Source organism: Leptosomus discolor, chromosome 1 (assembly GCF_034619465.1).
Source record: "Leptosomus discolor isolate bLepDis1 chromosome 1, bLepDis1.hap2, whole genome shotgun sequence".
In the NCBI taxonomy this organism is placed as follows: Eukaryota; Metazoa; Chordata; class Aves; order Leptosomiformes; family Leptosomidae; genus Leptosomus; species Leptosomus discolor.
Window position 1 is genome coordinate 83,537,143 of NC_141391.1, and position 68,408 is coordinate 83,605,550.

At 40.4% G+C, this 68,408-nt stretch overlaps 1 protein-coding gene across 1 annotated transcript; it reads left to right on the top strand.

Moving 5' to 3' along the window:
• The first annotated feature begins 16,172 nt into the window (after positions 1 to 16,172).
• On the top strand, positions 16,173 to 60,708 carry EGFL6 (EGF like domain multiple 6). Its single transcript, XM_086461857.1, has 12 exons — positions 16,173 to 16,240; positions 22,658 to 22,770; positions 24,881 to 24,973; positions 27,871 to 27,990; positions 31,768 to 31,887; positions 34,949 to 35,083; positions 36,823 to 36,945; positions 44,691 to 45,020; positions 55,994 to 56,074; positions 58,017 to 58,103; positions 59,484 to 59,749; positions 60,613 to 60,708. Exons 1-12 carry the CDS (start codon positions 16,173 to 16,175, stop codon positions 60,706 to 60,708), a joined length of 1,632 nt encoding a protein of 543 aa, XP_086317983.1.
• The last annotated feature ends 7,700 nt before the right edge of the window (positions 60,709 to 68,408 follow it).

The following is a 68,408-nucleotide window of genomic DNA, read 5'->3' on the forward strand; positions in this document are numbered from 1 at the left end:
AATGTGCTGACTGAAATTAATGACAAAGTAATTAAATTCCAAATTATTGAGCAAGCTAGATGATTGATACAGCTTTCTGGAAATGAGAAGTTTGCCTTTTACATCTCCTATCAGAACAGTTTTGTCAAGGTGCGATCAATAGACAAAGAATCAACTGCTACTTTAGGGATTTTTTCCAGAAAATAGTGATTAGATGACTTGAAAAGCAAAATGTGGCAAGAAAAGACAGACAGAGTTTGCCCTGAAAAATACAAGTATCTTTCAAAAGGGTAGGACTTGGACAAACAACAGCTCTCCACCTGTGCTTCGCTGTAGCACTGCTTCTTATTTAGATGACCAAGCATCTTCCAAAAGCATCAAGAGCTAGATCTAAAGATCTCAAAATGAATGAAGGCTTTGAAAAGATCTCTTGCATTTCTGCTTCAGAAAAGCAAATATTCTGTTTATACAGAAGACTAAAGTACTTTTCCTGTAGTGATCCAGTTTTGGTAATTACTCTACACCACCAACCTGCTAACAGAAGGGAGAGGATTAAGGGAACCAAAGAACAAGGTGCTAATGGGATTGCAGGTATAACCTATGAAATCTGGATCAGGCCTTCATGCAGCAGTTCCCAACTGGAGACTGGGGTTGCACTGGTGAGGTGCTAATGAAGCACACTATAGATGGCACATGACAAGACAGCCAAACTAACAGGCTTTACTCTCCTGTGTACATTCCTTTGTGCTCCACTACGTGCAGAACACTCACTCCTCTCAGGTGGGGTCAAGGTGCAGAAAGCTGGGAACCACTGTCATAAAGGATGGAATTACCTAGAAATGTCGTATACTTCAGGTTTCCCCTTCATGGACTCTTAGTGGGAAAGAAAAATTGATAAGAATCACAGAGAAAGCTGAAGTTGATAAACATTTCCAGTCCTCAATTTCATCTTGAAAGCTTCTGAAATCTGTGCATTTCATCTGCTTAGAAAGTTTGCATTATTAGCATGCAGGAGGTGGCATTAGAAAACACTTGTTACAATGAGGCTGATTCTACACTAGTATTCTACCCACATGGATCTAAGATTTTTGTGTGCAGCTGTTCACTAAGGAACATCCCAGTGTCCAATCCCACATGGCGGTCACATCCAGGAGAGCTGTGATTGCACAATATGACAGCCAAATGCAATTACAGGGCAGTGACAAAGAGTCTATAAATTCCACCCAAACGAAATTGGATTTCTGTTTAACAGAGCAGGTTTAGCCATTGCTCAGTCTTATAAACCATCTGAAGTTACTATGCATAGTCAAGAATGATGATACACAAAACACACAGCGACCAGTAACATCACACTGGGGCAATTGTTGTAATTGACGATATGAGGGTTATGAGTCTGGTTTTGTTACTAGCACTGCTGAGCTCTGCGATTACATCATACAGATTGTTTGGCATCCATTCAGCCTGCATATGTATACTTACCCACCTCCACCTGTCTACTTAGACAAATCAACAATGGAAAAAAAAAAAAAAAAAAGTAGCTGGACAACATATAAATCCATCCGCACTGAATTACAGAAAAGTTAATGTTAAATGCTGTGCAATGGAGAAGTACTTTAGAGTTCAAAATGGAGCAACTCCCATCTAGAGAGGCAGGGAATCCAGTCCACAGTAGGAACAGAAAAACTGAACACTCCTACATGTTTAGGAACAGCAGATATCAGTGGGATACAACACTACAAAACAAAACCAGCAAGTATGTGGCTGTCTACTCAATCCTACCATCAGCCAGTATTGCCCCCCCACTGTTAGTCTACAATGTCAGTTTTCTTCAAGTCTTTGTTATGAGGTCCCTGTTTTCTCAAACACAACAGCATCAAAATCCCAGAGTTTATTGTATGGGGATGTAAGTGAGGCCACAGAGGAAGCACCTACTCAGTTGAATAAATCAAGAATTTTTTTTCACTGAATAAGAATCCTGAAACAGGTCGGTGATGAAAATACAAAAAAAAAAAAATCATTATACTCAAGGGATAATGATGTCATTCTTTTTCTCCTCAAAAGAAAGATAATCCTCAAGGTGGAGTTTAAAAGCTTTCTCAGTCTTATCATTATTACATATGACCTGGTAGTATTTGAATGGGACAGAGAGATGGCCTCTCCTTGTCAAATATTGCATTCACACTGGCGCACTTTTTCCGTATGTGGCTACAAGTAGGAGCAGGTGTGGGGTTTGGTTATATTCTGCTTTCCTGTAAGCTTTAGAGTTGTGGTGTTTGCCATAACATGTTCTCATAATGAACCACATACAACTCCTGTCTTTATGTGATATGTAGGGAGCACCAGTTATTCACCATGCCTACGTCCTGCACAGCTGTAATTTCAAGTTTTTCCTAGAACTGTAACCAGAACGTAGAGACTTGTAACAGAAGTATTGTGGTTGGTAAGAATTAAATATGAATGGCAATGTGTGTATGAGAAAGGAAGGACCAGAAGAAACAGCAGAACAAGGGTTAAAAAAATAACCTAATGAAGAAGGCAGTTCCCAGTCAATCACCCTGAGGAATGTGTCAAAGCCAGACAAGGGTTTAGTGTGATAAGACCACAGCAGAAATTACTCATTAATGGAAGACGCTCTGAGAACAGGGGAATGGATGGCAACAAGGCTGCAGATCATCATATACACCATTCCCTCTTCTTACCACAACAGGACAATAGCAAAACAGTATTCCTAAATGGACATGAAATATTTGTCCAAACACTAGATCAGCACTGTCAATCACGAATAACCCCAGAGCTGTGACAAGGACTCAGTAGCCAGTGTCCCTGGTCCTTTGCGTCATGCACCGTGCCAGACCACTTGGACACACTTGGTGCTTGTGCACAAGTGGAAGTAAGAGTGTAAATGAAGACAATCAATGAGACAATGAGCATGAGTAAAATCAACTTACTCGGAGCTTTTGGAAATAACTTTCACCTTCCCCCTTCTTTTAGATCTGATCTGTTTTGCTACATTGCTTACCAAGTTTTTCTGTATAAGCATCTATACTAACACTGTACAGCCAGGTCGACAAGGGTGACCCATCCTATAAGGATTTAACAGAGTTCAAAAGCCTTTCTACCAAGTAATAAAGTCATCTAGAAATCAATATGCACTGATATAAAGTTATTAACTTCCTATTCCATTGAGGACTTATAACACACATTCCTCAACACTTCTTGAAGAATGGGAAAGAGCAGAGCTTCTCCATCTTCCTGAACCCGGACCACAAGTAACTGCAGATGAAATGAAAGAACACATACCAAGCAGGCTGAAACACTGATTGCTTTCAAGCTTTCATCAGCTGCTGAGTTAATTTGCTGTGCATTCGTGGGAACAAACTGCTTTTTAGTGGTGTGAACAAGGAGGTTCTGAAATAATTGCATAAGTTTTAAAACAACAGCTATTATTTTAACAGCAGACATTTTCCAGTTCCTGTGGTAAGCATACCACCCAATATGACTTGAAGACTGAAGGATATTTCAGGAGTTTGAGCTTCCAGGCAAGAAACCAAGCATCACGGAAGAGCTGCCAAAAGATTTCTTGAGAGTTTATGGTAAGAAAATAAAAAAGGTCTTCAAGAAAAAAAGCTGGGAGGTCCTCTTTTTCTGAAAGTTGCCATGTAAAGGTTAAACATGGAACCTTCTTAATGAGCACTGCAATTGTTTTGTTTGGCACAAAGTGTAATAGAAAGCAGATGTTTCTGAATAGCCACCTTTAAGGAAAGGACAGCAGGGATGGATGAGGGAGAAAGGCAATTGGACATAAACACCGTGGCTTCAGAGTACAAATTTATTTACAGTATGTACACAGCTGAGAAGCAAAAAAAATGCAGCAAAAATATTTTCCAGGAGGGACCTGAGGCATACACTTAGCTTTACATTGTGCATATTAGCAACAGACAGATGTTAAACAGATGTTTGTTGTAAAAGTACCCGTAATAATACATCTCCACATATAAGCTTAAGAAATAACTGGCTCACATGCAAAATTTAAAGGAGAGTAATACATGTTGGAGGAAAAAGATCCAAGACAGAGTGGTTAAGACCAAAGAGACAGATGCCCACTCAGCAATGCAAATGCAGCAATAAGATTAAGTGCCAATCTGGAAGACAGAGTGACATGGTACAAAAGTGCTGAGTGGTGAAAGATGTCTGTATTACCTAAGGGAATTAAGTTTTGAACTCCAAAAGCCTGCAAAGATTTCTAGCCCTGAAAGTGAGACAGCAGATCAATTTCAAGAGGACAGTCCTGATTCTGCACGAAACACAACTCAGAGATCTTATACCTAGAGCTCAGACTGGGTCCAAAGCCAATGGTAACAGTTTCAAAAGCACTGACACAACAAGGAATGAAACTGTGCACTTGTAAATGTGAAACTGTATCAGCTGAATGTTTATGCGAATAGTCACTACTGAAAAACAAACTAAGTTTTATAAAATATTGCATATTTAGGCATTTTTTCATTTGACTTAATTCTGCATCACTTCTATTTTTTGTTGGATCTTCTCTGGATTCTATGAAGATTTGTATGAGGGCAGGAATAGTCATAACATTTATGAGAGAAGGAGGTAAAGGACACTGAAATGTTGAGGGAATTCAGAAAGTTCAGCTGAAGAGTAAGAACATCTCCTCCAAAACTCTCATTTGACATTTCAGTTCCTTACTTGACTGGACTCCAGACTCCTGAATGATTCCTCCATGGCTGCTAGGCAGTGGCTACAGCATTAAAGCAATAAAATCTCTGTGAGACTCTTCCTTTCCAAATACGATTTTAATCAGAAAGAGCTTGCACACTTTTTGTCTTTTTCTGTCTCATAATTTATAGATGGTGCACAAATGTTTGGTTAGTTTATACCCAGCTTTATAAGCATCAGAAGATGCCACGAAAAGGATTGCAAAGTATGTTGTACTAGAAAGTCATTGTGTACGCAGGGGCTGAGAGACATGTTTGCAGGAGTTCCTAGGAGCCCAGAAACTTAGGTGATATTATCTCTTTTGCTTTGCTTTGCTCCCTTCACCTCTTTTTTTTTTTTTTTAATACTTCTGAGCCAAATCAGAAGGAGCAAGCATGCAAAATATTAATCAATGACTTCTGTTCTGCCCGCAATGAATATGAATAAAGAATTGAGCACCCATCAGAGCAATGCACCGAAATCATCTCACAGACATACACTTCTTGTTCTGGCCTGATGTTTGGGATTACCCCAGTAATATCAGCAAGGAACCAGGAACAGATTACAAGAATCTGACTACAGAAGTGAAAGATTAAAATTACAAGTGTAATTTATAGAGGTGTATCAGTGGGTTTGAAAAACAGAGAGTCAGTGGGTGAAACAGTGGTGTCCTTGTATGACTTCAAAGCAAAGGGCTAGAAACTAGATATTCCAGAAGAAAACGAACAGAAAGAATGAAACATCCCATCCTCCCAAAGGAGGTTATAGACATATAAAATGGTCAAAAACATAAAGAATACACAATCTCATTCCAAGTAAAATACACTACTGGAAATGCCAGTTTCCACTTAAGAACGATTGATCATTAACAATAAAAGTCGTATCAAGATTATGTTGGCTGACAAGAGAAGCAACCAAAGCAAGAAGTCATTTGTCATCTGGAGGAAGGCGTGTATGCTCTGTTTTGTGACAAAGAGTGAAAAAAACCCAAAACATTCACCTAGAGGATATCTAGAAATGAAAAACACTTTCTACACATGTATATGAAAAGGTGGCTTTTTTAGAAGGAGAGATTAGGAAAGGGATTATTTTCAGAAAAATTATACAGCCATATTTTTAGACACTGGAAATTAAAGTCTAGGGAAGAGGCAAGAGCTTATGAAAGGAGTCACATAAAGACAAGGGTAGACAGCCAGATAAAAAACCTGAGGGTTTGAAGGAGTCCCTTGGAAAAGATTTTTCCCAAAAAGCAAGTACTTATTTCTTATAATACTAATACTGTCCATAATGCAGACACAGATGGTGTGTCTATATCCACATTTTAGTTCAAAATAGAATTGCACTTTTTAAGTAAATGCGTGATTCACTCTGTTTAGCATGCTTAGGTTCACACAGACTTCATGAAATGGGCTTCATGGACTTTTGCTGAAACCTTAAGGATCACTCAAAAGCATACCTGATGCAACTGAACCAGTAATGAACGTCCGTGCCAGAGAACCAGACTACAGCAAAAAAACCCCTTGACTAGACATTTCTGTGCATATTTTTATCCATGATCCCCTCAGATTTTTCATTAGTTCCATACTGTCTTCCTTTTGTTTAATGACCTTCGTCTTAGCTGACAAAATGAACTTTGTCAGCTTTCACTGAGTTCTTCGTGTGCTCCTGAACAAGTCATCAAATATGCATATATATCCTGCAGTTCAGTCACTACTGCCAGGTAACTTTATAACCTCACTTGGAAATCCAGACTGTGGAGTATAAACTTGTGAAACCTCTTGCTTATATGTTTAGAAAAGTGAACTACTGCCTGATGGTATAATTTTAACAGGCTCTTGTTAATGTTGTGTTAGGCCACACACCATCTTGAGCGCACGTTTTTTAATTATTTAAATATAATAAAAGACAAAGCATTTCCAAAACACTAGGCTTTTACACTTGCCATTATTTTGGCCAGAAATAAGGATTCCCTCATAGAAATCAGAATTTGGCTAGATGTACTGTTCCCTTCTTAGGGGTATCTGCTATCCATGGGGATCGTGTCAATGGATACATACCCTCTGCTGCAGAGAAGTCATCAAGCGTTGCCTCATGGAATACAGGATTGAGTTTAACCATGGTAGTGATCTGAAAAATGTTATCAAATACCAAAGGGATATAAACAGCCCACTTTCGGAGGTATTTTATAATTTCAGATAGAAAAGAAGGTTGAGGTTCCAACTAAAGAGATTTGTTAATACTGGTGCTCTCCCTTCAACAGTCTAGAGACTGCCAACTTTTCCTCATGCGCATAGTCTCACTGAAGCAATATTACTAGGTCTTGTAAATCTCTGTATATTTGATAGTTTTCCTAAAGCCTCAGATCGTAGTTAAATAACTGCAAGAATTTCAACTTTCAACATAGTTTTTTTTCTCAAGATAGTCTGAAGCAATACTAAATGAATGATTTCTGAGACTCAACCAGCCAAAACAAAAAATAAGCACAATTCATTTTATAATAATGATTCTAACCCAATTTAGAAGCTCTATTCATGACTTTTTTATGTTTTGAAATGGTCCATTAAAGCTGATAGAATGATTCATGGGAACAAGAAATGAATGGTTTGCTTTTATTCCTCTGTTTATTCTACTGCACAACAACTCTATAAAATTGCTTGATCTGAAACTACTTGGCAATACAAACGGAAACTTCAGTTACCTAAAAAAAGGGACATAGTCAGGATTGCTATTATAGCAATATTTCAGTCCTTAATGCTCTAACTGAGCTATTGTCTCATTCTATGCAAAGCTTAATTTAAATGTCTTAGCTAAAGTATTTCTATTTCAACTTCATCGATCCTTCGTGACTCCTAACTGGAAATTAGATAATTGCTATTTCCAGCATAAGAAAAATTAGAATCTTAAACCAACACCCCCTTCCAATAATAAGAGAAATAATAAAGAGAACCTGCAACTCACATGATAACAGAAGTGTAGCTTTGGCAGCTAGCATTGTAACTACAAAGTCTGTCAGCTGAGAATACGGGACCAAATGACTCTGTGATGTGAAACCATGAAGATCTCAAAAACAACAATGCACCTCTGCATGGGGAAGTCTGTCTCTGGCCACTCTCAAACTGGACTTACCCTGCTATACAGGGAGTCCAAAGCTATTTAGATGGCCATACACATAACAGATGGTCTTTATACATAACTTAATTATCTCAACGGACTGAAGGGATTTCACTGTTTTGACAGACATAAACCTTCATTCAGTCTACAAGTAACTTCAGCTGCAACATGAGAAAATATCTGCTCTAGGAACTGAGTACTTTAACATGCAGAGGGGGCTTGATTAATTCTGCAAAGCAGCTTTGCGTCCTGGCTCGAAAAAATATAACTGTTCTCAAGCCAGAGATGGTCATTTAGGAAAATACAGGCAGAGAAGAGTCTTTAGACCCTTGGCTTCCTCCTGTACATGCAGAGCCCAGCTGCCCCATTCTTCTCACTCCTGTCATCCTGGGTGCCCCATGACCACTGACAGATTCTCTAAAATCCCAGGTTATTATCAAAAGATGTAGCTGTAATTTTTAAAAGGATGTTTCATACCTCTTATCTGAAGAGCAGGTTTCATTTTAAAAGCCCTAAGAGAAAAAAAAAATTAAAAAATCATTACTGATTTTAAGTCTGTCTTGTAATTTAAATTGGTATGACTAGGGTAAACAGTGCTTCCTATGATAGAGTTTGTAAAACATGTTATTTATGGCTGCAGTTTTTTAAGCAATACTGAAGCTGAGATGTCAAGTAATAACAACTATTATAGTAAAAGTAATAGCCATGCTGATAGGGTTGTATCACTGTAAATTTTCAAGAAAATCCCTAGAATTATTTAATTTCATCAAAAGTGTTTGGAGTTATTTAAAATTAGATAAAATGTCAGACCTATGACTTTCAGATCGCTACAGTCTCCCTCCTCTCAGTCAGTTCTATAAAGCCACAACTATTACATGGAGGATGGTCTGTGCTTTCCTGCTAAGCTAAGATTTTTGTGTTGTTACTGAGCATTCCAGTACTGAGATGCTCAAGGGGAGCAAACGAGGGTGCATCTTCAGGATCCAAGTTAACAGAAGTCTACTGCCATTCGCCATACAGTAATCTCAAAGGGCAGCAGCAAATTAGCAAAAGCTGAAAAGCAGCAGCTATGGACCTATGAAAAGTTCAGACTAACCCTTTCTGGTTTAATCCTAACATTTTTTCATTTTTTTGCCACATGCTGAACTATTACATTTTGACGATTCAAATAAAAAGGAAAAATCATTAAAGCTCCAAAGCACTGAATTACAGGATAGTCAATTAACATTTAACATTTATTAATATGACAAAATAAAGGTATACATTATATCATCTTTCATTTTTAAAGGTAGTATTACTGAACAAACTTTAAAATTGCTGTTTATTGCTGTCAGAAAAAAAAAAATAAACTACTGTGACAGAGGTACCATGTTATTGAGCTACCATATGGAAAATGTTATATACAAGAGGATCAACAGTGACTGAATTATTTTTGTTACAGGGTAATGGAGACAAGCAGCAAAAGATTTGTGCTGTGGTATGTAGAGAAATAATATCAGAAAAAAATGCCTAAATCTTTTTGGCAAGAAACCTGAAACTGAAGAAAATCACATCAAAATCCAGGAAGCTATATTTATAAAATACCTCAGTAAACCACACAGTGATCTCTTATTACATTCATTCATAAAGCTGTTGGAAATGGGAATCGCTGATACATACATGGATTGTGTAGGTATCAATTAAAATAGGCCAGGTGGGAAATGAGGGCTTACCTAGGGGGCATTATGAATTAGATACTTGGTCTTGGGTTCTTCACACGAGACTTGCAGCGCTTTTCAGACATCAAGGTTTAACGTGAAAATGTAACCCCTTCCTTTCTATCAGAAGGGATACTTGAAATGTGGGAAAGAAAGGGGCAAATCTAGCTCAGCTCTTCCATAGCCTCAGGAACCCATCCTCCATCCCACCCTTCCATCCCTTTGAGTACGAGTGCTACTGCCTCAAAGGAAAAAGCATAATAAATCCTGGTACAGCCAGAGTCACATCACCGCCTGTACTTCACGTACGTTCCGCATGCTGTGGAGATTTAATCTCCTCCCCTGTGTGGGAGCTCCAGAAATAATTTTTCCATCCAGAATCTGGATTCAGAGATTATAGAGAAGGAAGCGGTCACGTGAGAGACACAAGCCTTCTCATAATTACCATAACTACCTTATAGCATACCTAACTTTTAAATCTTGGTGAAAAAATAGCAGGAATATTGACAGTCATAAAAGGCCCCCAAAAATCATTTCACTTGTTAAAAATGATCAGCTTCGGTTTTCATTTTGTTTTCCCTTTTTCTGTTTTCTTTCTGTTTGCTGTCACTACCATTCACCTGGAGCCACGAATCACATTTAGCAGGAAAGCCAAGATGCAACACCTGCAAAAAAATTGGTTCTTTGTCCACCAGGAACCTGACCAGTTTCTGGCAAGGGCAGTCAGTAGGGGCCTTTGCAAACCTCTGCCAAAGCAATTGAGTTGCCACTGTAAGTAGGAAATAGATACTAACTTCCCACTAGCTTTTAATAAGAGGAAAGCATGTGTGTTTCACTTGTGCCTTTAAAAATCACTTTATGGGCACTTTCAGAAAATGTGGCTGAAATTTGAACCCTAGGAAATCTTAGGTTCTTGAAGGCTGGATTTATCTTTCTGTAGGGATTCTGAAAATGCTTCTCTATACCAGTTCAGTCCCAGTTTAGCAGGGGTTGTCACTGACAATGATGATGATGACAGCTAATGATGACGATGAGTTATAAAAGAACAGTGACTTTCTTTAGTAGCTAATCTGATCTGTACATAAGCGCTCAAGTCCACTTTACCTTACTTGTAGGAACTGTGTGAATGACCTAAAATGGAAGTTCTCATGTGATTACTGAGAGCAACATCTGAGTCTTAAATTCATAACCGTAAAGGTTTGACAATTTTATTGTAAGGTTATTTCTGATTAAGCTAAAATGGCATGTCTGTATACTAAAATTGCCTTTAAACACCTTCTTAATTTTGAAGGGAAAATATATATCATTTAGTTCAGCATTTTTATCGTAAATTATTGTAATTTTATGATCTGTAAACCAAATGAAAGTAAGTTTTTCCATTATGTTGTTACTGACTAGGCAATTTTACTGGCAGTATTTTGTGCATGACTGAAAGCTGCCAGCTACTCATTGTGATGGTATTCATTTCATGTGACTGACAAGGGAAATATGGATGATTATTCTGTGTTAGTAAGAAACCTAGTTGATCTGAAAGCTGTATCTCCTCATGGGTCAAATCTGTCTTGCAGTATTTTTAAATTTTTTTATACATGCAAAACTCACTTTAAACACAAAAGCAATTTCATATCTGTGATAAAAACAGGATTTAATATCATCAAGATAAAGGTCATTGAGTTGCAGGAGGTGTAATTTACAATTTTGTGTCTTCTTACCTCTTCTTGCACAGGCCAAGCCTTTAACGAACTCAACTGCAAAGTGCTGCGATGCTGTAACAAGAGCTGAAATGGCCTTGCAGAATGTGTCACATTTTCAGGCTTTCCACTTCCTCAGCATAAGCTCTTTTTCACTTGTATCTCAATGGAGGACATGATCGGACAGCTGTAGAGTTACAATACTTAGGCAGACATAAATCTGATCAGAGGTTTTAATATGAAGTGTCAACAGCTCCACGCCAACAGCCTGCTTACACATGCACGGTTTAGCACAAACACAGCACTGAGGGGCACAGGATTTAGCTCGCTGTGCAAGCTCAGGCACCAAGTTCTCTCCTGCCAGGAGAAAGACATGTTGTTCCCCTGCTCCTCCTTCCCACGTCCAGCATGGATGCTGGCCCTGGTGCTCACTGCAGCTCTTACTGAACCAACTTAAGTGAATAAAACTGCAGAAGATTATCTTTTCTTTTTTTATTTTTATTTTCTGATTTTGTTTTGATGAGTTCCAGCATCATGTTAGCAGTCCAACACACAGCAGTGGGGGCCAGTGATGTCAGTGTATGGCTGGGAGTCAGGCAAAGGAGGAAATGAGGGAGGTGAGCAGGACACTCAGCCGCCCCCCCTGCCCACCCGCCCCCTCCTCCCAGATTCAGGGCTGTTACATCTGTTCACCCCATTTTGGGAAACTGCAGCCTCAGTGGGCAAAGCAGTCCTGTCATGGGGCCTCACTTGAGTCCAGAGGTGACAAACTGGAATACAAAACATAGCTAAGACCCAAAACTAGGGGCACCATTCCATGAAACAATAACAAGAACTGTGTTCAGTCTGGCAACAGGATTAATAATTGCTGTCCCACTAGTTTCCCATTTTGCATTCTAAATCTCAAGAAAAATTATGGACAAAAGAAGCCATAAGCTCCGCTTTGGGATCAGGATTATATGGAGTAAAAATGGTTTTCCTAAAAGCTGAGGGAAACTCCTGTAAGACACGTTATATATGACTCTAGAAGACATGGGCTACTCCTATCTCAGCCTGGTGTGAAACAGTCCCTGTGAGAGCTCAGGGCGAGATTGGGAGGATGGTCCAAAACTTGTCCATTAGCTTTCACTCAGGAGGCAGCCATCACTACAGCCTCAATAAATAGCTCCCTAATAAATCACGTGGAATGGGTGAGGCCCAGGGCCAGTCCCATTCCAGTGGGCATTGCTGTGAAATACGACTTAGCAGGGATCACCAGGGCTGACAGACCACGGAGAAGATCATGCTGACCTCTGGAGCAGCCCAGAAAGGCAGTGTATTCCCCTGAGCCCTGCTGCAGGATTTTTCCTCTCATTTGTACAGGTGTGATGGAGGGTTTATTCCACTGAAATTTGCTGTTATAAAATCAATGAAGATTCACTGGTACAAAACTGCAGTATTAACAAAAATAAAAACATATTCTACAGATGGCCAAGGAATGTCTCAGGAGAGGGTGTCAGGTGTGACACTGGAATTCCCCTAATAAATCTGCATCTCCTACTGGTAAACCAGCAAGTTTAAACTCTAATGGGGGTCACGGTTTACACACTGTGGCTCAGGCTGATTTCCCACAATTTTCATTCCTGTTATAACCAGGTCAGTTTATAGTTGGAGCCTTGACCCCTTCTGTGGCATGTAACTTTTTAGGTTGTTAAAGCAAACCAAATTAAAACAGTAAGTGTGAATGTCTGTGTCCTGTTTCACTCTGTCCCATCCTTTCAGGGATATGTCATGACTGGAGACTTGAGAATTTCTTACCTTGGGAATCATACGGCAAACCACCGTGTGACAGGGGATGTTGGGAAAGCTCCGCATCTTGCAAGCTAGAAGGGCTAAAGAATGCAAATATTAGTATCCCAGAAAATATGAATGCGGTCTATGAAATCCATTGGTCTTGTTTCTCTAATTATTGTTCTAAATCAAGGACAGGGTTTCAGGTAATCTTTTTATTATCTATCCACAAGTCACCCTTTATAAAAAAGAAAGATTTTTGAGGAAATAATTAGAGCTTATAACAGACTCAGTGCTCTACAATCCAGAACTGAATTCTCTTCTGACCAATAAAACTTGTCTTGAACACTGATCAATATTTTAATGACAAGCCCATCATCAAATGGTACATTCATATATATTTGTTGGAACAAATGTGCATAATGAAAACCATGTGCCTTTAAGTACAGACTTAAGTAATTGGAATGATTTCTACATGGTGTTGATTTAACTACAATCAAAATATTTAGTTACTCCTCCCATATGGGAAGACAAGTCTAACGAAGAGAATTGGAGAGTCTCAGGGTACTACTGCATTTCAGAAAGATGGCAGAACAGCTGCAAACCAGCAATGGCTTTTGTGTCCAGCAGCCAGAAAAAAACAGTGTCTTTACCATCCTGTACAGCACATAATCAGCATTGTACACGTTTTTTTAAATTAGATGTCATTGGCATCCTGGGACTAAATTTGCCATCTTTTGCTAACTCTAACTTTGTACTGCTCCACTCTTCAAGGTGACTTAAACTTACTTTGGGAGGACAGCTGTAGTTTCAGGAGTTTGAAGAAATGAGCAGCGGACGACAGCCTGGCACAGGCTCAAAACCAAGACTAGAATGGGCAACACAGTAAAACATCTGATTGTTTTAGGACCAAGGCAAAAGTTATCTTATTCAAAATGTTTTGATACAAGCATTGTGGAAACTCCTGGAAAAACCTTTTACAGAAATTTTAGATTGACACAAATAGGGACCACTGCTTCAAACACCTCTCTTGAGTGTAGGTGTTGGTGTTGCTGAGCAGAGGATTAAGCTGGAGTGACTACAAGAGTTGCCATCCCAGGTTTCCTGGACATTTCCATTCCCATGGCAAAGATGACAGACGAAAAAGCTGGCCAAAGGCTTGTGCTTAGAACGCTGAATTCAACATGCAATTGTACAAACACTGTCCTGTAGCATTTCCCGCAATCCCTGGTTTCCGCACACAGCTAGCGGCACTGACTGTGCAAACCGTCCCAGCGTAGTCCACCCAGGCATGCTTGTCGACACCCGCTGAACTGCGTGGGGTGACCTGCAGCAAGTGACCTTACGAGAAGACCTGTTTTCTTTTCCTGCCTTTACCCCAGACTTCCTGGGTGACCCCAGGTAATTCTCTTTCCCTTCTGTCAGCAGAGGAAAACTAGTGCCTTCAAACTCCCAGCGATGTTCTAGGGCTGACCTCATGCTCTCAAGGGTCTATGAGATGACCCAGTAGTTGGAGTGATTCAAAGGCAAACAGCTGAGAGCGATAAAAGCTTTCCCTATTTTATTTTGTGTTAGATACCTTATCACTGCAGTCAGAGCTACTGTAGGTATTTCATAAGAAATTTACCCAGCAAACAATGTTGGTTGGTGGAAGTGGTGGATACTTTTACTCCAGAATTATCACTGTAGGTCAGAATTTCACAGAATCACAGAACTTATTTCAACTTAAACATGCAAATTTGTTTCACCACTGCTTTTATTAATATTTCTGCTTTCTGAATCAACTAATTTCTGAATCAACTCCTACGACTATGAATATTGCACACATATTATGAGCACTTGGGATTTTCAGGTATGTATTACCACCCCCTTGTGATTACTCAGGTTGTAACCTTCCATCAAGCTGGCCTTTTTAACAGCTGCTCTTTACAATCCCTGGTCTAATTCTGGATGTTTCCAACTACGAATGGGCTCAGAATCCAGTATCCAGATACTTTTGATAAGAACGCTAAATCTGACTAAATAGCCCCTGCTTTGTACAGATACTATGCTACCTCTGCTGATTCTGGCTGCCCTCTCCATATGCTCAATACAGCAAGAGCTGCTTTCAACAGGAACAACTCTCCAGAGCTTGGGATTGGGAAAATTGTTCATAGTACAATCATAGAATCATTAGCTTGGAAAAGACCTCTAGGATCATCAAGTCCAACCAACAAGGATCTGGAAAACGGGAACAGAGTCAATGCTTTTTGGCAGAATAAGCTTTATTGCCGAAAAGTATTTAGCAAGAAGCCTAGTGTGAGCATTGGCATAAAAAAAAAAAAAAAAAAAAAAAAAAAAAAGACATATCGTTCTCCTCCTGGGTGCTTTCATACTATGAGAAAGGCATTAAGGGATGGACACAGGCAGAGCAGGGCTTACCAGGATTGCACTGAAAATTTGGGATTTGCTGGCAAACATTGGTGACATCTTAACCAAGTTTCTCCATCACTGCAAAAAGGCAGAGTTCTTAATTAATCTGGGGGGGAAAAAAACCGACAAACCGACAAACCAACAAACCAACCACAAAACTGATACGAAACCCAGCACGGCCGAAGTGCGAGCATTGCGCCGGGAGGGCGTACAGGGGGCGAGGCAGCTCACCCACCGCGGCAGCAGCGCCGAAGCCGAAGGGCTAGCTAGCAAGGAGGAGCGTAACCCAGCAGCAGCTTAAAAACTTAGCGCGGGGGCAGCTGCCGTAGCGGCTCGAACAAAGCTTGGCCACGGAAGGTCCTGCAGCCGAAAGGCAAAACCTGCAAACGTTTCAGGGCAAGTGCAATGGAAACCCACCGCGGAGGTGCCGGCGGTGGCAGAGCCCCCGGGGCAGCGCCGGCGACCGCACGGAACCAGCGGCCGGTCCCGAGCCGGGGCTGAGGGCCTCGCCGCCAGCGAGGGTCTCCCCGCCAGCGAGGGTCTCCCCAGGGGGACCCGGCCGCCGCTCCGCGCCCGTACCCGCGGGGCCGCTGCCCGCCCCGTCCCGGGGCGTGTGGGACGCGGCCGGCGAGCGCGGCCGGAGGCGGGCCCGCCCCGCCCCGCCAGGTTATACAGCCCCGTCCCGCCGCCCGCCCGCTCTCCCATCCTCCCGCCCCGTCGACGAGGGCCAGCCAGCCGCCGCCGCCTCACCGCCGCGGGGCCGGGGCCGGGGCCGCGGCCGCCTCCCCGCGGCCGGGCGATGGTGCCGGCGCCCGGGGGTGCCCTGCTCGCCGCCCTCCTCGCCGCCGGGCTGGCCGCCTCGGGCAGGTGAGCGGGGACGACGGGGCGGGGAGGTGGTCTGGAGGGGGCCGGGCGCCCACTGCCCCCCTCCTCTGTGGGGTCCGGGTGGGCCCGCGGTGGCGGCTCCGCAGGTGGCCGGGTCGGGCCGGGCCGGGCCGGGCGGCGGCCTGAGCTCCCTGCCGTGCCGGGGGCTGCCGTGCTCGCCGGCGCGGGTGTAAGCGAGTCCCTCCTCCACCCGTGTCCGTGGGGCCGGCCCCGGCCGGTGCCGGGGCGGGCAGGGGTGGCACCCGGGCCCCGTGGTGCTGAACGCCGCCGGCCCAGCGGCTGAGGGTTTCCAGCCGGCCGGTGCGAGCCGCTTCCCTTGCAGTGACACACACACACACACACCCACCCACCCACCCCCCAAAGCTGGGGGGGATGTTTCGCTTTGGGAATCACGACCGCTGTCGCGCACCAGCGGAGATCCGAAGGGGGGGAACGGCTGCACCGCGCGTAGGAAGGTGTGAACTGCCCTAGACCTCGGTGTGCTGCTCGTCTAAAGAGACGCTTTAAAATCAGCCGCGACAGTTGTGGCGTTCTGCAGAGACAGGTACCCTCCCGAAACAGAATGAGATTCCGAGAGAGGATAAATAAAGCCGTTTACTCCAGATTAAGCCATTCCAGTGTTCCCCCTCCCAGTTCTCCAGAAGCAAATAAAAGGCCACAAGTGCCGCAGCAGGGGAGTAGCTGGGAAAGGGGGAATTCAAAGCAACCGGGGGTGAAGCCTGCAAGATGTTGTGTGGTTTGTTTGTTTAGTATCAGATTTGCGAATGGGAATGTTTACGATCAACAAGTGGCAGCATGCTGTTCCAGCACACGCAGGGTGATCGAGTGATCAGCTCCTCAGGAGCTGGAAGTTTATGAACTCCAGACGTGCTCCTATAGCAAAAACATTTGCTCTCCAAGCAGGGCTCTGTTTAAATGCTTATGTTAGTTATTTTTTGATGTTGTGTACTTGCATTTCAAACACTTCAAAAGGTATAAATTCACAAAATAGGAGCATTACCTCCTTCCAGCAGAAAGTATGCCCTGGAGTTAGCTGAAGCCAAGAGTGACGTGCTTGGTAGAAATGATGTTATTTCACAGTAAGTCGGGAAAACTTGGGGAAACCTACAACCTACCTACAGCCTGTCTTGTCCAAGTTGATGTTAGACAATGGTGGTGTCATCTCTCTTTTCTGCCAAGATTATCACTCTGCCTTTTCTATTGGGAGGAAGAGGAAAGAAGGGATTTTCAAACATCTTGATGGAAGTCTTGGATGACAAGGGATTCTAATTTGAGAGGACAAAGAAATCTTACCTGATCTGAATAGCCAGGAAGAAGGAAAAGAAAATTATATTAAGTTTTGACAGACTGATTTAATTATGATTATTTTTGTCTCTTAGAAGTGTAGCTCTTGTACCTGGACTTCTAACTTTTCTGCTCTGAGCACTTCCTTTAAGGAGTTTGGTGGGCACATGAAGCCTTAAAGAAGGAACTTCTGCAAGCCCGAGCTAAACTTCATCAGGTGTTTTGGGAGGGACTCACAGTGAAGCAAGGCTGTTGCCATGTTGAGTGCCTGAAACTGGCTGAAGCAAAAGCTAAGGCACAGTTATGAAAAGATAATAGGTGACACTTTTTTGGTTGTATTTAATAGGACTAGAGGTGAACTTTTTTTCTAGAAGTCACTCTTCCAATAAACCTGTGTAAAAACAAAGAAACAAAACTGAAAAGACAACCAACCAACACAAAAATCCCCTCTACGCTTTCATTTGGCAGAGTGTTCAGATGTATCTCTGCATGACATACAGTCATAATAGACTTCTTAGGAATTTCTTTCAAATTGCTAAGTTGTGAGATACCATCTTTTGGTCCTTCTGAATATATCAGTTGATCAAAATTTTAGGTTTGGTCCTAGTTGGTTTTTTGCTAACAACAATGTCCAGCAATTTTTTTAGAGGAAAATTAAAGAAAGGGATAATATCCTGCCTTTGAAGTTACCTGGCAGCTGCTAATAATATAATTGAGACCTTCCCCCCCACATTCCCCCAGCAGCAGGCAGCTATTGTGTGTGCAAGAGCTGACCAAAAGCGTCCTGTAGAGATCTTATGGAAACAGTGCACTGAATCTATTTAGCAGCTGTGTCTTAAAGGAAAAAAAATGAAGGAAAAAAGAAAGGTAAAAGCTCATAAATGTTCCTTCCCAGAAAAAAAAAAAACTTTAGTAAAAGACAGAATATTAACAGGACCTAAAGACAAACAACTGTATTAATTCAGACCACACATGACTTTGTTAGCTACCCACCTGGTTAAATCGGACTTTTGAAGACTTGCTCTCTCATCCTCTGCAGCTGCTGCTATCACATAACTCAGTTCAGGCAGGTCTTACACCACTCACGATCGCTGGTCAGCAGAATGTGATCAGTAACTTTTTTCACTGTTGGGATTGTCACTTCTTTTTATTTTAGCTATTACTGGTAAAAGGGCTACTGATGAGGATTACAGTCCAGCCCAGCAATCAGCCCAGTTACTATATTTGACATTTTCGACAGCCCGTTGGTATACATTTTTAGTAGCTTTGATTTGGCGTAGGTCATTAATTTTGAGAAAATGATGCAATGTAAAAACTGTTTTCTTACTTTACAGAATAAAGCAGCAACAAGGGGGTAGGGAGTGGCAGGGAGAGTCTGTTGGACAAGCAAGTCCCAACATTCAGGTGTCCTTTATTCCCCCTCTTTCACCCGTTATTGTACTTGTAATATTTCCCTTTGCAGTTGTTTGTGTATTTAAGCTATTGGGGATATCAGTCCTACCCTATCAACCTCGCTCTGCTGAAAAACCTACCTAGTCACTTGATCACTGGAGCAGGCGAACTTTCTGGATATGTTTTATTGTAGATACGTGTTTTCTTCATATCAAATTGAGTAAATCACTGCAAGAAGCCAGTGGTACTGTGTAGTAGTTTAAGGTCTGTCCTCACATCACACACCCAATTTATTTTATCTGCTGCTCACACCGCTGTAGGTATAGAGTTACATACTTACTTGGTCCTGATCAGTATCTGAATGCTTTCCTCTGAATTGGTCTGACTTCTTTTGGTATAGAGTTCATGACCTTCCTGTTACTCCAGAGAGGAACAATATTTTTTGGCAGCAGCTGAATAAATGGAACATAACTTCACTCATTCCTATGCTTGTAACATTACAGGCAACATTAGATGTTTCTCAGTTCATGAAAGAGACTGTGTCTTAAAATTAGGTAGGAAGTGTTCTCCTGGTTCTTCAATGCTCTTCAAGGTTCTCACCCCTCTTGGGGCTGTGTTCGTGCTTTTGTATTCCCCTCAGAGTATTCATGGACAGTAGCACAAGAGCAAATGGATGTAAATTGGCCTTTCTTTTAGCAAGCTCTTCTTTCTCTCTTTTGGAGCTGTCTGACATGCAGCAGGAAGCAATCAGATCCCCGGGCAGCTTTCGGTTTGTTCAGCTGAACCCAGGTTCCTCTCATCCTCTGTAAAACAGATCATTCTTCATAGCTTTTATCATCACATGTACCATGTGTAATTCGTATTTCTTCACCATGGATGTTAAGAACTGTACACAATACAGCCTGATAGAGCAGCAGTAAAACTTTCATGGAATTTTAACTGAAACACCTGAGGGTGCCACTTACTTTATAATGATGCTAGTGCCTCACAGTGACAGCTGATACAGCCAGCTCCTTCTTTCCGTCACCTCAACCAAGGAAGTCTTGGCCTACTGTAGAAGTTACTGTTATTCATCTTCAATGTACTTTGCTAAATGCCCTCCTACTGGTGTCAACAATGTCACAGCCACATAAAACTGGTTACTTCTCTGCTGCCTGGGGACCCCGGACGGCTCAGTCCGCCACTTTTTAACTTTAGTACTAGTGCCCGTAAGCTGCTGATTCTTGGAGGAATGTGGAGTTCTTTACTAGGACTGTGGAGACAGCTCTTGCCACCGACCTGCACAGTCTACCTTCTCTTGCCTTGTCAGTCATGTATTTAGGCTGCAGGTTCTTCAAGGACAGGCATTTTTTGCACACAGAGCAGACAGTGAAAAGCACATCAATCTCACTCAAGCCTCTAGGTACTCCCTGTGAGATCCTATAAGGATATCATCTAGGGCGGGATCAGAAGCATCCTGTGCCTCCCGTCTGCATTACTTCTCCTCCAGCGTCCAGGAGGGTCCATGTGACATTCTCCTGGAAAGGACCTGCCTGCCAAAGGATCTCTCCTCTTTCTAAATTTCTTTCTTTTACACAAAATGCTGAACTCGTGACAGCAGTAGCTGAGCTGATGACTGGTGGCTCTTCATGGCCTGGGGGGACTAACCTGGCAAAACTGGTTTTCCTGCCAGATTTTGGGGTCCAGGTGGTCTCTCAATGATCTAGTTGACCTTGCCCACTGCCAACAATAGGCTTTAACCTGGTGCTTGTTGTGGAATTCAGAACAAGTGAAAGACCTTGTCCAGGGCAGTATCAGTTCAGCTATGTTCATTTTATTTGCAGTTTTATGGAACTTTTCGCAGTTTAAAGACAAGTTTGTACTGAAATCTTGTGAGATGTTGTATACTTTGTAAAGACACTTTCCTTATTTGATTTTGAATTATTAAATAAAAAGTTACTGAATTAGTTTGTCTTCCTGTGAAAATGAGCACCTTTTAGAAAGTAATGAGATCCTGCTTCCTCCAACCTTTAGGCATTTTAACCTTCCAGGGGAGTCATAGCACTATCCAGCTGCATTCAAGGGGATTTTCTAGGGTGTAAGCAGAGTATACATTTACTATCCAGGTGAATTCAAGGGCACGTTCTAGCGTGCAAGCAGAACATATGCTCTGTAACTTGTATACTTGCAAGTGACGTACGCCAGCAGTATTTGGATGAACAAAAGGGAGAAAGGTTATTTTATTGTCTATAAGTCTAGAGGCAGGGTGATGATTTCTAATAGACACACATACAGGAGTCATAGCTGTTCAATACGCTTTTTCTCCTGCCTGCAGATGGGGTATATGTACTCCTGTAAGCTGCATCACTGGGTTGATAGCAAAAGCTGGGTGACATCAGAACAACTCATTCCAACACTGAAGTTGTTTTACTTCAGCCAGATGACGTGAGAATCACCTCTTCATTCAGGATTTCTTAGATACATGAGCTTATGCGTTTTCTCTGAACTCCCTTCTCTTTTTAATGGTTCTGCTACTAAAAGAAAACTCTGAAGGAACATCTTGTATCCTTGAAGTGTATGCATATATTTATTACACTCGTTTGACTTAGTGATGTTTGCAGTAACTGTTCCAATATGAATGCTACCCTTACAGATAACCACAGGAGGATATGTACAAAACTGCTGTAAGGTGATAAAGCAATACCTTTATTGTGCATCAGACTAAAAAATGCAAAAGTTCCTGACCTGCTGACTTTTTTCTTTTTTTTTTTTCCCCGCCACGGGGATGTTTGTTGCTATGTGTTGCCCCCCTCAATATCCCAAATCACTTACTACAAAGCTCTTGCAGATAAAGTATTTTCTGTGTCAGAAACACCACTCTTTGAGGAAAGTGCATTTTAAATTATGGCCTGAAAAAAAGCAGAGGGGACAGGGGATTTTGGATAAAGAAGAGAATTTCATGTAGGGGACAGGCATGTGGTAATGAAGAACTTAAGTAACAGCAAGCAGAGGGAGAAGAGAACTGGAGTCATAGCAGCCATTGCAGCATGGAGTAGGCCTAGAAGACTTACACGGTTGTGGATTTCCGTCAGATTTATAATTTTGGCAACTAACGTTTTCCAGCTCTTGCAGCTGTTGATCTGCACAGTGACTTTGAACCCCTGGGCTTATTGTCAGACTAAATTCACATTAATTTATATGGTCAGGGAGTCCTGTGCAACCAGAATGCATTCTGTGTCTGCACTTATACAATCAATTTGCACGTATGCAGTGGCTATGAGCCTGCAAGTCACTAGCTTTTATGGGGCTGACTGATGTTCAGAAAGCTGCTTGTCTGTAGAATCAGTATTTCATCGTTCGAAGCAATAGTGCTGTCAGGTATGGCATCATACATTCGATCCAGATTCTTCACGTGACGTAAACTGGAGCAGACCTATTGACTTTACTGATATTAAAAATCACTCATTCTAGCAGGTGACCTGGCTGTATTTTTTGCCTTTCCCATGTTTCTCATTAGAAAGGATTTATGCTGCACAGCTATTGCAGGTGAAACGTTCCCATCTCCCCTGTTTGTCCAACCAAATGCAACTTTACATTCCTCTCCAGGAACACTGTCCTAGGTTTGATGGAATTAAAATGCCTGATGGTGAATAAAACATGAAGGAAATGTACAAAGGAGTGTATGGAGCGAGGGATTAAATCGTGTTTGCCTGCTGGAGCTAGTGTTTATCCTTCCTTACACAGCTCGAGAGCTCGTGGGCAGCTGGTGGCTGTGAGCCAGCCTGGGATGTGTCGCTATGGCTCTAGGTTGGATTGCTGCTATGGCTGGAAAAAGAACAACAAGGGCCACTGCGAAGGTAACATTAACACTTCATGCTTGTTTCCTCTCCACAGCTATATACTCGATACTAATACAGGGGTTTCATATATGTCTGCCAAAAGTTACAGAAAGAAACCTTCAGAAGAATGAAATCTCTTAACTCTGTGACAGAATGAATACAGCATGTTTGACAGACCATCTCCTCAAAAAAGCAGAGCTTTGGATAAATAAGACCAAACCGTAAAATATGTGTTAAAAAATTCATAGGTCCAGAAGGGACCATCTGTTCTAACCTTCTGCACAGCCCTGGTCAGTGCCTATACTGTTACAGCTGTCAAGTGCCAAAATCGTAGTGTTTTGTAGTGCTACGTGTGGACCACTAAAATGATTTTCTAACAGTTGATATCCTTTATCTTCAGAGTACACAGCCTCTGAGAACCAGGAGGTTTTAACTTTCTAAAAATATAAATAAAACCCAAGCAATAAGTGCACCTGACTTGAGCTTGGGAAGCCAGCCAACGTTCTGATCTGTGGATCATTGGCTTAATGAAGAGTTGATTACTCTTAAGACATTTCTAATTTGTAAAAGGTCTACAGATCCCAAGGAGAAGGTGATGTGCAATATCTCTCTAGCTGTACTTGGGCAAAACACAACAAACCATAAAATACATGTTTTAGGAACCCTTTTCAGGTGTTGCACCTGTTGTCCCAGAGAGTTGGGCATTGTATATCTGGTGAATTTGAACAGAAGCTTACGGTTATTCATTGCTGAAAATCAACATACTGGTATCTAAAAGGGAAAGATGCCAAAATTTCTCTGTTCTGTGTATATAGCATGTCAGTTTAAAAAAGGAAAAAGTGATTAATACCTATATTAATATTTTGTATTCTTAATAGCACCTTAGTTTTGATGCAAATGAGTACCTGGAGGGACGACTGGCAAATGTGACTTTGATCAGCCAGTGGAGTAGGTTGTTTTGTTTTAAAGCAATAGGTTGCTTTCATACTAAATTACAGTTTTCATTAACTTTTAAGATTCTTCTTTGGCAGATTACTTTAAGCCAACTATAATGTAATTCTGCATCATAAGTCCGGATGCAGCGGTGTTCTCTGCTTCAGAGCTAATACTCAGCTGGTCTTGCAGTATGCCACGTTGCATTCAGGGATAGAGGTAGTGTTGAAAAATGCCTTAATCTGCAGATTTAGCGGGTGAGTACATCTGAATGAATCTTTAAATGTAGGAAAGATACTTGAATTCAGAAGTATGAATTTTAATTATGAATGTTACTAGATAGTAACAAACTCTGTGACTTTGCTATTTCCTGTAGTTTGCATAGCAGCTTAATTAGATAAGGTAGTGAGATGTGCATCCCGGTGCACACTCTTTCCCTGTTTTTCCAGAGCTAGTCCTGATTTAAATGCATTTCCTGAATAACCCTCACATCGACAATCACATTGACTTTAGGAGCCTTAAGCCTTATAAAAGTCAGCATTTAATTTCTGACTAATGATCCAGAAGGCTGAGAGTTAGAAAATGTTTACTTCTTAGTGCATCCAGGCTAAGCATAGCCCTCTCAAATCGTTGTAAACCTCATACAATTATACATATTGGATTGTGTGGTAAAGACAGTTGCCTGATCATTTGACAGATGTACTCTGGGTATTGCACCATGGGATGGACACGTTCCTCAGCTGTAATAGAGGAGATCCAAGACTGGAAAACTGCTGTAGGGTAATGTGTCTGCTTTGGCTGCAGAAGAGAGCTGTTGCCTCTTTCCTACTCCAGATGCCAAGTGTCCCAAGTCAAGCTGCTGGCTAGCTGCTTCTCACATAGGCTTCTTAAAAATAGGAAAAAAGGCCAAAAGTACAGAACTAAATGTGAATCCTAAGCACGGCAGAAAAAGCATGAGGGAGAGAGCTACAAACCTGGAAAAGCACACACTCATGTGATCCGTGCTAGTGTCACTTTTCTCAAGCAGCAATAAAGTGCCGATCAGCAGCTACCATGTGCAAACTAGAGGGAGAGGTATGGAGGATGTTGAACTTGTGCAACAAGTTTTTAGGCAACTAAGCAGGGCAAAAGTTCTCAAATGGAGTATTTCTAACTTTTTCTTTTTCTCTCTCCTTCCTCTGCCTGACCCCGCCAGCTATTTGTGGACATGGCTGCAAGTATGGCGAGTGCATGGGACCAAACAAATGCAAATGTTTCCCTGGATTTACAGGGAAAACCTGTAATCAAGGTTTGTGCGCAGAAAGCAGACTGTTCGTGTTCTGTCTCCTTATCTTGTACTGTGGATTGTGTCATCTTCCAAAACAGTAAAACAAGATACTTTCCTGTTTACATAGAAGACCTTAGAGTTTAAGGCTCTTGCATCTCCAGCATCCCAGGCAAGCTCTAAGCCTCCTTCAGCACACAAAAGTTGGAACCTATATCATGTGTCTCCTGCGGGCTGATGACAAGGGCAAACTGTCATGTTTCTAGTCAGAGGATTAGGGCATGGAGAGATGATATAGGAAATTATCAGAAAAGACAGAAGTCGAATTCAGAACCCGTGTTATTTTCTTAACTAGCTGCCCCTGTTACTTTCTTAACTAACCTTCTCATCAGAAAGACATGCAATTATATGCTAGATATGTAATTTCTCAAGCTGCCTGGGCCAATGCCATCTGTTTGCAAATGCTGATTCGTATGTCTGAGAACCAGAATCAGGAATCTTTAGAATTGCATATTCAGAAAGTTTGAATGCACCACTTTGCCTCCATAAACTTGTGATTAGACTTGGAAATATTTCAGCTAATACATTGGTGACAACTCAGCTTTTTTCTCCTCTTCCAATATATGAGACCCCTGTGTTGGCTCAGCTGAAAGGAGCAGGTCACTGTGCATGGAGAGAAGACATCCTACTGCAATGCAGATGAGTGAACTACAGGTGCTGTGAGGGAAGCATGATGTAAAGGCCACATGAATGGATGGGTCTATCCTTGCTGCCTTCCTAAGCACCTGCAGCCTTTGCTTGAAAACTTTGCACTGATGTACTAAACACACCTATATTTTTCAGATACCCAAAACAACCCATTTATTACAAAGTATCTTTCAAACAATATACTGTAAGGCTGTACTGTTCAGTATTTTGGAAAACTCCATCTTTTGCACTTCTGATATTGCTCACGGGGAAAGAAGTCAATGCCTCAGGACCACTAGAGAGGAAAGTGAAACAGGAGCCATGGTTGTGTGTTGTAGATATGTAGGTATCGCTTCCATCTTCAGTCTCTAAACCCAGAAGTTTAACCTCAAAAATTATTTGGCAGCTTAAATATTACCAAAAGGCAACAGAGAAGCCCCCAGCTTTTAGGTGCTTTCTGTGCAGTAACTCCAGCTGCATTTGATATGCCCTCCGTAGGCAAGCAGAGCAGTTCTCTGTACTTGCAATAGATTCAGAGTCTGAAGCTTGGTGGAAGCACTGCACAGACCTACATGTGCAAATTGCCTGTTAGCTCCCTGGGCTGCTCTACCTTCTGAACCATGGCCGGGAATTTTCCAGCAAAGTGGTGGCTGGCACAGGCCAGAAATATCCCAGAGCTTATCAGTAATGTAGCCATATAGGTGGTCGTGTTCCAGCCACCAGGAATGCTCAGAGCTGCTTTTAATTTACTGGCAGATGTAGCCTTGGTCTGTCCTTACAGCAGAATGCCCTGCTGAGCAAGCTCAACGTGAGCTAACTAAAATAACAGAGATAAGGGGACTGTGTTAGTCTGCCCCCAAGTCTGAGCTAAATTAGCCTTATCTCCATAGGTTCTCTTTTAGAGCTGTGTATGCTATCTGTGCATTACTGTGCATTGTGCAAGATAGGTGCAGCTAAGCACTTTTGAAAATGTATGGTCTAAGTGGAATAACTTTTGTTCCCTAGTTTGCTCTCTAGTTTCTTTGTTAAGAGATTCTTGGTTATTTAGTGGAGCCACAGTAGCACAAAAATCCAATGTGATTTGCAAGCTGATAGGTTGTCCTTTTTCAAACAGACCCTGTGTTTAAATAATAGAATGCAGCCCTCTTTTTCTTCCCTGGACTGAGCTGTAACAAACACTTCTGCACGTATATAACCCCCACAACTTTTCTGCTTCGAATGGTCTGGAGTTCTTTCTGTGGTCTGCAGGCTGCACAGACATGAGAACAGATGTTTCTCCCATTAGAAGTGGAGCTGCACAAGCTCAGTGCTTGCTTGGAGAATTGCATCTTTATTGAGATTCTCTTATTGGTCATATGTGCCGTTAACCACATGTTGAACGGGCTGCGTATGCTGGTGCATTCCGTTAATGAGTTCTGTCTGTTCACCAATCAGGTTTCAAAATACAAGAGGTGGAGGTATTGGTTCACAGAAGTCACAAGCACAGATGTTGTCACCTTGTCGTAGGACCAATACCATTATCAGCATTGCTCTGCGTATACCACACAGATTAAACTTTTTAGGATTCTAGTTTTCTCCCTGTGAAGGACAGCTATTGGGAATTTGAAATTAATATAGTTTCCGCAAAGCCTTTTAAATTCTGGGTTTTCAGAAGGATTTAAAATGCTTTTATTCTCAGGTTTTTGCAATTTTTGAGATTTGTCCTTTTATTCTTAAAGTCACATAATTCTTTTAATATATTGTATTTCATTTCTGCTACTAATAATCTTGGTGCCAATATGTAGCTCAGAAAAAAAAAAACCAAGAAAATCTTTGTTTCACTTTATCTCAAGCTGATTTGCTGTTCTTAGTCTCATGGTTTTGCCTTTCTAGTACAGAGGTCAACTGGAGGACTAAAATCTCCAGCTAGAATCAGAGAAATCCATAAAAATAACTCCCAGAAAAGAGACTAACTGCAATTCTCTCCTTGCCCCTCCACCTCTTCTTAACAAGCTGCCAGATATGGCCAGAGTTTGGATTAGTTTTTCAGGTGTAGAAGTCTATGTATATAAGTTTTGCTAGCAGTCTTTCAGCCAGATGGTCTGCTAAACTCTCGTCTTGCAAGGGGCTGGCTCATTTTCAATCCAGGAGATTTTACTGTGGGGAATTCAAGGCATTAAGCAGTATTATCCACCTGTATGTATGAATGTATGTATGCAAACCCAGCACTCACTTCATTCCAATGACTTCTGCAGATCTGAACGAATGTGGACTGAAACCGCGTCCCTGTGAACACAGATGTATGAATACACATGGCAGCTACAAGTGCTATTGTCTCAACGGGTACATGCTTATGCCAGATGGCACATGTGCAAGTAAGTAATAGAGCTGTTAGGACAGGCACACCAAAATCATCTAATCGCGTTTGATCCCAGCAGATTTTCTTCTTGTGATGAATGGATTTAGCTTATTCAGGAAAGGATCTTTGCCTCAGCACTGTCAGCAGCTGGAAGAGTCTTTCTATTTGGCAGTACCTGGATAAAATAAACTAGGTCATACTTGTATTTTGGTGTTTGGAGGAATTTTTGTCCTTCTAGAAGTAAAAATCTTTGACAGCGTTACTTCATGTGAAGGACAGCTAGTATAATCTTGGTGCATAGTCCTGCCAGTACATCTGTTGAATAAGGATGAATGAATTTATCCAAAGCACCAATACAGACTACTTTTTACTGTGCTGAGTTTCGTGCCATTATTTCTTGCTTTACCCTTCTGTGTTCCCTGACTAATTTATTTCATCTGTGTGTTGATATGCTTCCCACATATCATGGGGAAGTTTGCTTCTTGCAAACTGTTGTTCATTGAGCTAAGGCTTATTTAAACTATATTTCTACCTATTTTCTTTGTCTTTAAGCCACAATGTGATGGAAAGCATTCTGCTTTCTCAGCCAACCTAGTTTTTCAGACCTGAGGAAGCTTCTTATTTTTCAATGACACTGTTTGTTTGTAGAAAATATCTTTTTTCTTCACCTGAGTGTTCCATACAGGTATTTTGGCTTTGAGTTTCACAAAACTCTAGGTAGCATGGTGACAGCCCTTTGTGGAGTCCACTGGACTGGAGCAGATGCATCAGTTGGACAAGGAAGCTAGTTGGTCTCAGCAGTGGAACAATCTGCTTGAGAGGTCTGTCCTGAACCAATGGACCTAGCTGTATGGGGTGAAGCACAATGTTTCCCATGGATATGACAGAAAACTGTAAGCTCTGAAAGGCTTTGATCTCCAGACCTTGGAGACAACCACTCACCAGGCAGGGTGTCCATCTGCTGAGTTTGCTGTCAGTCTTGTGATAATTGGAAAAATACCCAGCCTTGGCAAACACTTGCATGTGTGCAGGATCTGCAGCTCTGGGGCAGGCAGGAAAGCCAGAGCTTCTACTCTCTCTTTGTCATTGCAGGGAGACTGAAATTGCCACGAAAGGTGTCTGGGGCCAGAGCTTCTGGAGGGTTTCCCTTCCCTGCATTGCAGCTCAGGGTTGTGCCTCTGCAGTACTAAGCATGGCATGTATCACCAGCAGACAACAGCTGCAGGGCCCTGAGATCCCTGAGAAATGGATGTGTATTCCTTCTGTTTCATCCAAGATAATTTGTGTATCTGCTGACATCATACGCCGAGCAGTTTTCAGTAAGGCCACTGTCTTATGGACAGCTGAAGTTGGCAGAAGCCAGAACTACAATCAAAAGAAACTATGCTTTAAGCCCAGCAGCAGCTTTGTCCTGTCCGTCTCTCACTCCCGCTCCTCTGAGCACAAACGCTTGCTGCAGCCGTGCTTCTGAAACAAGTCAGAAAACTAGATCCATACTGTAACTTAATATTTCTGCTGCATTTTTTTAATCCAGTCTTATTTTTTTAAGCCAGTCGTAGTTCAGGACTCGTTTCCTGATTTAAGAAACTCTGCATTTGTAGCAAATCTGTACCAAATGCGCAGTTGCACCATCCCTTGCTTAAGCCAGCACAAAACACTGAATTTCTCAGCGGCAGTGGTGGCCAGTGTCAAGTATATATGAAAAAATTTCCTGAGCAACTGTAAGCCCTGAAGCTTGCATTTCACTTTGGCACATGGAAACATTATTCCTCTGTGGAACCCCAACAAACACTGACACAGAATGAAAGCAAATTTCAGGGTGAAAAACAGGTTTCCTGTAGAAGAGAAGTCTTCATTCTTCACAGCTCTAGTTAAGGAGGCAAAAAATGTTCAGCCAGCTTGTGCTTCATTAACCCAACCCATCTGCCACCTTCCAGTTTCGAGGAGCCTTTATTGTCTTAAGCAGAAACTATGATTATGAAATGAAGTAGTAAATTATTTGCTCAAGTAGAAATGATTCTTGGATAAGTTTAGTAGCCTTCCATTTCACTTGATACTAACTTAAGCATGTACTCGGATGAAATGCTAGGTTATTTAATGTGTAATTATCATCATTTTATTCAGGCAAACATTTTGAGCATATTGTTGCTCCATTTGAATCAAATTCACCATGAAGTAAGTCTCCTTAGCAAGATGAAGTCCACCTAGTGGACTAGTGTGAGCAGTCAGGCTTACCTGCAACCACACCAAGAGACCATGGAGCTGGAAGAAGGGTATCAGAAGAATGTGGCTTTAAGCCATATTGCTTAAAATAGTAGGTTAGTACCTAGCACAAAATCACCCAAACTCTGCAGGAATTACTATACTAGATCTGGTTAGCCATTCATCTAGGCCAATATTATGTCTAACCAAAGCCAGGAATAGGAGCTTCAAACAAAAGACAAAACAGATAATTACCAATGAGAAAAGAATAATTTTATTAAGTTTCTTTATTTCCACTTAGGAAGTAGATAATGTGCCACAGTATTATGATATGCAGTCTGTCTTTTTTAATTCTTACTTCCTGTGTGCTGTCATTCATACAAAAGTAAAATGCTTTTGCAAATGCAGTAAATTCTTGGCCTTGAATATTCATCACTTAGCCACAGATTCTAAACAAACCAGCCTAAGAAAAATAATTTTATCACAGATTAAACAGATCCATTTTAATAGCACATAGAAATAATATGCATGACATTTTATATTCAAATCACAAATAATATGGCTGTAGCTATATATGCACCTGCACACATCGTCTTTTCTATACGCTCTCTTATTACACACCGTTAGAAAAGTGCTGATACCTCTGACAATAAACACATTGCATTATAAAATAAAATTCATATTTTTTTTACCTAAGCAATGAGCCAGTTTCAAATTCTTGCAGTTAGTTGTCTCTATTGTTGTCTCTATTAGTAGTCTAATAAATTGACAACTGTTCCAGGCTTTCCACTTACAAAGAACCTAGGTACCATTCTGTTTCTCTGAACACAACCAGAGCAAAGTAGCTGGAAATATTTTCTTTGCACACACCTCAAACTGTTCCAGTAAACATCTCCAAATGCTGCTTCTCTCCCTGGCATCATAAGACTAATGCTTCCTGCATAACTCCAGGATTTTAGAAATATCTCCCTATCTGTTTAATACGTCTCCTACTTTTCTAGTCTTGCATAGGTCTCTCAGACCCCTGCATTTCTATTTAGGGGCTAATCAAAATCATCTCAAATAATTTGGACTCCTAACCGATCTGTGGTGACCAAGACTTGGTGTTCTGGCTAGTGCCTTGTTAGATTCGGGTATCTGTTCAGTAAGGGTCAAAATAAGTCCATCAGTCTAAGCAGTTTTTAAAATCAAATTCTATACTGGAAGCAAATTTAATGGTAAATAATAAAAACATTTCATACTGAATAGCAGTTTTCTGTAAAGTAAAACTCTTCAGACGGAAAATGTAAAATCCACCTTTTTTCTACTTTGAGCAGTTCTGTCTCTGGATCTAAAAGGTCAGAAGTCACAGAACTGGGGTCAGAGAAAAAAAAGGAGGGATAAGGAAAGAACAAAGTGAAGGGGAGTGTAAGATCTCTCTCAGTGACTCCTGAATTCTTAATGTGTTATTGTATAAAAAGCTTGATTTATGATGGATGGAATTTTGTTGTTCTGATTAATTCTCTGTGTTCATCCAGATCTAACTTAAAATTAAGTGTGTGATCTCAGCCTAGAATTTGTCTCTTTTTATTATTTTAAATACTGTTTTCAGGTTCTAGGACATGTGCCGTGGTGAATTGCCAATATGGATGTGAAGAAGTCAAAGGGGAGGTGCGATGTCTTTGTCCATCAGGTGGCCTTCAGTTGGGACCAAACGGAAGGACATGCATTGGTATGGTTAGAGAGCTCACTTTCAGCTTCTTTTCTATAGGATCCAAAAAACCTTAAGATTTTGGGGAAAGGCTAAGAAGTAGTTAGCCCTCCTCACTGGCTTGAATAATGCTTCTTGTTAGTTGCAGTGTAACGTAAAGTTTGCATGCTTTCTTTCATAACTGTTCTTGTAATGTTTGCCATGTAATTCTTTAGGCAAGTCCCATCCCCAATAAATAATGCAATGTTTTGGTGTGATTTGAAGTCATTAGCAGATTCAGTTTCTCCCTGTTGCTATGAGGCTGTTATATACAATACTTTGCCTGCAGGAAGGTGTCCTACTGACATAATGCGTCTGTAATAGGATTTGGGTGTTGTGTTTGGATGGGGTTTTATTTTATTGTGATGACCCACAACACAAACTTCTGGATGTTTCTTCAGAAGCCTTAACGTCACTTTACCTGGGAGTTTCCTGTGATGAAAAAAGTATTGCTTATAACATTTGGTACTGTTCTGTGATACTGTTTTGCATTGTTACCTGACAAAGCAGTGTAATCCAGTGCTGAAATCATACCCATTTTAATGCTGAAGATAAATGAGCTCCTTTCAAAAGCCAATAGATGTGAAACAAACCCTCCACAGCAGGGACCACTCCAACAACTAGAGAAGAAGGGGAACTAAAGTGCACGTCAGGGAGTAGCAGGAGCAGGGAAACTATTTCTAGGTGTCCTTGCTTGAGCAGAGGGATTGGACCAGATGACCTCCAGAGGTCCTGTCCAACCTCAACCATTCTGTGATTCTGTAAAAAAACTTCTTGCAACAAGTGCTATTTACTAAAATGTCTTTAGCAACACAGTAATATTGATGATTTCACATATTTTACATCCTTTCTGTCACAATGGTGCAAGTCCTTCAGATCATAAAGGTGAGCTTGGACATGATGCCTTACAGCCAAAGAAAATTAACAGTAGCTAATCCATTTCAGATGCTGCTTACCAATACATACTGGTTGAATGATTTCTACAGCTTAAAGAATATTTTAGATGTTGAGAGGTTTAACATTTAAACATAAATTCATTTTAGCTCCAATGACCAGACCAATATTACACTTAATATTTCAAACAAAAGATTAAATAAATGCATCAACCAAGAAACACTGCTGTGTAGAAGGACAGTTACCATATGGACTGTTCTTTTTAACACACAATTGTAATATCAAGTCACATATGAAGGTTGTATGGCCTGGGACCACTTTATCCCTTTTAGGAGCTATCAAACAAACCCATATGGATACTTGGCTCAACTTCCAAACTATAAAGACTCCAACATGAGAATGGTGTTTCTTTCTTTCAAATGAAATGAGTTTGTAATTGAAACTGTCCTGCTTTGATTCATCAGCAAGGCTCTTGGACTACCACCCATCACAGTTAACATTTGTTTTAATTATTTAAGAGCTATGTGAAGGTGAACATTGTAGACAGAATATATACATGTTTAAATACAATAGACATGATGGGTGGTTCTCTTAAATCTCTTACTGAATTATTCAGGCAACTATTTTTATTCTTTTGTATTGAGTTTATTTTTATTTACCATGACTGCTCAAATGGTTTTAGAAGTATGATGATACATATGATAGAAGGTAAAACAGACAAAAATGTTGTCCAGTAGTTGGAAATATCAGATTCCTTCTTTCTGCATGACTTGTGGTATGTCAGCAGTTCTGTAAAATGAGATAACATCTTCCTACTGTGTAGCATAATAATGCTTAGTATATTATAAGATATGCTGATACTCTGGTTTTAGTCACAGGAACATTATGAACAGATAAGCATTTGAAGATCCCTGGCTATTAGCTTAATCCTTCTAAGAAGCTACATAATTCCTGGACCTGCAGAGCAGAACATTGATGTACTTCAATTTTCCTCTTCTACATGTGCATAGATGAAGGAAAAAAATAACAATTATAGATAAAAAATTTTAATTACACCTGAACCTGTTGTTTATAAGAGTACAGTGAGTCTTCAGAGTTACTGCAGACATAAGCTTCACACTAGGATCCAGTGCAGTAGGCTTGTCCTTTAGCTTGTGACAGACCCTGCTCCTGGCAGAGGCACAGGGAAATGAGAACCTGGAGAGGTCTGGGAATGCCCTGGAGGCTAGGGAACGGAGGCCCTCATCAGGAGTGTGTAGCATGGGCAGAAAGAGGGATTTTGACTACAAGTCTGTTTAAATATTTTTCTGTTGTTGTCCGCTTCTCTGTGATCACCTAAGCACTGTAAAAGAATGGTAGAAATGATAAAAAGACTGACTGTGGTGTCCAGCAGCACTTCACAGCAGTTCTAAGCTGTAAAGGGCAGCAGTGTGGCATGATGAATTATGTGCAAAGTCACTGCTATGTGCTAGAATGCGGTAGAGAAGGACAAGTGGCAAATGTCATGATCGACACTATTTTAAACTTGACTTTACAACAAAACATATCAAATCAGTAACATTTAATTACAATGGTTATTGAATAATGTTCTTAGGCTCCTCCCATACCAAGATGCCTCCTTCTTTCTCCAAAACGTCTGTCCCTGTCATCTACCTTGCTGGGTGGACCGGTCACAGCCTGGAAACTCTACCCCCGCTATGTCTTGACATAGCCCAGCAAGGGGAGGTGCAGAGATTCAGCAGAAGAGCTGCTGCTGCTGCTCTTGGTTTCCTGTTTCTGAGGCTTTCTCTTCAACTATTCTCTGACATTTCCTTTCTCAGGGAAATAGTGGAATTTGTGGAGTTCCTCCTGAGCCTGCTCCATGACCTTAGGGCAATCATTGTCCCCAGTGGGGAGAAGCCCCACTGCCAATTACCCTAGCTTTTACCATGCCAGGTCTCAAAATCTCCTGTAAAGTTAGTTCACATTTTGCAGATTCATTCATATGAGCACATGCAAAAGCCATCCCCAAGTGTGAAATTATAGGGCTTATTTAATAAGCAGCTTGTGGTAGCCAAGACCAAACCATTCCTGTGTAAATGCCAACTAGTTCTTGCTTTCCCATTTTACCTTCTCATGGATCTGACCAGCATCTCTTCTCCTGCTGTAGACATTGATGAATGCTCCACTGGCAAAGCTGTCTGCTCTTACAACCGCAGATGCATCAACACGTTCGGAAGTTACTACTGCAAGTGCCAGCTTGGTTATGAACTGAAATATGTCAGTGGCCGTTACGACTGTGCAGGTAAGATTTAGCCCGTGAATTTTCCTCCTTTGTTCTTTTTCGTTCTCACACTGCATCTTTCTTGTCACTGCCTGAAGCATGTTGGGCTCATCTAGTGGTACTGCCTCAGAAATGGATAAAAGATGTCACACTAAGAATATTCTTGAAGGCACTTTGACATTTTCTCCAGGTTTTCTCTGTAACCTTATGAAAAACCTAATCACTGGCACTTGCAGATTAAATTGCCTCATTTTGCCAAGTCAAGTTGTGGAAGGGCTTGTAGTAAGTTAGCAACAGGTGACTACAAGGAAGTGCTACTTCTGGTACAAGTTTAGTTAAAGAGCCATTTTTGTCCTCTTGGCTTTCAACCTGTGATGAACAAGCAGTCCCACCACCTTTTTTTCCTTTCTTTTGTGTCGTTAGTGAGGAACATGAATCAAGTGTCTTCATGACTGTAAAAATAGTTGTTTGGATGGACAGTACAGAACTTTGAAAAAAAAAAAAAGGCATGAAAATAGTAGGTTTTAATTACTCTTCAGGTCTAAGTTTCTCCCAAACGAAAATAAATACAGGCAAAAAGTTATCTTGGCGTGCCCACGTGTTAAAACAAATGTCAAAATACCTTTACTTCTGTTTCGATGCATGAACTGAATGGTGGAAAACCAGCAAAGTATAAGTTACTGAAGCAGGTACTGCAGCAATATTGTTCAAGCAGTTGACTACACGAGGACCTGGAAGGGTTGGAACTCCTACAAGAAGTACATGCAAAAGAGAATTCATGGGGTTTGTTTATATTTTCTTGGTATTGGGAGTTAGGGGTGAGAGGGAGATCATAAGGCAGGTTTTGGAGATTCAAGTTTGCATTTCCTGTTGCATGCAAACCCTGAGAGTCTTAACGCAGAAAAAATACTTACTTTTTCATACTATATGTGTGCATTGGGGAAAAACTGGAGAGGTCTCAATAGTCAGGATTTTATCTGCAAACCTGAATCTCACTTCAGACATACCATATTTTTGAGTCAGTCTTCCTGCTACTTGTCTCCTGGCTGACTTACATTATGAGAGGACCCGTCAGCTGCTAAAAATGAAGCAATCTAGATAAAATGCAAGTGGTGCAAAAATTTATGCACCAACTTGTCTCCTTCATGTGGGAGAAATCAGAAACCTCTTTGTGATGTAGCAAAATAAGGGAAAAGGAGAACAAAATCAGTTACTCTTGATGCCTGTACATTTTGCAGTCAGTTGAACGTAGTATTTTCTACTGAACTTTTCCTCATTATACTTTTTTCATACAGCACCATATGTATGCTGGAATGTTAGAGGTAGATAGAAGATCTCAACACTTTGGTATGCTCAGGGTTACTTTCCATTGCATTTCTTCTAGAGTGAATGAAAGAATGAGAAAGATTTGGCGAATTGTTTTTTGATTGATATCACACATTCTTTTTGGTGCTTTTTTAGAGGAGTGTGTACAAACTACAGTTTGAATCCTGTTCTCAGTCAGAAAACCACTATGTTTGCTTTGTCTTTACTGGGGTGCTCTACATTTTCCATGGATGCATGTACCAGTAGTTGAGCAGTTGGAACTGACGTTAAGCATTCTCTCCTAGTGTGAATTCTTCTGCCTCCAATGGTCTCTGGACTGTCTGGTCTAACCCTAGTGCTTACAATACCTGGAAACAGATGGCTGGCACAAACAGGCAGTCATGAAGCTTGGGTTTCAGCGCAGTTTTCACTGAAGCATTTTAATCTTTCCTTAGATGTAAATGAATGTGTGACAAATACACACAGGTGTAACCTCCATGCAGAGTGCCTCAACACTGAAGGATCCTTCAAGTGCAAATGTAAACAGGGCTACCGAGGAAGTGGATTTGATTGTGCTGGTGAGTACCATTGGATGTCAGCAATAATGCTGTGTTGTTTTTCTCCAATAATTGACAGTTATAAGGCATTTTTTAGGAAATGTCATGCTGAACAGTGCTGCAATACCAACCAAGCAAGACTTCTTCACAAAAGAATATATTGATTGTACGAGTCATTGCATAGTTAACACAAGTATTATTTGCTCTTAATTCTTTTTTACTATGAGGTCCAAAATCTCATGGTATCACTGGGAATCACAAGTAGAACAGAGAATAGAGTTTGTCCTGAGCAGAGAAAATACCTTTAAAAAGTCTACTGTGTATTTTCCTTGAACTCCCATGGCTAGCCACTTGGAGGGCTATGCAGCTCCTTCCAGAAGAGTTTCAAGCTAACTTAGCAAAAAGTGAAAGAAGGGAGGAAAACCGTGACTTCTGTGCTAAACTATTTTCACTTATACTTTTGTCTTTGTTTGTCTACTGGATATTGAAGACCTCCTACGAAGATGTCATTGCCTGGTTCTAACTGAATATAACCCTTCAAGAAGAAAGAAAGAATGGCTGTTCTTAAATTTATATTTAAAAATAATATTTTTATTTAAAACATTTATTAAACATGGCAGAAGTTTCTCCTGCAACGTCATTAGAGATGTTTTCCTCAGAGTGACATCTGAGTCCTGCTCAAGTTTTTTTGAATGAAAGACATTGTGAAAACATTTTAGAAGTTCTTGTCTATAGCAGATGAAGTCTACATAATATATAAAAGTTTTTTCCTGGGTCTTTTTCAAGTAATCAGATTGCCACAGCAGAGCTGTTTAGAAGGTTTTTCATGCTTAAATTCAATATTATGAGCTGGTTTCCTTGTTATCCCTTGTGGTATGTCACTGCAGCTTACTGCACTGGAAGGTCGCAATGGGTTTTGAGACCTAACTGAATATCAAAGCAAACTGACATGACACATCTTGATATGGTTCTGTTAAAACAAAAGGTACCACAGATGAAATGTTAAACAAATACATCTCTGAGCCAAAAGGTCTGTGGGTTTTTTGGGGTTTTTTTGAAGAGAAGCTGAAAATTTCAAAGGAAAATCTCCTTTTGATCAAGTCTATGTGTAAAATATTCTTTCCTCAAGCAGAAACAATTCAACAGGAATGCTTACTTAAATATGAACACCGGAAATATTTTATCTTGTGGAGAGGCTATGACACATTTTTTAATGTCTAGCCTTGTAAAAAAAATCAGTGCTGAAGACAGATGATTTCTCTCTTCTCACTGGTATTTCTATTAAATTCTTTGCTCTCTCTCTCTGCATACTTCCTCATGTCATATTTCCAATTACTGAAGTCCATTAGTTGTTTAGAAGAGGAAGGAGCTGTGCATTCATAAACTTAGTAGAACACACTAAATGGAAAAGAGATTTAATACAGGAGAGGACAGAGGAATAACAGGTAGTAGGAACATAAATCAGAGCCATAGGCAGAAGGTCAAAAGACAAGGGTCTAGCTAGAAAGGTGTATACAACAATAGAGGGGAAAAAATACAGAGTCAGTGGTAGGTAAAATATGAAAAGCAGTGGTGCTAAAAAAAGACTGGTTTCTCTGGTGGTAATTCCCACACATACACCTTTTTTTAAAGGGAAGAGGAGGACGTTCTTTTAACCCTGAATGTTTCAGTAGTTGATTTTTACTGCAATCCTTAAAAAAGTCTGATCAGCGTAGCCGATGGGGGCAGCACAAGTGTTTTGCTGGCAGGGGAAATGTTTTTTTCAAACGGTGACACAAACACCAATTAGATGTACCAGCCTACACTGAAACGCTAAGTGTTCTTCATGTCATACAGCAATTGTGGAAAAACTTTGGCTTTACTGAAGCCAAGGGGAGTTTTGCTATTGGGTTTAATAGGACGAGAAGACCATGCTGGGCATTTGGGGGCCGGAGGCTGTGGCTTCACATTTCTTTTGGTGGCAGCAGCTGCAGCTCCTGCAGCCCATCCCAGCTCCCAACAGATGGGCCTGGGGTTGTGCTGCAGCTAAACAAAAGGCTTCTTAAATATGTCCTCAGTACTCCACGTAATTATTCCCACAGGGTGGGAATACTGTTTTTACAGGGAAGCATGAATTCTTTATAGCAACTGTCTCTAGTATGTAACAAACTGGGTACCATGGCAGCAGTATTAGCTTTTCATAACAAAAGAAAAACATTTTAATATCTAGCTTAACTTTCAGAGTACGAAATGACATTAACAAAGTACATTGTTTATAATGAAACTTCTATGGCTACATATCCTTGTGCTACCAAATATAAGCCTAATAAGTGAGGTAATGTAAAATTCACCTTTGCACAGAAGGTGGGGGAGATTCTTTCATTTAATTTGTACGTCAATATACTAACTTAGGAGAAAGCTGCTAAAACATCAGGCTGCAAAAAGTGCTGCTTGTATGGATATGACCTGTGATTGTTCAGGCACCCTTTTGCTATTCAACACTCTCATGTGCATGAAACGTGAAGGCTGTTTCTGAACTGTCTGTAGCACACATTTCATTTGAGAATCCATAGAGACATAACCTTTCAAATGCTCCCTAAAAGGGTCCTAGCCATTTCCACATCTGGCCTCTATCTTGCTGCAATCTGTTGCTGTTCTCAGGTTCATGCGTTTCCTGATTTCCTATTGTGCATTGAAAACCACACTTCCCTCACCACATTCTCCTATGTGTATTTCAGGTTTTATTTAAAATAGAGTCTCACAAGGTTCCATAAGCAATTAAGATTCCTGGGGGGAAAATGAACCTATTCTTGATTCACTTTTTTGGTAGGAAACTACAAAATAGCAGGAAAAAGCAGAACTAACCTAAAGCCTACAACCTTCAGACATCAATCTGAGGAGCTCAACAACAACACTCTTGTTGCCCGATTGGAGGCAGAGGTTACTATTCTTCATTATGCTTTGCTGGATATCTAAGTGGTGATGCAAAGTCATGCCAACTGTCTCTGTGCTACTTGTACTACTCACGTTCCTTTTTTGCTCATAGGGTAACCCCTAAACCCCATATATGATTTTGCTTTCTTATAAACTTGCTAGTCCTGAGAAAAGTTGGGTTTGACATAATAAAATTTCAAAGCAATTCTGGTCGTATCACTGGTTCAATTCAGCACGGAGCCAAATACTGCTGTCATTCTTTAATGAATAACACTTAGGTTTTTGTCAGCCCTCATTTCCTACTGGAAGCATTGCTGTCTGGTGTAGTCGTGTATTAAGCACAGTCCAGTGTGACGAACTTGCCCTGATTTCTCAAAGCATCCTTACCTAAATAAGATTATAAAAATTTAAGAAATGAAACGGGCTAGGAATATATATTGGTAGATGATATTCCATGGTGTTTAAAAGAGAATAATAGTCTAGAATCTGTGTTTTAACCTATCTATGAAAGCTTTCAGACTCTCTTAAGACTATCTAAAAGAGGTTGAGAACTTTTAGAATGATTTCTGAAACTATGTCGTGCTGATCTAATCTTTACTCACATCTACAGACTCCCCCTGAACATGGTAAATCGTTATCTGTATCCCTCATCCCCTCTCCAACTTTTATATACAGAAGCTACAAAGGGAGCTACAAAAGTATTTGTAAGCCAATCTCCTAGGCTTCTCTCTCAGCAGGTTTTTAAATATATTGCTAGGTGTGAAGGTAGAAGCAGTGGGGTGTCTGCTGGCGGGCAGAGCAAGCTGTCTCCTATTCCAGTCCCCTTATGTTCGGAGCCCCAGCCAGCGCCAGCTGCAGTCACAGGTGTGTGGGAGGAAAACGGATCACTGTCCCTCTCCTGTCTCATCCCCTGAGTATTTCACTTTACACAACACAACACAGAGACAGGGGGTTGGCATCTGTTCTCTCTATATTTTTTCCAACTCACCTTTCACAACTTGATCATTAGACATCCTACACCCAGCCATTTCTGTGGTCTTACAATCTTGTACAGCAACTGATGACAGAAAAGATTTACTTTTAGCCCTCAGCCACCATTTGCCTTTGTTTTTCCACCTCTTGCTTTAATTCACTTTAATTCAAAGAAATAAAATACCTTTGAAAGCTGAGATATTTTCATACTGGGGCAATAAACACAAACTGTATAAGAGCAGGAGGCATTAATCTACATGCTTCCTGGTGGAAGGTACATAAAGAAGAGCTGGGATGAAACGCGCTACATTTCTTTTCACTTTCCAAAATTCTCTATGGAGTCCTGTGGATGGATAAATGCACAAATGTTTGTGAGCAACACCTGTACATTTATATACATGTCTTGGGTCGAAGAGTCCTGAAAAATCACTGCCTCAGCTGTGGCAGCCCAGATTGTCAGAGAAGGTGAGCTGTTCATTCAGGCAAGTCCACAGGTGGCGAATTCAACAGAATAGACTGAGTTTAAGGCGGTCTATCCTTACACTGGATTATTCCTCCTGCAATTTATGGGTAGACATAAAAAGCCTTAAATCCACACCTCTGGATTGCAGATTGGAAAGATACTAGTGATATATCCTAAAATATGCTTGGTGTCTAGTCCTGCTTTGTCCCCATGAGCATGAGATTTTCATATTGCAGCAGCAAACTGGAGTCTGCAAGCACATGGGGATTTATACACTTTCACTCCCCTATTTTTGTCGCTCCTGACAGTTGATTTTCTGCACTGCTTAGTTTTGCACGTACAAGGAGATTGGTTTTCTGACACCACAGAGGTTGTTATGTTGAGCTGTAAGAATTTTTCATTTCACTAGGAAGACTTCAAAGCAGAAACTAAAAGCAGATGTTCAGGTCTGCTGAGCAGTCATCCTGGCTTGAAAATCTCCATAGCCTCTTTATTAACAGACTGAAGTTTCTTGTTACTGATTGTGAAGAGGAAATTTATTTGGAATGAAGCTTTCTGTTAATTTTTATTGCTGCCTTCTGAGTTTAGACCCAGGGGACCTTACATCCCTCATGAAATCATCCTCCAGAAGAAAGACTCACTTAGTGAAGTATTAGTAAAGAATTTACTTGCAAGTATCCAACAAGCAAGGCTACACGTTTTACCCAAAGGAAAAGAAAAACAAAATCATCAAATTTATTTTTTTTAATTGGCATCCGTTTACTTTATACCTCCAACTGCAGCCACAAAAAACCTGAATGCTCCAGTGAGCACACCAAGAGAGTCTGATTCTGTTCCTGGGATACTAAATACCACTTAGTTGCATTTGCCATAAGTAAACTGTGGTAAATTCACAGTCATAGGGTTGTATTTTCCAGAAGTGAATATAAATTCAGGGAGCCTTCCCCTTTTCCTACTAGACTACAGTTCTATTTAATTAACTAGTGTTTTTTAATTCTGGTGTTTTTCTGTGAAAAGAAACATACAGAAAAAGGCGCTACCCAAGGTTACAAGTCCAGTCCATCTATCCCGAAATACTACTATAAAGTTTTTGTTATTACAATGTGAGGAGCAAAATAGAAACATATTCTTGCCCTAATAATGCAATCCCTAGACAGCAAAAGCAGAGGGAAATAAAAATAGATTACTTCTCTGACCATTTGCAATCCAAAAAGACTGTAGGCACAGCAGCATTGATACTGATCAAGACTCAAAGATGGGAAGAAGTATATAAGGCTATTCTGACCCATTGGAGGAAATAGCCTCCATCTATGGAAGAGCTTTTATACAGCACACTGGAACTGCTCAGCTCTCATTATTTCCTAGGCAGTTCACATGAAGGACTCAGACTGCAGAAGGCTGTCAGTAGTTTATGACATGGTTGTGATACCCTACTTACCAGTCCTTCTTCCTCATCCACACAGATTCAGACTGTGGCCAACACTAGAGGGCTGAGTATATAATTTCATACTGACTGGTCATGTGAAATCCTGAGTTGATTCAAAAGCCTCATTGTCTCAAGCCTCAAAGTCCATTGCCATGGACTTTAAATCCCAAGGACACTCTCTTCCTCAGTAGCTCTGGTACTATGACAGGTAGGGACTTGGTTAACTCTGGTAGAATCCTTGTGGTGGGATGGGATCATTGCATAAACGAGAATTCCTCAGATTTATGTCTTCTCTAAAACCTGTGTATTTGTCACACAAACCCTTCCAGATCTAGTTTTGGCACAGTGGTGTTCCTCGACTGATGCTGAGCAACAACTGATGTTGCTGATAAAAAGCAATACCTGCAGTATTGCCATAATTTCTCCATTGAATTTGCTTTGTACTGTACACGTACCTTGAACAAACTGATCCAAAGTAGTCCTGGCTTTAACCCTCGGTTATGACTTGTCCATCAGCACAAAGAGACATCAGTCTTTGCCAGATGACAGAAGAGTACATCTGGAAGGGACTAAAAAAGATCGGTTAGTCTGTTCTTTTGCTTTGAGGCAGATCATATCCAGCATATTAATGACAGATGGTAGCCTAACAGTTTTTTAAAACTTCTAGTGATTCTCTTCAAATAATCTCAGTAGCTTGCTCCTGTGTTTTGCTATCATATAGCAAGGATAGTAAGAAAGTTTTTCTTAATATGTAACTAAAATCTCTCCTCATTTCATGTAAACTGATAATTTTCCTATCTTAAGAAAATATGGAGAACAGCTGGTCAACATTCTGTCTCAGAGGAGCCCTTTGTGCTGCTACTCAGTCCCACCACTGGTGGAACATCAATCCTGCCTCCCCACATCCCTAGAAACGTATCTTCAAATGGGTTCCTATGAAAAATGTCCCTCATTCAAGCATCCAAACATTGAATTCTAAAAGAAATAAAAGGCTTGTGTCTTCAAACTCAATACATTGATGAGGAAAGCATGATTTGAAAATCAGGGCTGCCATATAAATGTAAAAATGTCCTCTTACCGATGAATGTTTTGAAGTTTTTGCCTGGATATAGAGTATATTTGATATCGTTATACTTCATAATAGGGAAACCCACAAATTCAGATTTTTTTCTTTTGTTTTACAGATTTGAGCAATCTCAATTGACTTTTACCCCACTCTTAAGTTTTTCATTTCTGGCAGCCTTTGTGTTTCTGAGCAGAATCCAAAGTTGCAAGATACTATGAGGCTGGTTATCCTGGTAGTATTTTGTAGCCAAGAGGAATCATAAAATAGTAAAAATCTTAGGAAATTTTACATTTATGATTTAGTCCACCTTGGAACTGCAAGAAGATAATAATTTGTCATTCTTGGATGCCTCTCTGAATTTTTGGTGTTTATACTCTGTAGAACTAAATATCCCTTAGAGCTAAATAAAATGTGACAGAGCAGCTTGATGTATCTCCTCTCAAAATACAATCCGTTTCAGTGGCTTTCAGCCTGTCGTGCAAGGAAACTTAGGCCAGAGAAGTTCACAAAAGATAGCTAAGAAAAATGCTTATTGCTAGTAGGCTGCCATTCGTTACGCAGAGAATCATACCTCCATGGACAGTTTTTAGTAATCCACAAATGGAAGAAGGATAATTATTTTAACCAAGCTCCAGTGTAAAAATAATTAATGTAAAGGGCTCTATGGCCTTTGTCACACAGGAGTTCAAATGAGGTTATGACAAAAGGTCACTCTGGTCTTTTCACGGTAACTCAAACTATATAACAGAGCTAAACACAGGCACGTGTATTCAGTGCTGTGCAGAGCTGAGCTTACGTCTCACAGTAGAGTATTTGGCTGTATAGGTCTCTGAACATTGTAAAGGACACTATGGTGCCATTTATAAATGTTGTCATTGCTGAATAATTCCCTAGGTGAATATTTAATATTTTCTTCTTGGTTCTAGTTATCCCTGAAAAGTCAGTGAAGGAAATTGCAAGAATCACTGGAACAGCTAAGGACAAAATTAAGAAACTTCTTGCACATAAAAACAGCGTGAAAAAGCATGAAACAATCAAGAATGTGATCCCAGAAGCAGCCGTGACACCGTCTTCTAAGACCCACTTGCAGTTATTGGACTATGAAGGTGGTATTGAGCTTGGTGGGAGCTACAGTGAGGAAGAGAAAGAAACTGAAGCTGCTGCAGAAGGGGAGGCAGAAGAGTCAGACAAAGAGGAGGAGGAAGATTTTGAGAATCAAATTGACCATGAGCAAAGCCTTAGAGGAGATGTCTTTTGTAAGTTTCTTCATTTTTTTTTTTAAACCTGATTTCAAAATACATATAAACACTAACAAAATCATCACAAAACATTACAGCCATTTTATCAGAATTTACTTGTAGAAAATGAAAAGCAACCTAACATACCTACTGGTGAGACTAAAGATGCTGAATCTCCCTTTTAGGGGAATCTGTCTGCATTCAATGTGAGCAGAGAGGGAGTGCACCATCCTGACAAGCACTCTGCGGGCTGTGCTTTCAGAGCAGCTTAGACATAGCTCTTAGCTTCTCCCCATTTTCCGTGAACAGAAGCCTCAGCAAAACAAGACACTATGCTGCTTCATTATGAGTAAGACAATGATTAGCTTTGGTTCATGTTGGGCATACTCATCATCTTAAGTGGTGTTCATTGTTCAGAGGGAAAACATAGACTTTGGTGTCCTTGTGTTTCATATTATATAGACCGTATAATAGGCACCGCTGTTGTTCATGCTATTCTCAACAGAAAAATAACTATGATGTGAATCATAGTGGGGATGTTTTTATCCCTTTTGTTTAATTGTGAGAGTTTATCTTAATGGACACTCTCAAATTTAGTCCATTTGGTGGTATTTGAGCAGGAGTCTTCCTCAGTTTCTGACATTAGTGATTTATTAGTGTCAAGGGTTGAGGCTGGGCTGGCCTCTAACGAATGACATATGCTCTCTGTTAACCCCTCTCCCTTCCCAGAAGGGTAAAAGGAATAAGTGAAAGAGACTTACGGGTTGGAAAAAAAAACTAAACCAGCTTTAATAAAACAATAAAAATTTAAAAAATATAATAATATTAACAAGAAAATAAATAAATATATACAAACCCAGTATCATACACAATGCCCCTAAAGACCATACATCACCACTGATGGGCAAGTCCCAGACTGCAGTCAGCATCCAGAGAACTTTGATCCCCCCACAGGGGTGGGGATCGAAGACAGAACGGATAGAGTCCTCCTCAGATGTCGGCCATCGAAGAAGGGGGCTTGACTCTTGTGATCCCTCAGCTTTATACTGAATATGACGTATATGGGATGGAATACTTAGGTGGTCAGTTTGGGGTCACCTGTCCTGTCTGTCCCTCCCTGCAGGTGCGACCTTTTTACATGCTTACGACCCCTTTACTTGTGGCACCCCAACATGGCACACAAGATTTCGCAGTGACCTTGGTTGCTATAGGAGCAAGTATGAGCAAGAGCCTTTCTGCATGCCGTTCCCTGGTAGTAACTATAAACATCAAGCGCTGTCACTGCCAGAAGCAGGCACTGTCTGGAAAAACATGCCGTAACTTCAGAAAGTGCAGTTACTCAGAAGAGACTTAACTGAAAAGTAAAATCACTGAATGGAGAATTGGTTCTATTCTAGCTCAAACCAGGACAATCAGGAAGATTGACATAGGTTTCCTCAGTCTGCTTTCAGATGTTTCCTTCCAGCTATTATCCTGTATGCTATGCAAATTATTGCTTTGTTCTTTAAAGTTTTCAAATGTATTTTAATTGGTTTTTAGTACATCTGGCTCAGTCAAATATTCTTCAAGCTAGTGGCAAAAACATGTAATATGAAAAATACACCTTGCTAATAGTTTATTCATTATACTTTCTCTTTCCCAAAGTACAGAAAATTAATGAATACTATCCCACAGTAATTACAGTTATGCACTGTATTTCATAGTGATAGAAATGAACACAAATGAAGTTTAAATTAGCATTTAAATTGTTGCTATTTGATTTGAAAAGACACAAAAGTATAATTTTTTTAAAGGAAATATCATTTTCATCTAGAAAAAAATGGTCTGTAATATTGCTACCATAAGAAAGCCAAGAAAAAATATGATTATTCACCTAAATACGTTTGAGAATACAAGCTTCTTTGCCAAAGGCACACTTCTCCTAAAATTGCTTTTTTGGGTGTTTTCAGTGGTAATTGGCCTGTTTCAGTTCAGGCTAAGGATACAGACTAATATTGCTTCCCCAAATTATGCTAGTGAGCTGATAAACAGAGTGTAGTCAGGTCTTTGTTCACCAACCTCCTCCCTTCCTGCAAATATTTACAGAGTGTGCTTATGGCACGTTTCAAGTTGCTGACAATACCAAAGGAGGGAGAGCGACCCATACGCTAAAGGGCAGCGCTGCTATTAAGAGGGACGTGGCCAGGCTGTGGAAACGGACTGACATTATGAAGTTCAACAAAAGCAAATGCAAAGGGAGAGAAAAGCCTCATGCAACATTACAGATATGGGATGATTGCTTAGGAAGAAGCTTTGCAGAAAGAGGGAAGTGGATCTTCCCCTCTGTTTGGCACTTGTGAGACCACATGTGAAGTGCCGTGGCCCTCTCCATGACAAGACAGATGAGGACATACTGGCAAGAGTCCACCAAGGTCAGGATCCTGGAGAACAGGGTGTATGAGGAGAGGCTGAAAGTTAACTTTTTTCCAGCCTTAAGAGGAGAAAGCTAAGGGGAGATCTTATAGCTGTCTTCAGCTATCTAATTGAAGGCTATAGAGAAGGCACAGTCAGACTCTTGAAAATATACAGCAATAGGAAAAGAAGTAATGAATACAAGTTGTAACAATTAAAATTCTGATTAGATATAATAATAAAAGGAGTATGTTATCATGGAGTTGTAAAAATTGGTACAGGTATGCAGAGAGGTTGTGAAATATCCATCCTTGGAGATGTTCATAATATGACTGAGCTGGGCCTTGAGCAACCTCCTGATCAGGAGGTCAGACTAGGTGACCTGCAGATGTCCCTTCCAACCTACATGGTTCTGTGATTCGTTTTATACTTTCAACTGAGCATTTCAAAGCAGTTTAGAAAATAGTGGTATCCAGCATGTGTAGACCTGCACCCTGGAAGATGCTTAGATGCCTCTCTGGTGCTGTAAGCATACAAGATCACAATTCAGGAATCAGTGATATTTCCAAAGTATCAAAACAGCTGCCACCTAGCCACATACAAAAACACCGTTCTGCATGTCAGCTTCTAACTGGACCAAATGGTGAAAAGTTGTTGGCTAATGGTGCCATGACTCCAAAGTTGAGGATCCTGAGCTCAAGATGCCACTCTTTCTCTGGCCAGCCACACCAAATTCATCACTAAGCCTTAGCCTATCTCTTCACTCAGCCTTCCACTCCTGACAAGCTTATGCCACTTCCTATCCATCTTCTAAGGATCCCTTCATAAACCACTTACCTAAAAGAGGCAGCAGGTGCAGGAGCTGAAGGCAAATTGGGGTTGAAGTTTTCACTGGACGGCAAGCTGCCCTTGGGGTTCAGCCTTACCATACTGGTACTGTCAAATGCATTTAAGAGTCTCAGAGCAAATGATTAAGTGACTTGCCTCTGTTCTCTCACAAGAAGCAGTAAAACCCAGATCTTCTGATGGACAATCTTATACTTTTACAATTAGGGAATTCTATTTCACACACATTTCCACTAAAATACTATCCTAAAGAAGGACATAACTCTGCCCAGTTATGCTAATTAATCCAAAGCTAGACATAATTTTGCAGGAAGTATGGAGAAAGTGAGCAGAAGACAGTTGCAATGTATATGACGACTTTTGTTAAGACTGGGTTCTCAGGTACTCGGGCTTCTTCAGGAAGGTAAGTTGATGGGGAGCTTGTGTGTGCCAAGAAAATGCTGTGAATTTACCAGCACTGGTAGCACCAGGTATGTTCAGCTAAATGTGGTTAGACTGGGAAGGACTCAAAAAGATTGACTAATGAACTGAAACATACTAGTGGAACCTGAAGGGATATTTACCCTTGGCAAAACTGTGCTTCCCTGAAGCTGTGATTTCTGTAGGGACAAAAGTTTTTCTTTCCAAACAGAATTGCAATATTGCTAGTCTAGCACTTTTAGGGGCGTGGTACTAGTAGGTTCTGTTAATAGTTATTGTAAATAGTCAATTAAATATTTATAAGTAATACTATTGTTAGTTATAGATACATTTATTCAAAATTTCGTGTCGTGAAGGACTGTGGGCTTTTCTGTTTCCTCAATTGTGAGACAAGGCAACCTGATAGAAAAAAAATCATCCAAGTCAGTCTCCTGCTCCTTTCTGCCTTTCTGGGATGGATGGATGGATGGATGGTTGGATGGAGGGAGGTAGCTCAGAATCTCAACAGGTTTCTTCTGTAACCTGCTTGGAGAGGTCAGGAAGGATTGCCAGAAATTTGGCCTCTAGCATAGGGTCACCATCTTTTTTGGTTAAAAGGAGATAGAGCTCTGCTCTCTGTGCCTGGTGATACAAGGGGAACATGCTCTCCTGTAGTTGGCTACATGGCCTGATGCAATTGCAAAGGGTGGATCATGTAACCTTCCTGTTGAGTAGTCAGTGCCACACTATTTGGAATGCATTCATTTTCCAGATTTCAGTTTGAGTGAGGGCACACAGGGAAAATCCTTTGTCCCTAGGAAAAGCCAAAAGATACATAAGAGATTTTTGTCATGATGTTTGGTGAGTCTCTTTTTCAAGGACGTTCTCAGCCAAACCGGGACATTCAAACACCATATACCTGGGCTAGGCCGAGACTACTTGTCTCTACAAAATTGCCACTGCAACTGACAGCAGTGACAATGAATATTGTTGCTTGAAAGTATTAAAGCACTGAATTTTATCTGTATTTTTGCCTATACTGTCTTTGTTCCAGTCATATTTGGCTGGAACTTTCCATTATTAATATAAGGGATTTATATGCTGAACATGCCGGACAGATTTTTTTGCCAGGGGATACTGGCAGAAGGTTGGTGTGCTTTTTGACACAGGGATACTAGTATCCCCAAGATGTAGTTTCATTAAGTGAACTCTGTATTATTTATGGCTTTCTTGTTTGATGCCAGCTATGTGTAGGACTCGGGACATTGTGCCATTTGCATTTTTCTTTCAGGGTGGGTTGCATATGTTAACTGTGTTTCCTTTCCTTTTAGATTTCCATGTGCTATACTTGATCTTTGTTATTCTAATAATTCAGTCGCGATTTAAGCACTTAATTGCTTGAACATTTGGCTTTAAAAACACTTTCATTTTTAATGATACTGAATGATCCTTTGGAGTATATGTTTAGCTCAAATTTACAGCTCATAAATTTACACATTGTTTTTTTTCCTCTGTTGCTAATGTCTATTCAGCAGTGATTGCTTTACTAACACATTAAGTTCCTCCATATAATCTCCTCAAGTATTCACATAGCATCTGCCTTTTGTATTATTAATATCGGTATTGGGTTTCTTCCAGGAAGAGTAGTTAATTAGGAAAAATGGATAGGTCACACTTTTCAGAGATCCTAATTACTATTTTTAAACTTATGTATTATTTTATCATAGTAGTTTTACTACATAATAAATATCTAGGGAGCCACAGAAAAATACTGTAGGGAAAAAAAGAATTATTATATGGAGATTGACATTATTAAAACAGGCCAACTATCAAAATACAGGATCTTCGTCAAAATCACTACTCAGAATTTTTTAAAAACACAGTAATAAAAGATAGCAAAGTGAAACCCCCAACATTTAAGAAATGTCCAAATTAAGGTCACCTGTGAAAACTTCACTTTTTCTTCTTATATTTTTATGCCTTGTGATGCAGTCTGTAATGACTTTAAATGACTATTTGCCGTAGGATCCTTACCTTGTTCAATGTGAAGGAAGGACCTGCCCTGCTGTGAAAGGTGCAGTTTGGTAAATAGAACTCTGTCCTATTGATTGCAAAAATTGCAGATGTATAGAAAATGAGAGTAAACCAAAGTATTGGAAAGCTCCTTACTGTGTGAGAAATGTCCTTTCTGTACATGGAAGACGACACAGAGAGGTGGACCAAAGTGCTTGGTTATATAAGCAATGTCTGTACAGATGCTATGCTCAAGCTAGAGGTGAACTTAAAGTGCACAACCTTAATTCTGTCATTTTCTAACGTTTCAGTGCTTTTCATGTACCATTCGTAATGCAGAATGGTATTGCCAACTGCAGCTAAATTCCATATTCTGTACTTTATCTTTTGTGAAACTCATATTGTGCTTAAAACACTCCCATAGTATCATGCAGTCAGCTACATTAATTACAGAGGCCCTTCCTTCGATAGCACCAGGAACGATAAAGAGGTTTTGGGTTTCTGGTTTATTTGGCAATACTAAAAGTGGACTGTTTGCCTTATGGGTTCTAGGCTCTTAATTCTGAACAAGAGCACTCTCTCAGTCAATCAGGATGTTTGCTCTTAATCCTTTTCTTTTCTGATAATTAGACCACTGTGTGATCAAATAATGCTCAGACCGCAGCTCAGTCCACAGCTATAGATGAAAGGCTCAAAAGATGTCAGACATCTGGCAAATGTAATTCTTTCAGAGGAGGATGTGGTAGCAGAGACATGGCAGGCTCCTTTGAGTCCGACATAGTGATGGGCTGTGTATATAGGAAGTCTTTATTTTACTACCTCTTATATTCTGCTTGATTTTTTTACAGTGGCCACTCCGGTTTTCTGGGGTTTTTTTATGGGCTTTGAACACCAGCGAGTACCATTTTTGTGAGAGTTCACACATGCTGCAGTTTCAGGCACTGTAGAATTCTACATGTTAGAATTACCGATAGTGTTACTTTTCTCAAATTTTGTGTGTTATTTTTGCATTTAGACTAACTGGACTACCTAGGTGAAACCAGGAACAGGCATTTTCCGGGGGAGAGAAAAATCAAACAGCCATAACAAGAACTAAAATTACACCACATTGCCCACAACTAGCACACTTCAATACATGGGCACTTTTATTCTGCTATATATCTGTTCTTCCCGTATAGCTGCATCAGCAAGAGCTCAATGTGATGCCACAGATGATTTATAAGAAGTACAGTCCCACTAACAGGAGAAAAAAAAAAGGAATTAAAGCTTTTAGGATAGCACATGCATTACTGCAGACAAACAGAAAATTACTTCCAGGCTATAAACCAAGCCATATTTTTTCAGATAAAAATGTGATTTCCAAATGCTCTGTAAGTCGTTTCATATACAGCAGTTGACAAAGCAGAGAGTTGAAACCAAGTGCATGTAACAGAAAATCTATCAGTGTTTTCAGTAAGCTCCTTTAGCAACAGAGTCACTTACCAGTCACTTACAGTGCTTTTGTACTGTTTCTGAAGGGTGCCCATAAAACAGTGCTCCACAGACCTATTCTACTGAGCTTCTGCTTGTTGGGTTTGGGGTTTCAGATTCTTTTTTTTTTTCTTTTACTTTGAACCTTTTAATATCACAGCATAGTCCAAGCAGTGCTTTTCCAGATGTGCTCCTGAAGCTTCCTATTGCTTTTGTGATCTCGTTGACCCTTATTTGACTTACAGACTGGCTTGAGGGTCTATCTATGTCATACTTTTCAGGCGGACCTGAGCTCACTCCAGTTGTGCTCCAAGGAAGCCAGGTGCAAGCCAGCTCCAAACAAGAAGTCATGTAGTTGGTGCAACTGGCAGACCAGTACTAACACAGACAGAGTGAACTGGTGTCTGCCTGCGCTTCTAGGAGGACACTGCTGTGCACTGTACGAAAGGATATGCTTGAACCTAACTAGATCTTTTGCTATATCTTTTAGCGGCAGTCTGTTATCTTTCTTTCCTTGGCTATCTAAAGGTCCTCAGATGGCTAGGAGGTGGCTCTCAAACCTCATCTATTTCATTATGCGCAGCACTCCCTGTAAGCCTGGTGTTTTTACAGTGTAATTCTACTTTCATGTATACATTTCTTTCTAAATCCCCTTCATGGCACTCTATTTAGGCATGTTTATACTAGAATAATGTCTCAATGCTTCTTTTCAGCATTACTTTCTCATTTTCTGAGGTTATTGGTAAGAACAGAACAGTTTCCATGACTGGAGACATCCTCAGTAGTGTCAGAGTTGTTTTATGTGAGTCCTTACATTTTAGGGAAGTACTTTCAGCCAGATAGAGCTGGCTGGGGCTGTTCTATTTTGCAGAAAGCCTCTTTCCTTGCTGTAGTTCCTGATCTGTAACACGGTTGACGAACTACATCTAACAGGTCTCAAAGAGATTCCTTCTCTTCAGAACAGAGGCAATACTCAGATTTATGTCGCAGATGCAAGAACCTGTGTCAGCAACAAGGTGGCTGTTCTCAGGACCCGAACGTCACTAATTTACTTCTGCTCAGCTCATTATAGACATTCACAGACACAACTCCTACAGAAATTGTTGCTAGTTATTTACACAGGTACTTGCGAAGACCTGGGCATTAGTTCTCTCTGCCACTAGTTCCTGCTCATAAGATCAAGCCATCTTACCTCATAAGAGTATCATGATGACATCAACAGTTAAGAATGTGTAGCACCATGATATGAAGGGTTTTATATGTAGAGATTACATAGTAGCTAGTGCTGCAGGTAAGTAGATGGGTGGGTACAAGCAGTGCAGAAAGAAGGGTAGACCCTGCTGTGCCTAAAGTGGGGCATATGTGAGCTTTTGTTGGTGAAAGTATGTTCTTAGGGAACATGAGATGAGGCCTGCCTTTCTACAAGCACCAATTCACAGCAGAAGAGGTGAAAAGAGCAATCCTGACTCCTGCCTAGTACTTAGGAAGGGGTAAACTTTGGATCTTCACTATGTCCAGTGATGGTCTGATGTAAAATGTAGGCACATTCCAAGAAGCAAGGCTTCTTGGAAACCTTTCTGTAAGCTGAAGCTCGCAGTTTCTCCTAATATGCAGCTGATATCTTCCAGTAAGTGGAGAACCTGAGTGTAATGCCTGACATTGAAAACAAAAATAGATTTGGCTAAAAAACTTGGCTCTTTTTATGTGCATGACAGTTCTTCACTTGAAGCATCTGCAGCACTACACCTGCATGTATATCCCTCAAGTGAATTCAAGTGTAATTCAATAACTCAATAAATAAATCATTCTGGCAGATGTTGTCTTCTGTTAAGTCACTCCACTCTTTCCAGAACTGATCATATTTTAATAGTTCTCTTCATTTTGGCAAGAGTTTTCACAGCCTGAGCCTCTTTCACAAAGTAAGAGGCCAAGTTTATGGCATGACAGTGAACTTAACACGTAGTCTCTATGTGCCTGTTCCTAAGTCTTTATATGTAGACATATATTAATTTGGAGAAAGATATATTAATCTTTGCCTTAAGTAAGAATCTTATCCAGGTGATTTAAGCAATGTTCTGGGCGAGGGGAAAGCTGCATGGGCAACAAGAGAGGACATGCTCCTGGCAATTCATCAGAAAGCTCGTAAGATTGCATGAGTCTCCTTTCTCAGCTCAATTCAGCACCTCTGGAAGTGCCTCCAGGGCCTCTTTGTTAGTGTGTGTTTTCTCTGGTGTAGACACAGAGCAATTTTTGACAGTTTTGAAGGAGAAGAAAGGTTAAGTAGATGGCATAGTCTTTATGGTGCTAGGAGGCTCTGGATTGCAGTGGGTTGTAACTGTATTCTTAAAATTGAGGATGTTTATGACTGTGAGTATGTTGGAAAGCCCTAGCTCTGTGGAATTCATGGGAACAAACTCCCCTCTGAACAAATGTGTGTGCATGTGAAAGTAATGACTTTTAAAATATTTGGTATTTGTGACTTTCTAATAGCATGTACGATACAATGCTGAGTAGGGAAAAGTCATTTCCATTTCCATAGGTCTTATCACCTGGCACTGTTGAGGAAGTCTGAGCTTTTCTTAGTGCTGCTGCCCATGTGGTGTGGCTGAAAAGTGAACTTCAGTCTGTCAGGCTTTGCACTAACACCTTCTGTAAGCAGTAATCCAAAGGATCCTTGCTCACTCCTCCTCTGAAATGACACATTTAAGCTCCTCCTGTTTTCATAGGTGTATGTGTCTATATCATAGGTATCATCTGCGTATGTGTCTCCAAAGGATAGAATCCTCTGCCAGTGAAAGCAGATCTTCCCCTTATCTCATGTGTGATTAGTTACTTACATAGGCTCTGCACAAAGAAGTTGAGACTGTAATTTTATTTTTTAGGGAGTGCACATCTCTGTTAATCACTTCAGTACTAAAGAAGTTTAATCACAGAACTTTAAAAACAGTTATTTTAGAGTATTACTTAAAGTAAATAAGACTTTGCAAGCTTCTATATATTTGTAGTTCATCAAGAGAGGTTTTGCCTTGGCCTCTGCTGAACAACAGTGCTTCTTGAGTAACTACCTCCTTTAGGCCAGCACCTTAGTCACATTCATTGACTGTGCTGCTGTACCAGCTCTTCTAGTTTGGCACAAGGCATGTCAACATGTCAATTTTTACAAAAGAACTTGTTTGGGAGTTTCCACCAAGACTGGTTATCAAAATATCGGGCTGTGCTTGCCAGTTGTTGCAGGGAGGATGAGGAAGAGGTAGGGCAGTCGCTGCACCCTTCCTTCCCAACAGACAGCAGAGCTGAACGGGTTTGCAGGAGAACGTGTAGCCCAGCAGAGTATACAGCTTCAGAGAAAAAATTTCCTGGGGCTTCTGTTACAGCAGCACCAGCTATCACTTACCTGAATACAGAGCTGTGGGCCTTTGATCCCACAATGTTTATGGCTTTTACAAAGTCTCTGACATTACCCACGTTTTGAGGCTGCTGTTGACAAAGTGCTGCCAAGCCATTGAGTCGTCATCTTCGCTGTCTGGTAGAGTTCAGGTACTTCGATCATTAGGTGAAGTTTTGTAGCAAGAAAGCACATTACCATGGCAAAGAAAGATCATATTCAATGTTTTATGACCTTGTGAATCTTGTAGCTGCATTGCCCACAACTTAGAAGGCACAGTGCTGAGTGCTGTGGAAAACAGCAATTTAAACAAAGTTTTAAAATTCAGAGTTAGTATCTAGCTGGAGTTAGGAATGTGAGTTTGGTGGTGGAGTGGAAAACACATACATGGAGTTATTTAAATAAATGATGGCAACTGATATAAAAGAATAAAGTTCTATTTTCTGTTCTCATGATGACTCAGCACTTGACAAGTTGTTTTCCCTAGTTCCCAAGGTGAAAGAAGCAGCAGCCTTCGGTCCTCTCCTGGCACAGAGGAAAGTTCCAGTGTCAAGACCAGAACAAAAAGGTAGATTATTTTTATTCTACAGTATTTCTTTTCCTGTGTATTGCGGGTTTTTTCTTGACAACTTACATTAGCCAAGCCAGAACCAGTTTAAAAGTCTTTAACATAAAACAAAGGTTTGGTGGGCGCGTTAGAGACAGTATCTGCCCAAATCATTCTGCCAGTTCCAATGTGAGAAGTTGTTTTTGTGTCCTTTTCAAAACATACTTTAACTGTTTATAAGCCACATATAGAAGGTTCCCCTGCATTGAAACTTGACTTGCAATTGAATTTCACTTGATTTATTTCATAGTCATGAAAAAATACAGTCATTCGTCTATAAAATGAAACCATGTTAGAAGAGTGTTGCATAGCACGCAACATGCCAATATCCTTCAGCCCTATTCTCTTGGTTTTTCTCCTGGTCCTCTGTCAGAAGTCAACAGGAGTTTCTCCTGAACAAGACTGAATTAAAATTTACGCTGAATCTTAAACAGCCTGGCTGTGAATTTATAATAATTCTGAATCCATTAGTAAGTCCTGTGGATATCAGAGTAAGATGATATTACCTGTTCTTTCTCACATTAAAAAAATGTTGCGAAATCAGCCATGGGAGCGTGCCAGGTACAAGACTCATCAATTTATTTACACAACTTAAGCTTCTGCCATGCCTTAGGAAACTGCTTCATGCACTTTCAAACAGAAAACTTCACTGCTTTTTGGGAACTATAACAGGCTGCAGTGTAGCTCTAGTCAAAGCAGAGCACAAAAGCAGATCAAAAGGCAATCTCCTCCTCTCTTCTGGTGGGAAACAGTTTCCCTGTGATGGACAGAATCATGAAGCTGACTATAAGGACCTGCTGATGAGAGCCATGGAAAAAAGCAGAATCCAAAAGCAGGAACTGAGAGATTGTATTGAGCTGATGCATTTACAGAGCAGCATCATCCTCCTGAGGAGTTACTAGCCACTTGGGGAGGAGCTGAAATGCTGGGATTGGCTGTAGCTGAGATTATTTTTCGGACAAGGTGGGTTTCACCCAAAACCAGTCCACAAATGCTTCCAAATCTTAAAGAAAATGAAATAAACCAAAAGAAAATAGACAGATGTGCTGGCTGACGTTAAGGGTAAAATACTGGGTTTTTTCCAATTCAGAAAGCAGTAGTTTCAGAAACAATGGATTTATACAGTAAAGCTCTCTAAATACCATGTACTGCACTTCTCTGTCTCATGATAAAATGCATGAAAAGAACAAGAAGGATGCTTCTTTGTGAGGAAATTCGGGTGGCTGATATATTATTCTTAATCTGATCTGTCATGCTTGCATTGCACAGTGTTTCTTTCTTTGTGTGTGTAATGCTTTTCATCTGCACAGTCACGAAGGCTGTGGTGTGCGCTTTTTCAGTGTGCTCTAAAGGTCGACTGATTTTGACTGTTCCCAGCTCCATGTAGTATGAGGATCAAGTGCTGACATAAAGGATTCCTGCTATGAAAGGCCAGCTTCTCTCTTTCAGCAGATAGAACTGGAGCTTGAGCATCTCAGCTGATTACAGCTACAGCAGTGTAACAAATGGAGAGAGGAAAGCTCTGAAGCTGGCAGATCCCAAACCATTTACGATGCTTGAGTTCAAAACTAACACCTCCAACTATACCTGGTGGTCAGCAGGCACTCGGTACACAAAAGTCACAGCATATAAACTCACATGCAGATGGGAGAGCAGTAAAAAGACACAAGAGATTTTCCTGTGAGATAAAGAAAGAATTACTACATAAATTACTACATAAGTTCTGCTTTTTTGAGAAAAAAAAAAAAATCTAGGTCAACACTATCTGAACTCAGATTGTAGATCATTTTAGAATGACCTATACATTAATAACTGTGTGAATAAAGAGCAAATTATTTTTATCAATACTTAAGATATAGTTCCCCTCTTATCTCTGAGCCTCCATTGCCAATTTTTTTTTCAGTCGATTGCAGCTTCAGTAGAGGGGTCTGCGACTGGAAACAAGATGCTGATGATGACTTTGACTGGAATCCTGCTGATCGAGATAGAGGTATTTAAATATCTGTCCTCTAGCTATGCTTTGATTTGATGGCTCACCCACTCCAAAAAAAAAAAGGGGACAGAGGGGAAAACAGGATGAAGAATTAGCTTTCCTATCAGTGGGTTATCTTTATAAAGGAAAAAAAGGAGGCAGAGAATGCTGGGGGTGGAAATTGTTTCTTTGAAATACCCAGTGGCAACTGGTAATCAGCAACATATTTCAACACAAACGAATCAAAAGATGAGAAAAATTATTAGAATATAGCTGTTCAGAATTGCAAGGTACAAGCCAAAGGAAACCTTACTAGTTACGGGACTGGTAGGGCATTTAACCACACATCTGCCATTTTGATGGATGTGGCAATGTAGTCACTTACACGGCTTAGACAGCACTGTGCTAACTGCTCAGAAATCTCAAACTCTGCAAGACAAACTAGTGACGGCATTCCTCAGAATAAGCCAAGGGCAGGGGGCTACTCAGGAACAAGCAGTACCTGACCTGGTACCAACAACAGGCCTGCTAAAACCTGTGAAAAAGCTCTGTGAGTGCAATGTGTGACTGCAGTGAGGGTGTATATAAAAAGGTGTGACTCAAAAAAGACTGTTTGAAAGGATGTTTCTTCCCCTGTGACACAGGAAATGTTGCAGAAGTTGCCGCAGTAGGGACCAGTGGATCCTGCAGATCCTGCAGGCCACTTGCTCCAGTTCCTGCACAGACATTCTCTCCCTCTTCCCTCACAGTCTTTCCATCCCTGTCTTTCTTTACTGATCCTTCCTCTCCAGCTCCATATATTTCCCTTTCCCCAAGTCCCTTCTCTGTGCTGTCACTGCCAGGAAGAACTTACCCTGACCTTTACTCCGTCTTTCCCGAACTTACATCTGCTGATTATGACTTTATTTATGGGCCCAGATGTTTTATCCCTTTGTCACTTTGTATGTCTCTGTCATTTCATCGGTCCTCCAGGACTTGGGAAATAAGCTTTCAGTTCCTTTATGAGTTTGTCATCACTGCAGAGGACAGTGGAGAGAGCGTTGAGCTAGCTCAAGTACTGGAAACAGTCTGATCAGAGGTACCACAGCATATTTCAGGCTGTTGCATTTGAAAAACTGAGATGGTTTTGCCTTTGGAAGATAGTGCAAAGAAGAATGACTGTAATTGCCAGTGAAATATGAACTCATCTCCTCCGTAAGCTGATCTGACTTCCAACAGTGCAAGCTTAGTCCTTGCAAAGTGCACTCCCTGCTGCTTTTCTCCTGTCTATTTTGAATTATTCAAGTAACACATCTTCTACATATTTTCTTAGCAAATATGTATTCAATTTGCTAATAAATAACACAAACGTATTAAAGACGCATTTTCCTTTTTTTTTTTTTTTTTTTTGGTTACAAGGCGATGGGTACTACATGGCAGTTCCAGCTTTTGTGGGGCAGAAGAAGGATATGGGGCGTCTAAAACTTCTCCTCACCGACCTCAAACCAAAGAGCAGCTACTGCTTGATTTTCAGTTACCGGCTTGCTGGCGAGAGAGTGGGGAAACTTCGAGTGTTCCTGGCAAACAGAAAGTCTGCTCCTGTCTGGGAGCAGAACAAAGGAAAAGATGAAAGGTGGAGAACTGGAAAAATAGAGATATTTCAGGGGGCTGAAACAACCAACAGTGTGAGTATAACACTGTTTATAAGCCAACTACCATAACCAACACAACAGCCTAATTTCCTAATCCTCAACTGTTCCACCAACTGTTTTATAGGCACCGCTTACTGGCAATTGAAAGGCTTAGCTGAAATGGGAAACAGGAGCACACATTTTAGGAGGCAGAAAAGTTATTATCTGGTGTAATTTCAGAACTGAATTACCCCAGTTAGTTAGGACACTGATGCCAGTAATCCTGTCATTTTGTAAAAAAACCTGCATCGGATCACAAATTAACACAAGCAATCAAAATCTCTCCTTAATATCTCATGCAAGGTTCTTTGCACTGCTGGAATGATGTAGAAAAACCCTTACATAAATAAGAATTAGACTGTAAAATAAAAACACAGGCATGCTATTCACAAAAATGAACCTACTCTCCCTATATAGTATACATACCATATATATACATACCACCAAGAGAGAGTAAATGCATATACAGTAGACACCCAAAACCTAAGGATCCAAACAGACTAAAAATGAACAGTGGTCATGTTCTCAAGAAATGAAGTGCATTAACGTCGCATACTGTGATAAAACTACATTATTATAATAGGATTTCACTCAATTTGCATTTTCTTTTTACAATGAAAATAAGTAATCTTATTAAAGCAATCCATTTGGTATTGTAAATCTGTGCAGAAGATTATAAGTCTAGTTCAAATAATACAGAGAAACTCTAAAAACTGCAAGGATTTAAGTCATTAAGTCCTGTATTGTGTGATAAAACATTCCTCAGACACAGCATTATAAATAATTAAAATTAAGAGTTGCTAAATGGTTGGATAGACTACATTTTCACTGTTACTATATGTCTTTTCTTATGACAGGTCACTTTTGAGTCAGAACGTGGGAAGGGCAAAACTGGAGAAATTGGAGTGGACAATGTTATACTAATTTCTGGTCTATGCCCAGAAGATACCTGATAATGGATATTTGAGTATACTGGATTTAATCCTGTTTTTAATATTTGCCTTACTAGTAGTGTATTTTTCTATCATTTTCTTTATTAAAAACAAGCAAACAAACAAACAAATGTAAAAACTGTGCCTTGAACTTAATGCAGGAATGCAAACAGAAAAACTGACGTGCAAGATGCAGAGTACACTTTTATGAGTTATTCTAATTTTAATACATGGTTTCAGTGTAGCACTATTGTATTTTATAATTCAAGGTCAGGGTTTTTAAAGTATTATTTGTCTAGCTTTTTTACAAATTCTATGTGCTTTTATTCCTTAAAGTTCTTTTCAAGGCTATTCTTAAGTCTTCTATTTAATTTCTTCTACTCCACCAGAACATAAAGCAGTATTTAAGAGGATGTTACTACTTCTGGTGATGTAATTTTAACTTCTTACTTGGTGTGTAGATATTCAATCTATTCAACAAGAAAAAAGAGAGGATCTTTATTTCCTTCTTGGTGCAGCTAAGCAAGTTGTAAGTGGAGTCATGTCTTTGAGGAATGTTTTCATTAGTAATAAAGTATGTAAAATACCCTGTTGGTCATCAGTGTCTTTGAGTTGCACAAACCACTGTTTAGAAATGATCCCTTTATAGTTTTATAAGCAGTCAATGTTCATCATTAACAGATGATGTTACCAACTGGCACTGAAAAAAAAAGAACAAAAAGAATGACTCATTTCTAGCAGTTAAGAAACTTCACATTATGTACTGACCTTCAGGAACAAATTAGTTCCTGCTGGATTGATTGCAGGCCTACTTTACCCCACAGAGGTGAGAAAGAACGGTTTTCATTTTCCAGTAGACAGTATAGCCTAGTGGCCACACAATAAGACTCCTTCTTACATAACTGAAATAAAAATATCTTTATTGTGAGTTCCTTCATGTTCCTTCAAACTTCAGCAAAAGGGATGGAGACAATCCGCCACCCCCAGGAGCAGGAAGGTGAGCAGCACCTTCTCCCACAAACTAGGAGCTGCCACCTTGCCACCCCCCGCCATGCTCGCCCACGTACACTCGCACGTACACGTGTACTCACACACATACACGTTCAAGGAGGGATTCAGGTTCCTTTCCTGAAAAGAAGTCGAATGACAGTGCTGTGGAGGACAAGGCCAACTTCTTCTGCCTTGTGATCTCTTCTGAAAGTACCTCACGGTCTGAATCCCAAGAGCACAGAGATGCCCATGGAGAGACTCCCTGGTTCAGGCAAGGTTCAGTTAAACATCTGTGCATAGATTTTCTTCTTGGTTAGCTCTGTGTATCCCCTTCTAGGTTGACTGCTCACTGTTTATTGTTAGTGATGCTCTTTATTTTATTTCTTGTATGAAGAAGGGAACAGCCAAAACAAATTAATAGAATTTTACATACCAACACCAAAGAACCTTGAAGAATTCAGCCTATATCAACCTACGCTTTTTAACAAAACCTACAAAAGTTCAAACACCTTGAACTGCGCCTATAAAGCAAGTCAGGGATGCTTGAGACATTTCTTGCTGAAACACAATAGTTTTGCACTTTGCACACAGATGGGGACAGGGTAAGCAAGACTGCAAATGTCTGGAAAGTTTACAAAAGCTATGTAATCAGGAAATGCTTGTTCTTTGTCAGAACTGGTTTGTGTTATGAAACAGGTGCTCTGAGAACTGTACATGGAATTCAGCTTTGACATATTAATTTCTTTCCTGGTGTCTTTGGAGGTGCTGAGGAAATTATGGAACAAGGACTTGAGCAAACCAAACTCTCTTTAATCTCAGGGCAAAGACTCCAGGAGTTTCAAAGCAAGGGTCAAGTTTCCCTCAGTAGCGGATCGGATGCTGACTGTGATGTCAGGATGCCTGAAGAACCCGATCACAATGAGGAACAGAAGTGAAACAAGTATTTTTCTGGACTCACTCCTCATCTGACTCTCTCAAGTTGAACTACCCTTACTGAAGACCAAGAAAATGAAAGTTCAGTTTTATTGAAACCAAATTCTGTGTCTAGCTTCAAACAGCAATAATTTACACATACACAGTGCCCCTAAAGCCTAAGAAGCCTAAGAATCATTACAGTCTTGAGCATTTCAGTGCAAATGATATATTTGGAAGATACATGTGGAGCAAACCAAGTCTACCTAAAAAAAGCGCAGCTAGGCATTTCTTGCATGTGCAGTTATTTGTCATGGAAAGATAAATACTGCCTGCGGAAGGCACGATATCTAAAGATTATTTGCTCAATACGCAAACAATAGAGAGTAAACACAATTAACATGGTCTGATAGGGAGCCTGATACGCTGATATTTATTTGTGGTTGTTGAATCATAGCCCACCATGAATCATGACTGTGACAATTATTTAGCAGTAGCGTTCCATCCAAAAGACAAGATAAAAAGAAAAGCTATTGCATTTCATGGAACGAATAAGAAAGGATCTGCACAGATCAGTAGACAGCAACAGCTGCCATAAGGATTTCTGTACTAGATGCAAAGTTGTTTCTCATTTGTTTTCAATGGATTGTCAGATAGAAGACAGCATGCGTCACAGCAGATCATAAAAATAATTCTAGCACAATAAGATCTGAAGAGTAAACCTTTTTTGTTGTTAACAAACGCAAAGATAGCTTCTGAAGAAGCAACGAAATAAATCCATTCTGTATAGACATTCATATAAACCACACCAGTGGATCAGCAAATTAACTGGTACCGTTTGCAGCAGTCACTCAAAAGATGCAACTGCTCAGGGCAAAAGCTACATGTTTCTCCATCAGAGGAAAACAGTTAAAGGGCATATTATGCCCACATGCGTCATTAACGCCTCGAAATGTTCCTGACAGTTTTCCATTAGTGTGAAATGTGAAATCCATCATCTGCTTGATTATTTTAGACAGCAAGAAAACTGCACTGGGAGTATTTGAAAATGTTAAAAGTATGCCATAACCAAGTGGCTTGAACTTAGATAACATCATTTTCAACTCTCAAGTCTGATAACAAACTTTGGAGACAATACTCTGCCTGCGAGTTAATGGGAAAAAAAGTGCTTCTAGCTAATTACCCAAATCTATACTACATCCTTCAAAAACTACTCAACAGATGTGATCACTTATTCTTGAACATTGTATAACAAAAGGTTTCGATCACTTTTTTTTGTCTTCAACTGCCGAAAGAATTAAAGGAGACATTTTGTTTTGTCAGCCTTGAATACATGGAAATGCTGAGGCATGTTCCCACAAGATGATTATCTTGTAACTTGCAATTGAAAGGAACATAGAACATTTTCCAGCCATTAGATGTTGCCTTTATACATTAAATAAGGATTCCCCACTGCAATTTTTAAGGATCATAAAGATGAAGATAATGAAGAGATGCTTTCAATGACTGATTACCACTCATATTGACTTCATAATCGCTATATTTTTTAGGACAGAGTCATACACCTGCATGTACTGGAGGTATTGAAATTCATGACAATATATTAATGAAAAGGTAAATAACAAGAAAGTGTGGATAGTAATTTATTTGGTCGTATGTGTACTGTTACATAAAAGGTCATCTCAGCAAAATATTTTTGATGGAAAAGAATTTCTAATTTTGATATTTATTAACCTCTCAAATACTTGACTTTAAAGTTTGGTTTCAACAAAGTTAGACATTCAGTTTCTCTGACCTTCCCCCTTCCAAACCTCACCTCTTCAGGAAGTGCACATTATGGAACTGATGAGAGAACTCTGATTGTTAATTTTTTTATCTGGGGAATATTTAGTCTTCAGTGATTCAGTAACACATGAAAGCATGACTAAATATTTTAGAAGGTTCTTTTGTCTTCTTTCTATTTTTTTTTAATAGGAAATAGCCTAATAGTCTGTCTGAAAATCGCTCAGTTTCTGTAATGCATGATACCATTTTCTATTTCAAATACACCCCTGAGAAGAATGTTGTCCTTAGACAGACTTGAGAAATCATTTTAATAGCGATCCTTTAAGGTCCTCAGATTAAAGCTAAATTTAATCCCACATTTAAAGTGCATTATTAATTCATTTTAAAAAGAAATAAAAATATTTCAACGCTAAATGTTATCTAGAATAATACAATTTATGATAAACAATTGGTGTATTTGATGCCAATAGAAATAAGGTCTGAGTTAAAGGGAATTAGCATTTCCCTAGACTTGCCTTCCAATAGCATTTCATTCTTTTTTCTTCATATACTTTTTACTTCCATGCAAAGATGCTGCTTCTCCAACAAGTTAGATGGTGTGCAGGGGCACTGAATAGCTCTACAAACAGGCTTTGTCAGGGCCCAACTCCAAGCGCTCCCTCAAATGATTCCCAGGCAGAGCTTGCAAGTCAAAATGCTCCAGCAACCACTCCCAGGAGGCAGCCTGCACGCAGCAGCCCCATTTTTTTGTAGCACAGAGGAAGAGGTGGTACATTTAATTACCTGCTGTACCAGACAACAGCAAAGTTAGCAACTCATTCAGGCACTTTAAATCTTCTTCCAGAGCTGACTGCCCTGCTCCGTTGCCTTCTGCTGGCTGTACAGGGAATATCACTACTTAACTCTGATGCCCAAAATCTGTTTGCTGAACTGGACACCTCTGGGGTGCAGTCAATAAATCTGACTTACGTGGGTAAAGCAGGCAATCAGAATTTGGCCCTTGATTTCAGGTTGATAGCAGTTTAACATTAAATCTCTTGTGTTTTGACTCACTGCAGTTTATTACTTATTATAATCTCTGTGTTTTGACTCACTGCAGTCTTACAGTTTTCTTGCTATAGTTGATAGCTTAATACATGATACTTCTGTTTACTGCATCTGGAGTTGTCTTCTCACCTGAAAACATGACTCAATTTACAATTATATAATACCATAAAAAAGCAGAAGTCACAAACATGAGAAAATGATAGAAAATAATGATAAAAAACTTTGAGAAACAAATTCCATAAAGTAATCAGAAACAATGTATTTCAAAAACACCCTGAAAAACTATTCTTCCCTCAGGCACTAATTTTATTCTATACTAAGTAACATTCACAGCAGACTTTAAAAGTGCTAGAGCAGATCCTGTACTGAAGAAAGCCACACATTCACTTGCAGTGAATTACTCATTAGCATCACCTTCCTGCCCAGGATGTAAACATATGGCAGTCCTAATTTTCTTTCTCTTCTTTGAAACTGCCAGAATGTTAAAAGTTCTAGAGGCACCTGTAGAATGGCCCAAGTATGTGTGCTATTGAAAATGTGAGTGAAAGTGTGAACAGCAAGGTGACAAAGTTTGCCATTATGGTGCAAGACAGTCAAACGAAAGGTGACTGCAAAGAATCTTGTGATACTGCGCGACTGTGCAAGAAAATGGGAAGGGAAAATTAATTGTGGGTGAGTGTAAAGAATGGACCAGGAATAAATAATCTGCTTTATATCTATATAGTCAGTTGTTCCAAACTAGCTACCACCTCTGAGGAAAATGATCTGGGAATGACTGCATTTTCCTTTGAAATGCTCACTTGCACTGAAAACGACAAAAAAAAGCACAAGCACATCAAGCATGTAAATGCCCCATGTCCAGACCCAATTCTCATATATTTTTCCCATATTTCTTGTACTGCATTGCTGTCTACCATGTCCTGCAGTGGTAGAACACAGGACCACTTTGTATCATAGAATCATAAAATCATAGAATTGTTTGGGTTGATAGTTCCACCCCCTAGCATAGGCAGGGACACCTCCCACCAGACCAGGTTGCTCAAAGCCCCATCTAGCCTGGCCTTGAGCACTGCCAGGGAGGGGGCAGCCACTTTGTAGTTGATTTACTTGCTGATTCCCTCAAGAGCAGTCAATGAACTTACTGGTGATTATCACAGTTTGGGAGCTCTCTTCTTCAGCATTTAGTTACTATTAGTTACTATTTCAAGAACACTATGTGTATGTAAACAACCCCAGGGCTCGCACAACAAATTCGTATTTGACTAACCAACATCAAACTGGTTCGCTGTGGATGTATGGCAGAAAAGAAGAGGCAGAGAGAGATGACCTTATCTCATTTTCTCTCGTGTTAAGTACTCCATGCAGTACTTAACTCAGCAAGTTTCTCAGATTGCTTCATAACACTCCACTGAGTGTTCTTCACTGGCAGAATTTCTTCAAAGATCCTCCTCGTAATTTGATTTCGGGTCTTCCTGGTGGAATGATACCTGCACCATGTATTGGTACTCCTGCCAGGAGGAAGAGCCAGGAAACACATAGGAAGTATCTCTCATTAACGTTATCTAGTTAACTTTATGTGCATCATCCTCATTCTCTAAGTTCAGTGCCTTCCAGGTTACAGAAAATGCACAGGGATCTCAGGACTGCCTCCTACCGACTGGCCCTCAAACTGGAGGCAGCTCATCTAAGGTATCTTTGATTTTCATTGCTAGCAGAAATGCACAGAAGAGATGACTGACATTACAGCAATCTGCATCCAGTGTGCCAAGACACAGAATAGGAGAGACACTTTGGCTTCGCAGTGAACGAAGACACAAAGGCATTATCCTTGCTGTCATGGACTAGCTCGTGGGTGGCACTCGTATGAGCATCCCACCCGGTGCCCAAGAACAAGCTGGAGTGCGTTTACCCCACAGTGGCTGGGGCACAAGGAAATAAACAGCATGAGCAGCCATAACAGGAGAGGACAGCAGCGTTACTGCCAAGCTCATCCACCACCCCGTGCTGAAGGTTTTAGCTGATCACACACAAGCAGCAGCAGTTCAAAGCCAGCCCAAGGAAATCCAAGGTCTGATTCATTTCCCTCTCAAAACTGGATCAGAGCCTAGAAGCATGAAAGTGACCCTTGAAATGAACAGCACCCAAGGCATTTTTCTTTGTGCGAATGAAGACGTTCCAGATGCTGTGAGGGGTGGTACTCTCACAAGATGAAACCTGTCAAGAGTCCCAAAGCATGACCCAGTTCTTGGATTTCCATAGCCTATGGACATAAGATTTGTGTAGGATTCTCCTCCACATATCATTAAGGGTGGAGGAAGGGGTGATTGTCTAAAACACTTTGGTCCCCATTTCCTGCCATTATAACGATTCACTTAATAGTGCTCGCATTACGTCATTTTTTTCCTTACCTGCTAGCAGAACGGTAGGAAGCCTTTTCATGAACTGAATCATATGTCTAGATCACAGACAATTTTGGTTTATTTCTGGGAACTCTAAAAACAATACAAATTCAAGATTTATGGACAAGATAACCTTCAAACTTGAGGTGGGGCCTCTCTTCCTGTGGGCCCTTTTTTATTTCTTTCAAAAATTGCTAAATCTGAGCACGTCCCTTCAGAGAGCACAAATCTTGTTATGGTATCCTGTCACTGAACCAAACTGATCACTACATAACTAAACACTGGAGGAAGTCCACATTAGGCAACACGAGAACAGGAAAAGGAACTCAGGAGAAGGGTCACTATTTGCAGCATGGGAGAAATATGAAAGCCAACCTCGAATGCAAGTATATAGTGAGGGATATTTTGTTGTGTCTGGTTCTTACCGCTCCCTGATGATACACATATTTCCTCTTGCTGCAAGACTTGGTATCTCAATCAATCAATTCCATTATTAGACAAACACACCACTTGGAAAATATTGTGAACTTCTGCTTTTCCTGCTATCCCAGCTGCCTTCCTACACAAGATGGAAATGTCTTTGAGAGC

What these genes read in the sequence shown, in the direction of transcription:
- EGFL6 (XM_086461857.1), top strand. Translation starts at nt 16,173, where the DNA reads ATGGTGCCGGCGCCCGGGGGTGCCCTGCTCGCCGCCCTCCTCGCCGCC. An exon ending in GGGCTGGCCGCCTCGGGCAG is followed by an intron (nt 16,241 to 22,657) that starts GTGAGCGGGGAC and finishes TTCCTTACACAG; the next exon opens with CTCGAGAGCTCGTGGGCAGC. An exon ending in GGGCTGAAACAACCAACAGT is followed by an intron (nt 59,750 to 60,612) that starts GTGAGTATAACA and finishes TTCTTATGACAG; the next exon opens with GTCACTTTTGAGTCAGAACG.